Consider the following 55,181-nt stretch of genomic DNA (forward strand, 5'->3'; position numbering starts at 1 on the left):
TGTATGCGAAGATTGTGTTTTTTATTTAAAGATGAGGTTAAATATGGTTAAACTTGACCGCATGTCAACGTCTTGTTAAGGCATATCATAGCAGGTTGGAGTCTTTTCCAAGGTCCTTTCATTTTATTTGTAAGTGGGTGTTGCTCGCTTCATCCGCCTAGATGTCGTTTTAGCTGCAAAAAATTAACCCTTCTTTAACGAAGTATGATAAAAGTAAGTCCATATTATAAATAGAAATCGAACATGCGAGTGTGTTCGAATGTATGTTTGTAACTTAGGCATTTAAGTTTAAAAAACATACATTCAAACACACTCGCAGTTCGATTTATTTTCAAGCAATTTATCGCTTCAAATTCTGGCACTTCCTACCAAATATTACAACTCCTTACATCAATCAAAATTACTTCTTAAGTACTTTCATGTAAATGGTTGAGTGTCACATCCAGTGTCCCCTACATCTATATTGCACCCGAACAAGGCGAATACGGCTTTCTTTTCCTCCGTTTGACTATTTACTAGCTTTGAATTTGAGCCGTTGTTAATATCATTCGGGACCAACATTCTCATTTGAAAGCTTTCTTTATTTCTTTGTAATACTTTCGAAATGAAAACCTCTTTTTATTAAATGTTTTAGTTGAAGTTTAATGTTAAAGATTTGGAAAGGACTGCATTGGCTAAGGCAGTGGAGAAAAAATTTTGTGCATAATTATTTACAATTATTTTTAGGGTCAATCAGAGACGGGAGAGGTTCGATGATCGAGGGGTATTTTTTAAAAGCCAATCTGATACGACTGTCAGAAAAAGTAACCGAGCTGAATTGAACTGGATATGGAAGTCGGAGGAGCGAGTGTCGTAGTGAAATTTGAGTTTCTTGAGGATTCTTCTCCATCACCATTCATTCCACAGTGCAGTTTTCAAGTGCCTGGAAAACTTTTGGTTTTGGTTTTGAAACCAGTGAAGGCGAGAGCGATACTAACTGAGCATTGATCACCTAGATGATGGATTCTGGGTTGTTATTTCGCCAGTTTGTAAATATTTTCGCTTTACCTTAAACCAAAAATTCATGACTGGCATGAGAAATCGAAGAGCATAAAGTTCAGGGATAAAACAACCAAATTTTGTACCTAACAGAGCAAAATTTACAAAAAGTATAAAATCTACATGTAAATGTCTCATAACCCTCATTACAGAAGGTAGGGCCAATTTTTAAGGTCACAGATTTAAAGATAACCCAATTGTACTGATAAGCCTGATAAGAAATTAAATTTGGCCTTATCTGAACCAAAATTATAACGAAGTTGTTTCAGAAGGTTGGCAGAAATATAAGAAAGAGTTGGTACATTGTAAACTTTTTCAAAGCTTCACGTGTCTGCTAATTCAGATTTCAGTAAAAAATGAGAACCACTGAATTCATTGCTTTCCATTTCTTTGAAAACGCATCTTGTGGATGAGGGTCCTAATCACCAAATCTTCTAATCACTAATGATATGGATGGTAGTCAATGAGTGCTTAAACTACAATGACCTTAAAACATGATCTTCTAAGGGTTGTCAGATGAGAAGTTTTTCAAGCGATCGGCAAAAAGGCATTTTTTTCAATTATTCAAGTTTATATTTTTTATTCCAAATTATGAATCTTAGCCTTTCGCAGTCCACTCCTGGACTATTAGGCCTCTTTCAAGTTCGAAGAGAATGTGAAGAGAAATATTCGTTAGGAGAGTATTGGTGCGAAGCAGTGGCACAATTACAGGTAACTATATAACTTATGATATTATAACTTACACAATTTGAAAAACTTGTGAAATGAAATGATGCCTGAATGAATCTGATGAATGAAATGCCACATAAAACGCGACTACAAAACAATGAGATGACTCGTTATTTTATTTTGCTGTGAAGTCTATTATATAAAATTCAACAGCTGGATAGTTTACCTTTATTTCAGAAAAGTCTAGAAGAAAAAGCAGTAGGATCTCATACAAGCTCTTCACAAAAAAAAGTGGACCTTCTGAATCACATTTGTATTTAATAGCACTTTCACTAATTAGAACGAACTTGGAATATAGATTATCGAATATTGGGTGCTTGTAGTGAACTAATTATATTAGTAGCTTGAAGGTTTAATTGCGTTTTAGGCTAACTTTTTATCAACTCATATTTAAATAGTGATGGAAATTGTACAAAAATATTTTTAAATTTGTCATTTCTCATTGGAAAAGCTGTTTTAACTTATTCATCATCAGGCTAGCCTTTTCTCAACTATGTTGGGATCCTCTTCCAGTCTAACCGGATTCAGCTAAGTACCAGTGTTTTACAAGAAGCGAATGTCTATCTGATCTCCTCAACCCAGTTACTTGAGCAACACGATACCCCTTAGTTAGACTGGTTGTCAGACTTTCAAGTTTCTAAATACCCGTGACGACGTGCCTATCAAAACACGGAGGTACATGCTATGACATAGATTGTCTCGCATCCATAGACCGACCGTATCAAACGTAGCTTAGCCAGTAATCCATCAACTAGTAAAGTCGTAGCTTAGCCACGAGCTCCTTCTTTAATTAAACAATATAGATATTAATTATAAAGAGACAATGTTCGAAAACAGACGAAAACACCTCAGTAATAAAGTTAAATTTTGACGTATAACACAAAAACGCGGATGACGTAGCATGGCGGTCCAGGTTTAGTCAGTAAGAGTCTGACACTACCCATTTCACTCCCCGAAGGAGTGGGTGTCTATGAGGATTCCCCCGCCTTACCAAAAAAAACAAAAAAAAGATTCCGTTTTGACCCTCCGAGTACGGTACCCTAAAAAGATTTTCCTTATAACAACACATGTAACTATATTCTAGAACATAAATCCATAGAACATACGAGACTAAATAAATATTACATAGCAAAAAACTTATCGCGGAGGGTCCCAAGTTCGTATCTAATAGCAAAAACGTGACTACAGTTACATGCAATATTTAGACCAATACCCTTAATGTGCCTTCCTAAATATAGAATGACAGATATCTCGGGACAGGTAGGTAAGGCTGCGGTACACCAAGGATTTTTTTGGTTAGTCAGGGTAGTTTTGACTGCACGGATAGACGAGTGGTTGAGGTCATCACGGCAACACCACACTGAGTAGGATAAGCATTTGTGTGATCCGAGAATGCTTATCCTGAGTCTGGGTGTCTTTGTGTATGGATAAATTCAATGTTTGTGAAACCCCCCGCGATAGAAAGATCAAATTTTTTATAGCAGAAGTCGTTTTCAGTGGGGCTAGTTACATAACTGGCAAAAACTGTTACAAGATAATATTTGTTGTGATCCTACGTAGGTTATCAAAAAGCATTTCTAGAAAAATCCATTTCTTTCATAAAAAGTGATGGACTTTAGATAGATCGATGATAGTAAAGGTCTCGTGTCGAGGCTGGCAGAGGACCGTAGAAATTGGCAAGAGAAAGGGGAGGCCTATGCCCAGCAGTGGGAGGACAAAGGCTGTGGATGATGATGATGGACTTAAATATTGATATTTTTATAACCAATCAACCTCTCTATTGCTATCGCTTCTCGGCCTTTTGGCTAAAATCAAAGGGTAGTATATATCTCTATTGCTAAAGCATTTACTGTATTCAGGTGTGAGGCCAACCTAACCTGAAATAAAAACAAGTGAAAGTTTGGTGCACAAGTTTTCACTAGTTGTTAGAAAATTGTGTTAGATAGAGAACATTGTATATACTATACTTTGTAGTTACCGAGTTTTAGAGAAACATTGTACTTCTTTTAGGTAAATGTATTTGGAATTAGGTCATTACATATCTAAAATGTTTGAGAGAAATCGGCTTATAGGTAAATAAGAGAAGTGCAATTTGGGACGTCAAAAATTTTCATGATTTTTTTGACACTGCGATATAAATTATTTGTAATATTAATCAAATGAGGACCAGTGTTATTAACTCCCTACGAAAAAACATTTTGTAACTGTTTGTGAACCCTGTCAATCTGACTCAGGCATCATATCTCCGGAACTGATTGAGCGATTTCAATTTAGTTTAATTCATTAAAGGAGAAATCATATGTGAGTGTTCTTAGATATGCTTAATAAAAATCGGTAATCGGTAAAGCTTTTCTTTTCAGAGACATAACGAACGACGTTTTATCCGTCAGTATTCCAGTATTTTCTACCACCACACTTTCTCTACCAAAGCCATTCGCTCTTTGCAAAATCCCACCGTATTTCCAGCAGACCCAACTTCCATGCAACGCGATAGCCCCGTTATTGTCAATTACTTAGTACAAACTAGACAATGGCGGGCAGCTAATGAGTCGAAACTGCGAACTCGTACTCAGTGGGTGATTTATAACGTTACAGAACAATACCGAATGTGGACTCTTTGTGATGTTACTGCCTGCGATTAATGTCTTGTAATACGACATCAGAGAGTATCGGATCGTAGTCAGGAGCTCGTGGGCGTAAGCTATAACTGCAAAAGTGAATCGATCACAGGTTAAGCCACGCTTGACGCGGTTGGTCCGTAGATGGGTCATGTTTCTCATAACGAGTTCGTCCGTGTTACGTAATTCATCTTTGACAGTTATTACAGGTAGAAGATAGAAAGTCTGAAAACCAGTCTAACTAAGGGGTATCCTGTTGCCCAGGTAACTGGGTTGATTAGGGCAGACAAGCAGCTACCTGTAAAACACTGGTACCTACTTAAATCCATTTAGACTGGAAGCCGACGATGATGAGAGTATCGGATTGGAATGGCTAATTTGTTAGTAGGATGTATCTCTCTTCATCATCATAAGCCATATGCTGGATATAGGCTTCCCCAATTGCACGCCTTCGAGATCTATCGGCTCCTCGCCTCCAGCTCCTGCCAGCCATCTTGCGCAGATCATTATAGTCACTCTACTGAGCCTGAGGACGTCCTACTATTTATCTTGCGATGTATCTTTTGCTTAGAATTTTTGAACTTTAAAGACCTTGGTTAAATGATAACTTGCTCACGAGCAGAACTCAGTGATCCAAGACCGGTACGATCCAAAAGTAATCGGGTGACACCAATGTATAAGCGTGAATAAACCGTTGCTTTTTTTATGAAATACAGTCATAATTATGATTTACATTTAAGTGATCTTTCTGAACAAAAAAAGGTCAACAACGTTTCATTTAAGACAAAAAAAACATCTACTTTCGTAGCATAGCAATAAATGAAGGCTGGATTTTAACTATAGAAATCTAGCCAAAAAAAAACGCGTTAGTCAAAAAGAAACAAACAAAAGCTACAAAACCACCAGACCACACTTTCCACAGTGTCCGCTACCTAATAAATCTAGCCAAACCCCGCACAGTCATATTTCACATGAATACTGCAACACTTAATAGGTGGAAACTGCGTGCCGCGCATATTCGCGATCACTTTGTATGCAACATAGTTAGTTTGCGTTTCGCCCGTATTTACATCTTACTGCCACTTAAATTAGTTTTCAAATGCTGATCCAGTTGTTCTTTGTTTTTCTCGATTTATTTTGAATAGGTGAGCTGATTTAAAGGGAGAGTGTTATCAAAAATGTTATCTTCTTTTCGTATGGTTTATGTGCAACCTGGTGTCCGAGTTTTAAACCGCATTTAAACCTCTGAAAAAGTTAAAGACACTCTTAACAAAGTCTCAACTGTTATGGTTTTCTCACGATGATTTTCTTCGCCTTCATCATCATCATCATCTTCATTGCTTGCTAAGAACAGCCTTTTGGTCTAGTGGTGAGTAGCCCTGACTGCTACACCTGACTGCTCTATAACGCCATCTAGCCTTAAACTAAGCAAAGCTTGTATTATGAGTACTAGACAACTGATAAACATACTTATATTTTTCTAAACACAAACATAATATAGATAAGTTACACCCAAACACAGAACAATTGATCGTGCTCATCACACATACATTCGTCCTGGGTGGGAATCGAAACCACGACTTCCAGTATAGCAGTCAGGGTCACAAACCATGAAAGCCCAGTCTAATATGATAATATGTTAACTACTAATAGACGACACTAATTACTTTATACTAAAACAATTAAAATTTATTTATCATATGTTGATAAATAAGTTTTAACAAAGTAACAAACTTAAATAATTAAATTACATGCATATTAATTTGATTAAGATTATTTTATTTTCAATACTGAAAGGGCTAATGATAAGGCTCCACTGTTTGCTCGTCTGTCACCAGGGTGAGTCTAATGAACCATAATACTTGACAGTTGTAATTTTCACAGTTGAAGTATTTCTGTTGCCGCTGTTACAACAAATGAAATTGAGGTTAAGCTATGGTTGGTACGATCATAAATGTGATGGATGCCCAATGCCTGTTGTAAATTTGTTTTTCTTTAGCCTACTTAAACAAAACCCTCAAGTGTCGCGAGTCTGATTCACTTTTGTCCAGTATTTTAATTATAATGATTACCATGGTCAAAATCAGAAATTCTAAATTCCCAGATTCTATGACATCACGATTTATAAGCTGTAGCTACGATTTCGATTTCACAATCATATCACCTCAAAACCAATTAGTTTCGAATCAAAAACAATAGATTATCCGCGATAGTTATATACGATTATGGGGCGAGCTACTGGCGCGAGCCACTGGCGCCAGTTTTATCACCACTTACCGGCACAGTTGAGTAATGGTTCTCATCGTGATATTCGATGGCTAGATAACTCATAATATATCGTTTGATTGAAGGTAAAATATCGGATTTTTTATTGGTTTGGTGCAATTTTTTTTATTCAGAAATCCTGCCACCACCTTCTGTAGTACCACTGATGCGATTGTGCAAGCGAGACAAAGCACTATACAGCCTATATCAGCTTCTCCCTTCCACAACAGCTAGTTGAGGAACACCTCAACAAATAAACTGATAGGGATATGTCTCGATAGGTAGCGGTATTACGTCATAAGTCTATAACTTTTTAATTCTAATTTGCATATAATACTTGCATCCTGAAATATCTTGTAATATCTTTTTGAAAACCCATCATCGGCCTAACTTTTTCCCAAGCATGTTGGGGTCAGCTTCCAGTCTAACCGGATTCAGCTAAGTACCAGTGTTTTACAAGGAGCGACTGCCTGTTTGACCTCCTCAACCCAGTTACCTGGGCAACACGACACTCCTTGGTTAGACTGGCTGTCAGACTTTTCAAGCTTCTATCTACCTGTAACGACTGTGAAAGATGTGGGTAACTGCTGGGACCCACAATTTAATGTGCCTTCCGAAACACGTGATATGCGTCCATAAAAATGCTAAGCACATGCTTGATTTTAAAATTAATAACTTTTACGTTGATCTTGGTTTCTACCCAGCAGTAATGGCTTTATTAGATTTTATATATACAGCCGAATATTAAAACGTTATCAAAATATTCAAGCAAATTTAGATATGACGATTTGTATTACGTACCATTTCCTGGAAGCATAGACAATGAAATTTCGTCCATAGACAATAGATATTGTTTCGGTTAATCTATTGTTTTTGGTTAAACGACGGAATACTGATTAACAGTTTGATGTTCTGATGATAATGAAGTGATATTTTGACACTTCGACCTAATTTGCCGATATTTTAATAAGCATATTTCCTTATAAGGTATTTTTACAAGCCGATTTTTTAATCCGAGGGTTATTTGACCAAAAAGTTTTTATGGACATAGTTTTTATAACGTGTTGAATATTTTTGGGAACCTATGTCATAGACTCAGTACATGTTTTTTTAGACAACCTTCATATTGTGTTGTTTTTTATTTTTGAAACAAAAAAGAGTCCCCACCTTTTTTCTATATGGTAAATAATCAAATTTCTCCTCCTGCTTTGCCTTTGTAAGGCTCTCTACCTCACAAAAACACAGCTATGCTAACACAACAGACCTCCACCAGATCCTTCACACGATCCTCACTATGATGACACCCGGATCCTTCCCCCAACTGATCCTGGCAGGTATCTCCTGAAAATGCCGTGCCCGGTCAGGACCTGCGTCGTAAGGAAACCGTGCTAAGGAGACCTACCACGAATATTCTGCCCTACAACTCACACCAACCATATAATTTGCTAGTCAACGTTTAAAACATAACTACATTCATTTAAAAGTCCTGCTTTACTGTTGTAACTTTAAGCCATTACTTGGGCCCCACAAACAATTCATCTCAGCCTATCGCCGTCCACTGCTGAACGTAGGTACAAACAATTGCTAGCTATTAAATACTAAAAACAAATACCATTTATAGTGCTGTAATATTTTATCTATCGGTAATAAAACAATGTGGAAGATGTTTTATAACAGTGATTAGAGGCGAGCTACTGGCGCGAGCTACTGGCGCGAGTTACTGGCGCGAGTTTTATCACCTCGATCCGAGAAGCGTTGAGTTATAGTTTGCAGGCAACTGTTCGCGTGCTACCATTTATTTTGCTTCGTCGTCCTTACTATTAGTTCTAGATTTTTAGATTTTCGTTTATAACAGCTACATTATATTCCATTTGTGTTCGTACATAAAAACGTTAAAAGTACAGAAACTGCAACTAATATTATTGCTTTGTATTCTTCAATACTGTTATGAATACTCTTTAGACAATATTTTGAAGGTGAATGGCTTAAAAACGGTTTTTTATCCGATCACTTTTGTATTTCCTTACAAAAAATGTTTTTAACCATTTCAACTAGATGAGTTAATTTTAGAGTTAATAAAAAAATCCCAACTGGGTACTCGCATTTTTGACTAGAAATAATAATACCAAAAAAATAACTTCCCTATCAAATTTAAACCTCAAATTAAAATTCCAAATTAAATCAAAACCAAATCTAAAACAAAAGACAATCAATATTAATTTGAAATAAGAACTTTGATCATGATAGATGGTGAAATCAAAATGGCGCGATGGCGATGGCGCGATGGCGATGGCGCGAACAGATAGTAGGGTTGCGTTCAAATTGTAAAATTTTCCCGACTTTTAACTCTTTGGCCGTCGAATCGATTTATACAAGCGTAATCGCTGGATATCGGCAACAGATACTATAGTTCTGATATAAAACGGAAACTTTTCTATACAACAGCAATCTATCAATACTTTTTGATGTTTTCGAATTTGTATAATAAAATGAAAATCCGTTTGCCGTTTTGGCATTGAGTTATAGGATTCCCAAAAGAGCTAAGGAGGTATTACACTGTAGTGATTTAAGGTCTCTTAGGAGTATTCTGAATACGTTAATACATATTTTGGACGTGATACCAAGATATATGTAGAGTCTTAGGTAGAAAAATGTTGGTGATAAAATAATATGTGAAGTATTTCGGTATATTTGGAAATTTCTATTCGTTTTCTATTTTAATAGGGTGTATCATAATCGGTCTCTCTCTCGTATTCAAGATAATCAGTAATAATTTCACATCATTAAGAAAAGCAATGCGAATTGGACGCACAATAAAAATCATTTTGATAGAAAATGGTCACCTATAAAATTTTTCACCATACTCTAGTTGACAACTGTTGATTATGTTCAATTTTATTATGCTCAGCTACAGAAAATACATCATCTGTGAATATTTAAATATAGCATAGCTATCACAGTTCATTGAATCAGAAGAGCGTGGTGACAGACAGGCAGATAGCGAAACCTATTACTAAAAATCTGTTGTCTGTCTGGTTAGGTGGTTATCTTTTTATTATTATTATTTATTAACTCAGGTTACATTTTGTCTTTTCGTAAGCGTCAGTTTTGACAACAAAACTAATTTCAGTCCGCAACCGGAGTCCTCAGTTTGAGGCGCGACCTCGCCGCGTCAGCTCATGATTAAGGACTCCGGTTGGGTCCGAAACTAGTCGGGCAATCCCGATAAATACGTGTGAGTAAACCATTGCATCATTTAATTACGAATCATTCTCACGATAGCTACTCTAAAAATAATCCGTTTTCATAGCGAAAAGCATAAACAATAAAATCAAGCCATTTCTATACCGAATTAGGCATTAAAATGAATGAATCTAAACCTAATTAGCAATTTATGCAACGAATAATAATTGAATGAATCAGTGAAATATCAATGGGAACCACAAATAGATTCAAACGAATTTTGCGATTAGTTCGTCGAATATTTAATACTATATTATATTTAACTTATACATGATTAATTTAATTTATTTTATAAATTGAACGCAAATATATACAATATAACAATTATATTGAAAGGAAGTACGAAAGGGGAGCTAACCAAAATTAATTTCAACTACAAAATAATGATTTTCGCGACGAAGGTGGTGTGATGATCTATCTAGAAATTGCAAAAGATAGAGAGGTCTGGAAGAGAAAGGGGGAGGCCTTTGCCCAGCAGTGGGATCTAAAACAAGCTATATAAGGTGCAAAAAGGTACAAAAGGCAGTATACTAATGAACAAAGTTGGTTATTTAACTAAATAATTTCGTGTGACGTCACTATTAGTCTAGTATACTTTTACCGACAAGTGGCGTTATTAGCTAGTATTAAACGTGTGAAAGTTGTTCACTGGGCTCAGCGTGGTGACCTCAACACCTCGGCTACCCGTGCAGTCAAATTAAAAAAGATTATAAAATGATATGAAACTTACCTGTTAAATAAAATCTCAATTTCGTCAAGGAAGCGTCGTGAAAACCTTCAGAAAAAAATATTCTGTCGGCCGTCCATCACACCGTAACGATGTGAAACACATCTGTTTTTGATGATGATAAATGTGAATGAATTTGTTTGACAGCATATGTTTTGGGACGCGTGCCGCGTGGACTCTGGTACATCTTCGCATTTCGAAGTTATATAGACGTTGTGGGGTCCTATTACAGAGTAGGAAAGGTATGCTTTTTTAGGCCAAAATTTATATCACTAAAAAAAGTTAAATAGTAGTCTTTATAAAATACGATACTTTAATAGTAACTCCGTTACATTGATTTAGAAAAAAGTCAGAAATTAAAAGTGAATCAAATTTCGAATCTGCAACCACTCGTATAATGTGCCAAATAAGCAATTCGTACATTCGCAAAACGGACATTCGAGACAAGAAAAGTCAAGAAGGGATTGTCAGTCATCAAAAGGTATTTTACGCTGTTTTTGCATACAATAATGAAAATTTAAATAATACTGTATATAATTTATTTTATAGGAGGAGCTTGTGGCTAAGCTATAACCGCATAAGTGATTCGATCACAGGTTAAGCTATGCTTGACGCGGTTGGTCCGTAGATGGGTGACCATCTTTGTCATTACGAGTTCCTCCGTGTTTCGACGGCACGTTAAATTGTGTGTCCCGGCTGTTATTCCTACATCTTTGACAGTCGTAACAAGTAGTCAGAAGCTTGAAAAGTCTGACAGCCAGTCTAACCAAGGGGTATCGTGTTGCCCAGGTAACTGGGTTGAGGAGGTCAGATAGGCAGTCGCTCCTTGTAAAACACTGGTACTTAGCTGAAACCGGTTGGACTGGTAGCCGACCCCAACATAGTTGGGAAAAGACTAGGCCGATGATAATTTATTTTTAAAAGAGTAACTTATGGAGTTTCTTCCCAGTTCTTCTCCATAAGAAAGACATTTTGGAACCGCACACTTAGAATCATAACTATAACGCTTAAAAAATGCCTGGAAAACGGCCTATGTGCAACAAAAAACTTCATTTTCATTATGAAAAAATATACATTACACCTTTCAATCTACCAGTCCTAAAACAATTTTCCCTAAACAACAAAACCTTTTCTGACAAAAACTCAATACATCAGGGCACTTATGACGACGCATGCAAATGTGACGTCGATCATACGTCACGAGGCAAGCCGCGCTCTCCAATATGTATGCGGGTAGCAAAAACACGGCGTTGTATATTAAATCAAGTAAATCGCGTTACAGGTACGGATTTATATCGCACGAACATCGCTTGCTAAATTGCCGTTATACGCTTGTTCGCGTTGTGGGACGGTTGGGTGCGGTTGAGGACAAAAAAATAGCAAATATTTAACAAAATTAGAATGGTTTTGTTTTCAGTAGGCAGAATGCTTTTGAAAACTTAATATTAAGTACCGTAAAAATTGGTAAAAAGAATTTTAAAAGGTGACCAGAAAATAGTGTCTTTAGGCGTTCGCATGCGTTGGCTAACATAAAAATGCTTAAACACAAATGCTTGAGAATTTTCATATAATTACATTTTCTCATGTTAAATGTCCAAATCTTAATAAAAACTCTGTTCCTATCCACTAGAAAAAACCTTTATACATGTTTGACCTTCGAAAAGTGCTACTTAGTAGAATAATTTGAATAAATGACTTTTGATTTTAATTACTTTAAGAAGTGATGTAAGCTCTGATGTCTTGCATGAACATTTTCAGATCACCAAAAGTAAAAGATTTTTTTTCCACCATTCTGTTTTTTCGCCCACAGTGCACCCGTAATACTACACATTTGTCAGAGGGTGAAATTCTCTGAAAAAATGCGACCCACTGAATGAAAGCGATGTAAAAAGTGTGCCTATTACGAAAATATAAATAAACACGCCATAGAGTTATGATATTATTTTTAATAAAGTACTAATTCTGTGTTACGTATTCTTGTAATGAAATGTTAAGATTTTCTCGTGGAGTTATCTTCGAGAATTATTTTGAAATTGCTTGTCTACTTTTTGAGATATTTCCTTGAGAATGTACATGGAATGTCGTTTTTAGGATTTCGTACCCAAGGTTTGAAAACAGAACGATATAACTGAGGCGCCGCTGTCCGTCCGTCGGCCACTAGGTTGTATCTCATGAACCGTGATAGGTAGACAATAGATTTTTTACAAATGCTATATCAATTGGGGAAGTTCTTGTCCGGCATTGGACGAATATAGGCTGATGATGATGATTGTTGATGTTACGTTGTTTTTTGACGGATGACAGACATTTATCTTCAGCCTATTTGTACGGAACCCTTAGCGTCCAATTTATACTTGACCGACTTTATTTATAAATCATTTTAGGTCGGTGAAAGCTTAGTGGTATAGCTATTAGACTGCCTAGTCTAAAATCGTAGGTTCAAATCCCGGTATGCACGAGTCTTTCTGATTTCATGTGCGTATCATAAAGTAATTACCACTTAGTAAATACGGGTAAGTAAAACATGAGGGAATCAGCATTCAGGCATCTGAATACTTTGCAAGGGTGTGTGTTGGAAAATTCACGTCAGAGCTATATAGGCGGTTTGAAAAACTGTGACACCAGGTTGTAGTTACATCATACGAAAAGAAAAAAATCGATTTCAAAGTCATCAGGTACTAGCATATTCAAAAAAAAAAGCTAATTACAATTTCAAAAAGGATAATCACGTTTTTAATTCGTACAATTCACTTTTATCAATTTTACATCTCATGAAAATCTCAATAAGTTAAACCTGCAACCACATTCTCACTTATCCGGCCGTATTACCACACAGCCACCACAACGGACAGAGAATAGATTGAGCTCAATTAAAAGCAATAGGATCCCCACTCATTACAACGACGTGATCTTTGCCCAAATGTGGGAATGAAGCGCGATTCAGGATTAATTACATCACCTTTTTTGTACAAAGAAATGTTAAGTACATGTTGTTAATTATGAAAACCATGTTAAACTAAGAAGCCACTTAAAATAAAGGTGCTAAAACATCAACCCCCAAGCTTAACAAACTCCTGCTAACGATCCTTTAAAATATCTATTATAAACTTGCATGCTTACACGAAGTTTTAATCATAAACAAATGCTTCCTCGAGGTTTTCTTCCAAGCCATAATAAAGCAACATTTTCACGCTAACTCACATTAAAAGCGAATCCTTTCTCAAAGCGAACTAACTCACCAAGACTCCAGACAAACTATTATCACAAAAGGAACTAACAAAAAGGTCTAATTACAATCCTTAGTAGCGCGACAAAAAATACACCAGAGACACAACCAGGTAATACTTTACCTTTTGATAAAGTCCACAAACAAAAGAGAAAAAGAAACTTTCAAAGACTTAACAATCAACGGACGAGGCTGCCTAGTTGATTGCCTGAGCCTTCACTTTAACGAACTTAAAAAAAGAGGGAAAAAACAAAACAGTGAGGCAAAGGCATCGCAACTTCTGCCTCTTGATTGTTGAACAACAAGTGCGAGGAAAATGGCGGCATGTCCGAAATGAGTCTCGAATTATACATGCGTAACGTCTGCTGAATTGAAACTGTGTACAAAAGTTGGGGAAAAAACGAAAAGCCCGCGAAAGTCTTTTCCTAACGCTTTGTTTACGCTGCGATCATTATTTAAGTATGATAAACAGTTTTATTATACTTCAAGGATCCGAGAGAGGAATTAAGAAATAAATTGAAGATCAAAACTTTATGGTAGCGCAGTTTCAACTTTTGTCTGTGAAATGTTCTTTTAAAATGAAATATTTAGCAAGCAGTGTTAGCACGGTGATCAATTAACATTACTTTTTTACATATTTATGTCCATTTCGTAATACACGCATTCTAGAGGAAATAAAATATAATTCGTACTGTTAAATAAAATAGTACATAATACTTGAAAAAAACTTTTAAATAATCGTTGCATAACTCATAAAGCCACATAGAACAATTTAAAAGTAAAAAATTGCTCAACTTTCACCAAAGCGGTTTCGATGCGAAAAATATTCAAACAAAGTTGCCCGAGTTACAAAGAATGTTCCAAGTTTGAAAATCGGACACCTGCATTCGAGATTTAAGTAAAGCGGAGATATAGACGCCTTTTTAAAAAAAATAGATACACAATTACAAAACCAATGAACATCTCACAATTTGACAAATTAGGAATAATTTCCTGAGCCAATAAAACCAAAACAACTGTCAATATTTTACGGCTTTTCTATAAACACGACTGAATGACAAGATACCTTGAACATCACAAAATAAAATAAAAACGTAATTCCCATTTTTGTCACAATTCTACCAACTCAATAAAAAAAAAAGTCGAAACTGGCAATGGCTTCGTATTGTCAAAGTATTGTCACGCCGAAAAAAGTAATTAATACAATAACTTGATGAGGATTCCAGAGAAGTAGATTCGGAAATAGGGAGGACAGTTATAAACAAAAAAATAATGAAAGCAGAGAGAAGCACGATAAATAAATAGGTAGGGGGAATAAAGTAATTTGTCTTTGCCTACCCCACTGCGTTCGAGTACTGTGGCTGTGGACTTAAAAGTATGGAAAAAATATGAGAGATGCTTTCCCATTGATACAACTAATTATTGTTATTTGATTTCTTCGTGTTTGTTGGCAACTTCGTGGAGCGTGCGTCATCAGTTGGTGAACGAAAAACGCGAACGCCTCGCTTGTGACAGGACTACCACGGCGGCACGTGGTGGGGAGGCGACCGGCTGACGGCGGGTTTGGCGCGCCGGGCTCTCTTGGGTGGAAACCGCGCAACGGAGTAGTTGTCCTTAACTTTATTATTTGCAATTTGTATCTATACTTACAATTATACGATTTAGCTTGTTAACGTTAAGTTATAATTAAACAGATTGTTCCCTTAGTTGCTTGTTTAAAAGTTTCACTTAAATATAAGTTTATAAAACGCTAATCTGAGTCTTTGTTTCCTTTAGCTCAATAATATCTAAAGTGAATAAGTTGTTGGATTACCCTCATCTACGCTTTTAAATAAAGTAATAACCGGGTACTAATATAGTGATCTTCATTATCAGAAGTGGAAATCACGTGCCATGGGCAAACGCAGGCGGTATCGCAAGCGAGTACAATCGTCAAGTAGCAGTAGTACGACGAGTTCAAGTTCCAGCACGTCATCACCTCGGCCCAGAAAGAAGTCAAAGGTATCACGTCACCACGAGACCAAAGCTGTGAGTACCTTGAACAATATAATACCCGAGTTTGACCCCTTAAATGACGATATCAATGCATGGCTTAATATTATTCAATCCTACTCAGCAACGTTCGGCTGGTCCGACGAAACAATGCGTTATCAAGCTCTTAATAAGTTGAAAGGCTCTGGCAAAGTCTGGTATGATTCGTTATTGCGTACTGATAGTCAGTGGCCTACATGGAAATGGAGTGATTGGAATCGGCGTTTGGCTAGTAGTTTTCAAACACGTCGTAATATGTTTGAATTATTAAAAGAAATTATAAATAAAAAACCGATAGAAAATCAATCGCTGTATGAATTTTATTTTGATATTAAATGTAAAATTGATCGATTATCTTTAAACTTTAGTGAGCAAGATATTATATCTCTTATTGTCGGAAGTATAGGCGATAGCAATATAGGAGCATCTATTGAGGCGAGTAATTTTAAATCATGCCACGATCTAGCTAGTTATCTTCACGGTCGTACCTACAAAGGCAAACTCTCAAAACAAACCAGTTCGGGTAGTTCACGTGAAAATCAACCTAAAACGGTGGATCAAACGAATAATAATTATAGCCAGCTGTCTACGAACGTTATATCTTCAAATAATAATGCTAATTCTCGTAATGCGAATGAAAGTATTAAAACCAATTCAACACAAATTCGGAAACCTATTAAATGTTATACATGCGGTGGAAATCATACAAGGAATCAGTGTGACCTAATTAAATGCAATTTTTGTAATAAAAAGGCCATGTTTAGTTATTAGATTAGCATTAATCATTTTGCTCACGAGGCATTTATTGATACGGGAAGCAGTTGTTCCTTGGTTTCCGAATCGGTGGTGGAAAAATATTCACTTCAAATTAGTATACTACCCTCACCGGTTCTGTTACAAGGGTTTTCTAAGCATAATTCTAAACCGGTCACTCATAAAGTCACTGTAAATTTAAAAATTGACAGCGTGTCATTAACTAGTGTGGACTTTTACGTTATTGATGACTTGGTAGGTTGTGATATACTTATCGGCCGTAACATAACCGAGAGAAATGATTTGATATACTCGCGTGTAGGTAATTCATTCAAGTTCGATTATGCACAATCACTTACTGAATTTTGTGACGCTATACATGAGAGTAAGATCGACGCTGAAACTCACTTAAATGAACTGCTTTATTTATTTAGACAATACAAAGAGTGTGTCGCGTCAAACATAAAAGATTTAGGGACAGTGATTAACCACGAAATGGTTATCACACTAACAGACTCACGGCCGGTGCAGTGTAGACCTTTTCGAGCCTCTCATTCTGATAGAAAAATTATTCGAGATATGGTGCAGGAATTATTAGATACTAAAATAATTCGAGAAAGTAAATCACCCTATGCTAGTCCCGCTCTACTTGTAAGCAAAAAGAATGGTGAGAAAAGACTCTGCATTGATTACCGCGCATTAAACAAAATTACTGTAAAGGACAAGTATCCAATGCCCCGAATAGAGGACCTTATTGATAGACTACAGGGTTATAAATACTTTACAAGTCTTGATTTAAAAAGTGGGTACTATCAAATTATTATGAGTCCACAATCCATTGAAAAAACCGCATTTATTACCGAAGATGGCCATTATGAATTTCTACGGCTCCCGTTTGGGTTGGCTAATGCACCATCTTGCTTTCAACAGATGATGAATAAAGTATTAGGTAACTTAAGGTTCGAAAACGTAATTGTATATTTAGATGATGTTTACCTAATGACACAAAGTGTTGAGGAGAATTTAAAACTCTTGGAAAACATTTTACAAATATTTAAAAATAACTGTTTGACTTTAAATTTGAAAAAGTGTCATTTCCTTAAAACTGAAATTGAGTTTCTTGGATACAGAATAAAACAAAATTGTGTTATGCCAAATGAAACCAAAGTGGAAGCCGTCAAGAAATTCCCCGTACCAAAAACTGTTCATCAGTTGCGACAGTTTTTAGGGCTAATTAACTATTTTCGCAAATTTATTAAAAATTGCGCTATAATTTCAACACCTCTCACAAAATTACTAAAAAAAGATGCTTCTTGGTGTTGGGGTCCCATGCATGATCAAGCCTTTCAAGTTCTAAAAGCGAAACTTACGTCAAATAGTGTGTTATCTATTTTCGATCCAAATAAAGAAACCATTTTGTATACAGATGCTAGTCGAGATGGTGTTGCGGGTATTCTTGTTCAAGTTGCTGATGAGGGTGAAAAACCTGTGCATTACTATAGCCGTCAGACAACTGAGGACGAAAAGAAGTACCATTCATTTGAGTTAGAACTCCTAGCAATCGTAAGCTCACTCCAAAAATTTCGTCTTTACTTAATTGGCTCACCTTTCACTATTGTCACAGATTGTAACGCAGTCAGGTATGCTTTGACTAAAAAGAATATTATTCCCCGGATCGCACGATGGGTTCTTTCGACTCAAGAGTTCAGGTATGAAATAAAGCATAGAGAAGGTGCCCGTATGCAACACGTGGACGCTTTGAGTCGAAATCCCGTTCCCTCGGGTGAGAGGTCGGAAAGGGAAATAATATTGTCAATAACCGAAGGAGACTGGCTACTTTCTGTGCAAATGCAAGACCCTGACATAGTAAAAATAAAACTGTTTTAGAAACCGGCGAAGTAGATAAAAATAAAACGATTTTTGACACGTATGAACTGTTAGGTGGAAAAGTGTATAGACGAACAACCCAAGGGCGACGATGGGTTGTACCAAAGAGTTGTATATGGCAAATAATAAGATACAATCACGATGACGTTGGCCATTTTTCTGTTGACAAAACGTTTGAGAGAATAGGGCAAAAATATTGGTTCTCTCGTATGCGTCATATAATAAAAAAGTACATTAAAAACTGTTTAAATTGTATTTATTATAAAAATAAAAGTGGTGCTAAGGAAGGAGAATTATACCCGCTGCCAAAATATGCGCAGCCTTTCCACACTCTGCACGCCGACCACTTGGGTCCATTCGTTCAGACACAATGCGGCAATAAATACTTATTAGTTCTAGTAGATGCTTTCACTAAGTTTGTGTTTATTTGTGCAGTAAAATCTACAAAAACATCCGATCTTATTGACGAATTAGACAATATAACTAAAATTTTTGGTAATCCGAAACGAATTATTTCCGATTCAGGATCATGTTTTACTTCAAACTTGTACAAAGAATATTGTAAGAACAAAAATATACGCGCGCATATTGTGGCAACGGGTATGCCTCGCTCCAATGGACAGGTAGAGAGATTTAATAAGACAATACTAGAATCACTAAAAACTATTGGGGCAGATACTACTGAAGATAGGTGGGATAGATATATTAAAATAATACAACAAGGTTTGAACAGCACAATCCATAGAACCATTAATGCCGTTCCTTGTGAGGTTTTACTAGGATATCGTTTGCGCGTCGATAATGACAATATAGAGCCAGAGCTTGATGATGAATCGCTAGTGGACGTGACGAAGTTGCGAGCAAAGGTAGACAAAAATATTAAAGCCAGCGCAATATCACAAAAACAAAGATTTGATAAAACTCGGTCAAAAGCCAAAATTTACGAAAAAGGAGATTTAGTATTGATAAAAATACAAAGCCAGAGCAACGATGGTCGAAGCAGGAAACTCCTGCCCATCTTCAAAGGACCGTTTCGAGTAAAAAAAGTTTTGGGAAATGATAGATATGAAGTAACAGATCTCAGGGGTTCTGAAAGGAGTAGTAAACCGTACAACGGCGTGGCAGCTGCAGAAAATATGAAGTATTGGATACAAATAGATGACTGGAAATTGGATGAGATAATCGGGAATCAAGAAAATAAGGTCCGTGTTGGCAAGTAATACTCCTAAGGGTATGTATTGCACTTTCTTGACTATAAATTGTTAATTTTATTGTAAATAAATATTATAATTTCACATTTACATTATTGCTGATATTTTACTCGCGAGACTAGATAAAAGCACTGGTAAACCTCGCCAGGGCAGAAAGAAACACCAGCAAATGTAGATAAGCTTGGAAAACAACTTGGTACGTTTAAGTGTAGCGCAAAGCTCTTTAAATGCAAGTGATTCCAAGCTCTAGGAAAAACCAGGACTCTTAAGTGTGGCATAGACCCTTTAGGAACGGTTGACCTAGTAATAATAGAGAACACAGTTGCTGATGTTTCAAATGAAAATTAAAACTTAATAGCTCAAACTTGTACATTTTACAATAAGGTCTAATGTCAGTTTTGTTTCAGTGTTTTACCTAGCCTCGTGGTGCGCCTGGGACATGCGCCTTGCAGAATGGCCGTGTTGGCAACTTCGTGGAGCGTGCGTCATCAGTTGGTGAACGAAAAACGCGAACGCCTCGCTTGTGACAGGACTACCACGGCGGCACGTGATGGGGAGGCGACCGGCTGACGGCGGGTTTGGCGCGCCGGGCTCTCTTGGGTGGAAACCGCGCAACGGAGTAGTTGTCCTTAACTTTATTATTTGCAATTTGTATCTATACTTACAATTATACGATTTAGCTTGTTAACGTTAAGTTATAATTAAACAGATTGTTCCCTTAGTTGCTTGTTTAAAAGTTTCACTTAAATATAAGTTTATAAAACGCTAATCTGAGTCTTTGTTTCCTTTAGCTCAATAATATCTAAAGTGAATAAGTTGTTGGATTACCCTCATCTACGCTTTTAAATAAAGTAATAACCGGGTACTAATATAGTGATCTTCATTATGTTTAACCCTAATTTGTCGACGGAAACCACAAAGTTTTAAATTATTTTTCATTGATCTACCGAAACTAAAGAGAAAGGCTCTTTAGTTTCGGTAGATCACTAAATTCTTTTTAAAATACAGAATTGTAGCAAAATGATACGCTTAAGAAGTAAAACTAAATATATTTATTTAGTTTTTTTTTTATTTTAACAAAATGTTGTTTTCATCTTAAGTTATAAACACATTGTATTTGCTTGTAATATTTTTGCACTTTTTTAATCATCCTTACTTTTAGGGTATAAAGACAGATAATCACCAACTAACAAAGGCGTCAATAAAATTGTTCCAAGTCCAAACTCTCAGTAGTGAGCACCGGTAACAAATGATTCCATCCATTGTGAAAATATTAATTAATTCCTTTAGACAAAAATACAAAATTCAGTGAGAGAAGGAAACGGCACAAAATGATCATATCCTCTTATTTGTCAGATATTAACTCTCAATTATACAACAAGATTGATTAATGTCAAATGTTTTTTTGTTGCTAAGATACAGTTAGAATTAAGTTACTAAATAGCTCTTATTTTAAGTAGAATTATTTAGTTTTTCCTTAATAGCTTAAGACATTTCATGGGGCGATATTTGAAAAACTTAAATGGTCGGGTTGGTGTTGAGTGCGCAAACAGATAGACGAAGAAATTTTTTGAAATTTTTCGGTGAATTCTTTTTCGTATACCGCAACCTTGACTTGACTTCACGCACCCTTTCAAAATGACTTTCACGGATTTTTTTCAACTGATAATTAGGTACTTGATTAGATACTTGCTAGTAAAAAGCGTACTGGTAAGTGATGTCACACGAGATTTAGAATCAGACAATCCAATTATTGTTTTGTTTACGACATAAAAGAAAAAATACTTATTCTTTATTTTTTATAAATCTGTCTGGAAGACTTATCAGAGTTTTTTTCTTACCAATCCAATAGGGATTTGGACGTGGAACAACCCCACTGCAGCGGTATTCCCAGATTCTTACGACTTAGGCTATTTCAAGAAAATCATACACTCTCCTTAAAGGCCGGCAATGCTTCAGAGATTCTTCTGGTGTTGGCCATGGGCAGCAATCGCTTATCAATCTTATCATCAAGTGACCTGTCGGAGGCCGTCTCCAATATAATAAAATATGAACTTAAACCAGTACCAACAGTGAGGTATTAATGTTAAAGTCATCATCATCCACAGCCTTTTTCCTCCCACTGAGCATAGCCCTGCCCTTTCCCATGCCAACGTCTACGCTCCTCTACCAGCCTCATCCAGACTCGACCCGACTTTAACAAGTACATAAAACCAACAACTAGTGTATCAACCAATTTGTCAGCAACAATTTAGTACCAAGTGGCTTCCACATTCAATTGCCTGAACGCATCGAGTAACAACTAATAGCCAATCAAAGTAATTGCAGCAAGACATAGGATTGCCCAGAAACTGTTACAAAGTTCAGAGGACTTAGTAACGAGTAGTCTGAGAGTTAATTACCGCCTTAGGGCTGGTTTGTCGCAGTCACTTGATGTGGTTGTCGAGAAATTCGATGTTCTATTGTTATTCTACTGATGTTATAAACGCGAAAGTTTGTATGTATGGATGTTTGTTCCTGTTTCGAAAACTACTGCACGGATTGTGAAGAAACTTGATACAGAGATTGTTTAAACTAGGATTAACATACCTTTAGGATTGATCATCTAGTTTTTTGTTACCGTGCGTGGGATCATTCGGGCGGGGACGGACAGCGGAGCTTCAATAACGCAGAAGCAAAAGAAATAAAAAAGCAATTGTTTTTATGTAAGTATGTGTCAAATGGGTTACAAAATTTTGTTAAACAATCGAATGGAGGCATAACATTTTTGTTTCACAAACATTTAAGTCACATGCATGAAGATACACTCCGTTCTAGACAGCCAAGAAATACTTTAAAACTATACCCAATAGTTTCAAGAATAGCTCTACACTCAATAAATCATTTCTTAGTAATCCTCTTAATAACTTACCTGAACAAACCACTTCTATCTCACAAACGTTTTTTCCTCCAAAAACTCTATTGCAAATGTAATTATTGACTCTGAGTGGCTAGGGTTCGGCCACTAGTCATCAAAACCAGAAGTACCATTACTGTTAGGTCAGTGGGGAATCATCAAATGTCTCCTTTGAGTGAGCGAAATTGAGAGGAATGGAGCGGAGCGGTATTGAAAAATTGAGCGGAAGGGAGTGGCATTTTTTCAAATACAAAATCATCAATTACCTCCTTCCGCTTTGAGTTGAGCGTGAGTTTCAGACTTCTGACTAAAAGCCACCCATATTCTTCCTTTGCTCGTTGTGTACCGGGGCCACGGTAACTCTTTCGGACATTCCCGCTGCCCCGGCAGGAATCAGCCCTAAGGGGCTGCATAGAGCTTGCTGCCTTCTTTTATTAAGCTTACATTCATAACTTTGTCAGATGGCTAGCTATATTGCTCACACGCGTTTCAGAGCATACCAATTATAGGTATGTATTTCAAAAACCTGTTCTGATTCTGGACCAAAAAATAACCAAATTTGTTTAAGAAAGCAATGGTATTAGTCAGTATACTGGTAAAAACCTCATTTCGTATTTAAATTTAATTATCTTTGAACTGCAGCGCAGCGGCAGAACGCGGGAGACGATACACGGCGGTACAAAGATAAGAAAGAGTATGACGCTGCCTGCTCTCCGAGGTTGTGGGTTACAATGTACTTAAACGTTCGAATCATTACAAATATCGTTCAAACTAATCCTTCTGCACCTCAACTTCACAGTGACTAGTTAGGGTTCCGTGCTCTTACCGTACCTGAGTGCCCCAATAAAATATTTATTGGAATTAAATATGGCCGCGGACCCCAGCAAATTAAAGGTCCCTTATTATATATAAAGGAGCCTAGTTTGTACAGATTGATTTCCGAAAGGTAATGATTTACTCGAACCCATTTTGTGAGACGTAAACTTTTGCAGGTTATATTAATTATTGATAGGTTTTATCGTGGTCCTAGTAACTTTGTAAAGGATGTGTTTTGTAGTGTAGGTTTGAACCTAGGATAAATTGGTAAAGGCCTGAAAGTGGGTATTTTATTACACTATAGGTTAACCACACGGCTTTTAATTAAATATCCCACGAGTGCAACTTTCTCATTTTGATCAATGACATTTGATATGTATTTAGTTTACATAAGAGGCTTCTGCTGAAGTCAAGGTTTCTGCAGCTATGATTAACATCCTAGCGAGCGAATTCACGAGAATTAGCTTGTATATACCTACACAAGTACTGAACGAATTACTTTTCTCTTTGGTGCAGTTGATTAATAAACTTATTTTATATTTTAATATTAAGTAGTAATTGTAGTAATTAATAGTAAGACTGTAACGTGATATAATATGACTAATCGAGGAAATTCAAGGTACTCAATAAAACAGCAGATAGTGTAAAACTAAGTATTTATTTATAAATATGATTTCACTTAACACTAAGTCCTTATAAATACTTAAAACTAATGGCATACATTGTGTTTTTCAGGTATCTTGTGGTTATGTATATAAGTACAGGTTCAAAAACTGAAAAATAGGCAAATTTATATAAGCCGTCACTTGCCTATCTAAATTAGGCAGAAGTTTATGACTCACAAATTAAATGACATGCATTATAATGTTTATAATATCTTATCTGTCTACGATTTGAGATAACTATATCAATACTTATTGCTTTTATCGTTTGAGCCCACAATAGTAACTTTCTAATAAGTTTAATTGTTCTTATTTACTACAGATGTAGGTAACTTGTTATAAGAGTAGTTGCACTAAAACGGAGTTTTCAGGAGTCTTGCGGAGCAGACGGGAGCGAACCAGCGAATTTTCAAACCGACGAAGTTTTTTGATTGGTTAAACACTGTTTTCTTAAGTTACGGGGATAAAAAGCCAAGTAGAAATATACTGTATTTTGTAAATGGGATTGTTTTAACCAGCTGAAGTTACTGTGATTGAGACACCGCCCACTCGACCCTCTGTGTATAAATAGCACTCTAAATTTTTAACTATAATTCAGATCTTTTCTGAACTCCAATTCAAAGTATAGGAAACATTCCAAAAAAGATCTGAATTGAAAATTTCAGTACCAATAACGCAAGACCTAGTACACGAGGCCGCGTAACTCTTTTAATCGACAACATTTAATCTACAAGCGACCACCACCATACAATTCATAGAGAACCAGAGAGTCTACCAACATTTTTTAAAGCAAAATAATAGTGGTTGAGGAAGCGGGACAGCGCAATACAGCGTAGAACGGCATCTCTCTTCCAGGCCACAATAATTCTACTTAAAGACGCGTTGGTAAGCCTCTAGACTAAAAAAACACGCTTTTTAGTCGCTAACAACGATATTCTCTACGAGCAATGACATTACTGTATAAACCAAATTTTAATAACTTTCACATCACTAGGTTAATGTTCGTGTAAATCTTACCGGTATGAAACACTTTCATTATATCACATAAACCTAACCTTTCCTTAAACACAGCCTTAACCTAAGTTTCGAGTATACTAAGGCAGTAATTCTAGTTCTGGCGGCAAAGGAATGTTCTTCATGATGGCAAAGCGTTTCAACGCATCGTATTTCCCTCTTAGAGCTTCAACTTCTTCGCGAATCCTGTTGTTTTCGTCCTGCATTAGTTCCATGTCATGCCATTCCTGAAAGTTGAAGTAAAGCGATAAGAGATGGCGCTGTTAACAGTTTTGTTCGATTGTAGATGGCGTTTGCGGTTTCCGTGAAGTGACAATAGATGGCGCGGAATGTTGTTTTTTGCTATCAGGCTTAAAATGTTGAGTGCGAGCAAATCAGGTAGAAAATAGTTTCTACAGATTTAAACTAAATCTATTACTGTGACATGCTGTAAAGTTTTTTGCACCGGTTCTACACGACAACTAGGGCACTTTGGAAGCGGTGAAGGGGAAATACGGGTGATGACTAGATGTGTTTTTTTTTGTGGAAGCAAGTGAAAGCAGAGGCTAATTATAAGCTACATGACTATTTGAATACTAACCTGACTCTTTTCAGTCTCGAGTTCATCTTTCTGCTCAATGCGTTTGATTCGGCACGAGGCGGCGTAGCCACGATTCTTTAGGGTTCGACGACGCTGTTTCATTCTGGAATAAGTATGTAAAAGACTTGTATTAGTCAACTGTACAGATCTAGTGATATTAAGAGTCAAGACAACGAATCTTAACTTTGGTATTTATTGCTCGAGAAACAACTTCTCATACTTTATAAATGCTGATGAAATTGTTTATATTTTCAATAGTCGCTTTTTAATCCGGCCATTCGTGAAAAAAGTTGCATTTGTTTAAACAATATGAATCCTCCTAACCTTTTTCACAAGCCAATTAGGAAATATTACTAAATACTTTAACGAATTCATAACAATATATTTAAATTTTTGGCTATTAAACTCAAATAGTACAGTGAAAATATTCAAACCTCAGACAGGACTCGAACCTGGCGCTCCTGGCTATACGCGCCAGTGGCTTAAAAAAACCAACCTACTGAGATCACTGATCAAAGATTTCAATTTGTTCATTGACTTGTAAAGGTGATGACAACACTCATTGCAGCAGAATAAACCTATTTCATATCAACCAGTTTGCATTTTAATAAATAGTGCTCACCTGACAATCTGATCTCTGGTGAGACCTCTCATCTTCAGCTGCCTGTTCAGGTCTCTGACGGAGATGGAGACCAGCTCATCATCACTGATCTCCGCGCAGGGGGTCGGGGATAAAGGGGCCTGGAACAACACAGGTTACTGAGTGAATACGTTATTTATTTATACTTCTTATACATGTGGTATCCGCAACGAGTTATCGACTATCATCATTATCCTAGCCTTGTCCCAACTATGTTGGAGTCGGCTTTAAGGCTAACCGGATTCAGCTAAGTACCTTCTGACTACCTGTAACGACTGTCAAAGATGTATGAATAACAGTCGGACCCCAAAATTGAACGTGCCTTCCGAAAAACGTAGGAACTCATTATAAAAAAGATGGTCAAGCCGTTTCCACCTTGTTATAATACTGTACGGATAGCCGATGCCAAAAAACGAAACCTACGCAAAAATGATTGTGAGAGTCCCTGCAAGAAAAGGACTAATCCCTTAGTGCTTATCAACGCGTAACAGAGAAGTAGCTTTCTAAACGAAACCGTTTTAGAAAAGATCAGGTAATTAGTTAAAGAGAAAGTTTCAATAATTGACGCTGAAATTATTAAAAATATCTCACTCTTACTATAGGACTATATAGGAACATAAACATCCTTAAGACGAAGGACAATTGAAGACCAAACAGAATTTATGAAGCCTGTCAATCAACTTTTCTATAACTATGACGTAATTGATCCATTAACACTAGTCTTAATATAACTATACCTATATAATGTACGTTTAAGTTGTTCGTCCGGAATTGACTCCTAAACTCCTTTTCCGATTTCAATCAGATTTGAATACAACGTGTGCAACTTGATCCAGCTTGGAGATAGGATAGCTTACATCTCAATTTAGATGGTACGAAGTACAACGTGTAAGCTAGTAAATATAGAATAGTATATAGTATAATATATACTCCTACGGATATGCTACAGGAATCCCTGCTAATATTATAAATGTGAATGTAAGTCTGTTTGTGACGCTTTCACTTATCCGATCATCATGACACTTCACATACATTCTTGAAAGTTTTAGAAGTATCATAGGATAATTCGATAATAAAAAATAAGGTAATTTTGTCAAAAGCAACAAAACCTACCTACTTTAACGCTATCTAGCGCTCCTGTGGGCTAATACCAGTAAACATATAATACAATAAATGAAAAGTAAATTTAATATAACTACGACCAGTCACGATCTATCTAAGACCAACGTGTCACGCATCATCTCAATCTGACACGTAATCTATTAACAAACAAACAAACAACTTGGAAAGAATAAATTATTAATAAAACACTCACTATAGCAACCATGTTGCAATGATTCAAAACAAAAATAACACACACGACAAAAAAAAAACAAAGTAGACAACGAAAGCAGTTTCAACCCAAAGAGGTTTTATTTGCTCACCTCATCATCCCAGTCTAAATCCATTGCACTTGAATAAAAACTAAAATATTATAATATTAAACAGAGAAATTCAAATAGAACTGCCTTTCACTGCAGCTCTGTAACAAGTTTGAAACACAACTGTGCTCCGCGAGAAAAACATTTGCCATGAGGAAAAGTTTTGCCGAGTCATCATGATTTGGCGATCACGTCGCTGTCCTAAATTTTTGCATAATCATTGTAGTTACCAAGGAGGGATAAATCTATTTTTTCCGTTAGATACCTAATTTGATAATAGGTATAAAGACCAGACAAGGATCTATTTCGGTGAAACACATACTTGATAGTTGTTAATCATGCTGATTGAATAAAAAATAGGCAGGTTCTACTGAATACTTAATACTATATTTTGAGCTGTTATAGAAGAATAAACGAATGTATTCTGATGATAATTGAAGACTCTTTTTTCTAGTTCCAAAGCATATTACGTTCTTCCGGTAAATAAGGACGTTTGACATCAAATGGTAATGAACATACAACTAACAAAACAAAATGACGTTTTATACAAAACTCAGTGAAGATAGAAGAAGTACCAGTGTTTTACAAGGAGCGACTGCCTATCTGACCTCCTCAACCAAGTTACTTGGACAACAGGATACCCCTTAGTCAGACTGATAGTCCAACTTTCTAGCTCCTGACCACCCGTAACTAACCAGAGCCACAATTTGACGTTCCTTCTGAAGTTCTGAATCACGGAGAAACTCGTTATGACGAAGATCCACGGGCCGACCGTGTGAGTAGCTTAAACTGTGATCGATCGACTTGTGCAGTTATAGTTTAACCACGATCCCCTAAAAAAATAGAGTCACAATTTGTGAAAAAAGCTAGCAAGAAAAGTCTACCAGACGTTAGACATTAAGGGAAGACTGTTGGACAACAGACTGTTTGACAGCGACAAAGACCAACATAGCTTACATCGGTGAATAGCTACGAGAATATTTCCTTCTTGCAAGGTGTTAAAAAAGCCCCCCTATAAACCCCATGACAGTCCTTTACCACGGCTGGGGGTAACTAACGATATCTACAGAGAGCCTCAGAGGAAGTCCAAGTTTCGGAAAAAAACAGGGCTCAATTGAATAACCATAATGTCATTACTCATCAAATGATATAATATGATAAAACAATAATCATGACGTAAATAGTGTATCGATAAAAATGTTTTTAACTGCGTAGAAATGGAAAGCGTGTGATAAGACAGATACCAGATTTAAGAAATCAAATCCGCTTTTCTGCATGCTACTCATATGATATAGGTAGACTTGCACTCTTTCGATTTAGGATACAAATGAATACTTTGTATTACATGAAGCGCCTGCCTATCTTTAGTATTTCAGACACAATGGGGATAAAACCAGATCCAGAAGAGAAATACAAGGTTAGGAGAAATTTTGAAACATTTAAACAAATATGTTTTGGAAAAGTGGATAGTGATACAAGATGAAAATCACACTTTGATCTAGCAACACAACCTATATTTTTTGTTCAGTCCTTCCCAGGCCTTCACGGGGTTAAACGTGGAAGTGGGTTGTGTCTGACTCTTATTGCCTGAACCACAGTGACGTCTAATGCATTTGGTTGATGCGCGGCAATGCATCTGGCGACAGTCTCTCATTCAGACTTTTACCAAAAGGTCGCCCTTCTCTGTGAGCTATGGACACCAAAATTTTAAATCTCTTAGTACTTTTATATTGTCTCTCCCTCTTTAAGAATTTAATACTTGTGACGCGGGGGTATTAACAAACAAGACAAGCTTTCGTGGATCTCACAGATACTTTTTTGTACGCGGGAATCGAAACCACGACACGTCGCGCTGTGGTTTGACATGTTAAAATCATCTACTGGAATAACCGTGCATGGTGAGCTTACGTGATGATAAACCCTCAGAATCCCTGATGTAAGTTGACAACTACTTTCCTTCAAGAATACAAATAATAGTCAATCACATGCTATTTAGGCAAGCAACTGTAAAACCTTATCTCGCCGACGTCTTAGCTTCGTAACGATGACAAGGCTCTTGTTTATTACTATTTAATATCTTGTCAGCATTAGTTGACATTTAAATTTTCACTTTGAGTGCACGGATTGTGGATCGCACGTGAATTTTAACGCGTTTTCGTAAAAGATCGATTCCAGAGAGAAAATAGGCATTACTTTCTACTTGAACCTTCAAAAACAAATATCTGTGTGATTCAGATAATGATGATTGCAAGTCTGGATATACTCTGGATATTTTTGGTAAACGCCTTTCCAAGAGATGTTTTTTTAAGAAAATCGAGGAGTGAAAGGTTGACTCGTTAAGAAGAAAGGCAGACAAGACCCAGGTATTTACTCCATCATCTTATACTAGTGTTTTAATAAGTAGATAGGCAGTAGAAACTTCACTATTCCTGAGACACCTTCCTATATCTTTTATCTCCTATACCTTCATATATCTTTTGTAAATTGTTTAAATTTAAAAATTGCATTTTTAAAAAACCTAGTACTTATTCTTTAGAAACTTACTTTGGGTTCTGAACAATGTATGTGATGTTGTCCGCATTTATTTATTTATTCATCAAATTTCAGGTTAAACCAAAAATAAAAATAATTTTCAAAAAACAACAAATCGATTTTAGATTGTGTCATAAATATTTCAGCGCCGTCATGAGATTACAAATTGGCACATAACAATATACGCAGAAAATACTGATGGTGATAAAGGAAAGCGACAATTTGGTATCACCACCATTGTAAAGCTGATCACTCATTATTCAGCATTGCATTCGTCGCCCAGTGTTTGATAACGAAATGTTTACACTGGTTCTTGTAGGTACCTATATGATAACTAGCACTTAGATCAGCAAACCTTCTTTTTCGGACATCAAATTACTCTTTCTGCTTTTGATTGAGCGGGAGTGTCAAAATATATTGACCCACCCATGTTCCTTCCGCCACCTTTCGTGTACCGGGTCCACGGTAATCTTGTCGGACCATCCCGCTGCCCCGGTATCAGCCCTAATGAGATCCACAGAGATCGGAAAAGTCTACCACAAATGTTTTAAGTAATATTGTTACAGCTACAAAAGACATCAATCTACGGAATGTTATACGAAATCTAGCCTTCACGCCTAGAAGTCTATAATACTGGCAGATCCCACTGCAACTGATCATCAATCAATTAATTAACTCAGCCTATCCACAACACCCGGTCCCTAACTTTCCGCATCTATTCGAGCCAGCTGCCTTGCAGTTGAGCTTGATTTTTTTTTTCTGGCACTTCACGGCTATTTTTGTCCAACAACCATGGTTAGGTTAAAATCCTTAACATTACTCAATGATAGTGAGAGTTATACTCAAAGTTTCTCAGCAATCTAAAGAAAACAAATGCATCTCAAATAGTTCAAGAATTGTAAGTAATGGCAAGGCACACAGACACTTGTGGAAGGAACATTCTAGAGAAGGGGAAGGTAAATTTCAGGCATAATGCAGCACCAAACATATTAGGCCTACATACAATCGAGCTGTGCCTTAATATGAATTGATGCCATTAGCTCTTTTTCCAAAAACATAAATAACTTTGCAGGCTGTGGAAGTAGTTCCATGAGGATTTCATACTTGTACTGATGTCAAATGGACAGACCATTCATTCCATTCTTCCATTCAAAAATCTCTGAAATGACTATTTGAAAACTTGTGAGGAATGCAACTCTTGAACTTTCAAATAATTATGAATTTGCCTCACAAAAGTTAATACATAATATGTAATTTTCTTTTTAATTATAAACCTTGGTTGCAACATTAGTCACAAAAAGTAAATAATACATTAATACAACTTGTAATTCATACAAGATTTCAAGATTCTGGTTGAGACTGTGTTGGAGTGAGCATTTTTGGAGGAAGACATTTATCTTCAAACCAATTGATGCGGAGAGAAAGCAGGCAAAACTATTGATCTCAACTTTTAATGTAGTAGAAATATCCTGACTTTAATCATAAATACATACTATGGATTATGCCAGAATGAACATATTGTAAATAAGGATTTCTGTTAAAGATATTCATACTTTATAACTGACTGTAGACAACAGTTTAACAGAAAAGAAAATACCTGGCAATGTGTAATGATAAAATGGTAAACAAAACATTGTTTGGATAACAATAAATTATTTATTATTTATTTATTTATGTTTAAATATATTTTAATATAATCAGGTAATAATAATTTTTATTTATTACCACATAACAATTTACATTGTGACTCATTGTGTAGTACAGAATTAGCAGGTTACAATAACAATATCATCCAGATGAAACCTTACAAGTAAATTGTAGTTTACAAAGTTTTTGATCTCTGGTTCCCAAGCTAAGATTTAAACTTGTGTTATGGGTACCAGGTCTCTCTCTCATTATGAAACGGGATATTAATTATAACAATGCAGAGTTACATAGTGTTATGTGTTCTGCATTTATATTATATATATATATATATATTCCTCAATATGAATTAAAGGAAAAGAAAGAAAGAACGAAAGGTATGTATTATGCTGCATATCCTACGGCAACTTAAAGCCATAAACAAACATTTTTTTTTACTGAAATTTAAATTATTCCGTAAGGCCAAGGACACCAACATGCAACCTGTCTATGACGTACCTAGTTGTTATCTTACAACCTATTTACGTACTAAGATAAGTTTACAGATGTTAGAATTATTTCACTTACCATGACTACAGGCTTCCTTCCACCCAACTCTTTTAGATCATGAGGCATTCTAAGTTTTTGACGATATTGTTAGATTAACGGGAGTCCCCGTTATAGCCTAGTTTCTCGTCTTTTTGACACTTTTACACTTCTATCAGCACCAGTTACTCCAAATTTAGGAAACAACAATGTAAAATTAAATGTTGCTGTTATTGTTTTCTGAAATAGTTACAAATCAAAATAAACAATGGCACGAATCCACGCAACTCGTATTTTTGCAGAAAAATACTAGAATAGTGATGTCATAAAACCATAGACCACACTAAACTTCACTCTTTTCATTGATATTAACCATTGACTAAAAGTTGTGATAAGAACCTTGTTTGTATTTTAAATTTAACCATACATTAACAAAAATTTCTATGAACTTCTGTACGTTGTAATCTGTTTATTACAAATCAGTGAATGAATTATTTTCAACTATTATTTTTGTATTTCTCTTTTTGTCTAGCGTATCGATCTGTCGCCAAACTTGAGGAAAAACTTTTTTTCCTTTTTAGTCTGTGGTTGATTGACGACTTCGAGAAGAAGGAAAAAGCAAGCAGACGCATTTAATTATCGTTTTACAGTTTTATACTAGTGCAAAATGGCTAAACGGAAGAATAAACCACTGATAGACTCCGACTCCAGTAGCGAGTGTTCAGATTTAGACTCTGTAAGTAAATTTTCTTTAAAAACCTTAGGTTATAAGTTCACGTCCGTACGTAACGATTTGACGGCATTCCTCATTAATTTGACTGCGTAAATAGGCCAAAATCAATGTTCCTTCGTTCTAAATTAGTCTTCTGCGCAATATAATAAAAACTTAAGTGTTTTCCATGTTCTACTGCCGAAAAACTTTCCAAAATAAAGACTTATCATTTTCGTAAAAATTGTCGTTGTTTACGTTACAACATTATGAAATGGCTTCTGTGTAGCGTGAGTCATGTAAAATGATAAAAATCAACGTTCCCGCCTTAATTTTTGGCATGTTTTGTTGTTTATTTTCGATGAAATTAAAATGGCTCGTGGCTCTAAAGTTGCGACTGTTTGAAAGGGCATGGCTTGGAAGAAAAAGTAATAAACACGTTTACCCTATTACTGTTGCTATGTAAATCAAACTAAGAATAAGAAATGACCATTTGTTATGTAATTTCAAGTCTAGACTTTCACTTTTGTATAAATTCACACCAGAGTTGTTTTACTGAATGTATGGGTTATATTTTATTTATTTACCAAATTACATTTTCTTATTATCTATGTGCATTTTTTGTGGCACACATAGACAATGTTGTTGAAAAAAAGTAAAGAAACAAATTATGCATATCATTGGCAAAAATAATCTCCGTTGCACACATGTTATTGATTATTATTAATTAGGTAGTTAAATTATTTTAGAAATAAAAACAACTTAGGCTTTATTTTAGTTTTGTAATTGAAGGAGATTTCTTACAAAATCTTTTATTAAGATTCTTCATCTCATTCTTTTTAATACTATTATTAAACAAACCAACAATCAAATAAATACTATCAGACATTTTTGTTATTGATTTTTTTACCTAAGATATTGGCCAGTTGCCAGTCTTTAGTTTCAAGTAAATTCATTTTTAATTTTGAAACGTAATACTGGATCTGGATTCATCTTTTCTTATGGTGACTGCTTTGATTTGCCTTTATTACAATTGTTCTGATACAAACCTTTTTAAACATGGTCAGTATAAGACAAAGTAACATTTTCTATAACTTTATACTTTGAAAAGATGGTAAAAGAGAAACAATACAAGGTTTGTTGCCATAATACCGATAGTTTTATATATATTATACTTATGGAAGGTAAAATTAGGTTTTGAATATCCAACAATAATGATCTGCTCAGAATGTCTAAATTTTAGTGGGAAGTCATTTATTACAGTTGGACAAAGTAATTTTAAATCTTACTACAACAATTTTTGCTGAAAGACATAGATAGATTTATTTATTTATTCAACCAAAACTTACACTATTTTTACAGGTATAACCCAATACAATAGTGGAGCCATCCTAATATTAATCTTAAATCTTATATAGTTAGAATATTCTTTATTGCGGACCACATAAGTTCCCCAATATAAGGATAGGATTAAACCCACAACATTCTCACAACACTACACCACTACATTGATGTAAACTTCTCTGCCATCATTCAAGTGTACAACTAATTATTGTCTTACAGCAATTCCTAAACTTAGCAAAGAAGAAAAAGAAAACCGGTGAATCCCCACCCCCTTCTAAATCGAAGAAGTCAGGATCGGGCTCCGACAGTGAATCTGACTGGGATGATGATGATAATAAGAAAAATAATTGTAAGTAACGATAAATATATTATTATTATTATTCTATGGACCAATTCAACAAAAATACAGTTACACAGGTTTAAATGATATGACCAGATAAACTGGATACACATAGTAAAAGAGAGAAAAGGCATTGACAAATGACTGCATAAAGAAGTTCCTTTTTTCAATTTCAAGTCTTTTTTTGCATACCATAATGTTACATAGGTGATTAATTATGTTTATAGCTCAATTATGGACCTTATCAGGCACAGCAAAAAGTATTAGAGAGGAGGATTTTGTTTTTCATATAATTTAATATAAAATGATATAGGTATTTTCTATAAATGTTCTTTAAATTATGGTTTACTTTATTGTAAAATGCAGTGAGACATTAAAATAACGTTTTATGTTCGAAGAAATTCTTGAACCTTTCATTGACTGCATGAAGTGTTTCATATAATTCACCCTTCATTTCCTTTACAGCAAAATCATCATCATCAGGCTCGGATTCAGGCAGTGACTCCAGAAGTGATACATCTAAAAAGAAAGAACCGGCTCGAAATAGTAGGAAGACATCATCAGACCATTCAGATGATAACCGGCAGAAGAAACCGGAGCCAAAAAAGCCAGAGCCCAGGAAAAGCACAGACAGTGCCGGCTCGGGAAAGAAGAATACATATAGTGAACCAGAAGAAGGTATGTAGCTACTTATCAATTCTTTATGTAATAAATATCCACGTTTTTAATTTTTATCGAATTCGGTCCAGCCGTTTTTATAGTTGTAAATTGGCCCAACGTGACGTGCCTATCTGTTTGTATCATAGCTCCCGAACAGACTGAGCAATTTTAATTTTGTTTGTTTTGTATTAAGCGTGAACTAATTGAATAAGAGAGTAACAGCAAAAATTCGTTTTTATTAAAGCTCTATTAATCGAATTATTATCATTCACCGGACATAGACTTTATCTATCGACAGTCAAAATGTTTCCCAAATTTGTATGATAAATGTTTTATTTTTAGGTGAAGTATCGTCACATTCTTCAGACAATGACTCCATTGATTCTGAGGAAGAATTTGATGATGGGTGAGTACATATAACTAGTAACTGTTTATAATTTCCACATTCAGAATTCAGTATATCGAAATACTTGACTTCCAAGTCCGATTTACTGTATAGCCATAGAGCAAAAAGCTCTATGGCTTTGTACTTAAAGACCAATTTGCAGTTTAACATTTAAGTTCTATCATCAATTTTAACTTTTTCTCGCAGATTCACAGTCTTTCATTTCTCTAACTTACCTGAGAAGAATCATATATGAGCATATCTAATACAAAAACTTTCTTAACAAAATAGTTTATTTGATATATATGTATATATGCTTTCCTACACACAGTTATGATGAAAACCTCATGGGTGATGAAGAGGACAGAGCGCGGTTGGCCGCCATGTCTGAGAAGGAGAGAGAACAAGAGATCTTCAAGAGAATTGAGAGGAGAGATCTCATGAAGACTAGGTAAGGTTCTATATTTATTTAGATTTTCGCAATAAGGGATTTTATTCTTGTGGTACGGAGTTGTCACCAACATTCGGTTCACAATAAGGGTTCGCGCCTGGAGCACGACATTTTTTAAGACTGCCAATATGTTAATATATGTAACTAGCTGTTGCCCCCGACTTCGTCCGCGTGGTTAGAAGATAAAAGTTAGGAATTTTTGAACGGAAGCCCACGAAGAAGAATATTTTTCCCCGTTTTCGCCACATTTTCCATTGTATCTTCACCTATTAGTTGCATCGTGATGTTATATAGCCTAATAAAGGGTAGGCGAACCTTTATGCATCAACGTGCCAATTTTTCTAAAAAAAAGTTTATTGGGGTTATTCGCGTCAAATAGTTTTGGCTTTCTGATTATTTGTAAAATAATAATTATAAATACTATCAAATTGATCGTCTTAAAATACCTAATTCTGCGGCGTGCCCAAAATATTGTGTCGCGTGTCATCAATGGCACGCGTGCCATTGGTTCGCCTATCCTGGCCTAAAACCTTCCTCGATGAATGGTCTATTGAACACAAAAATATTTTCTTGATCCTTGGATTGATCCCCCTGTGCATTGGATTTTTTCATCGGTCTTTTCTACGTATTTCACTAATAACGAAAATCATTATTTAGCCCTTTTTAAGTACGAAAAAAGGAAATGTAAATAAAACACTAAAAACTGCTCCTGATTGCGGATTCGTAAAGGAACTCGTTGGTCTTCGCTCTTTCGCAAATCTAACCGAAAGTGACGTCAAAATGTTCAATTCATCATTCAGACATGAGCTTAAGTAGCGGCGCGGTCGCTAGCAAGCCACAAGAATAAATCGACTCATCAAGGTACCTATGAAAAATTCCAACGCAGAGGGGTCTGGAATCACATCCAGAACCTCTGGACCATGGGATCGGTATGACGTCCCTTCCACCCTGTATAATATATCTTGCGCTACTGGTGGTGTGTTATGACGCCAGCCGCCGGGGACGCTTGAGCACTATACAGATGTGTTGCGACACAAGCCGTCATGGTCGACAATTGGTCAGGACATGATTGTCTCCCCCAGATGGGAGATCGAGCGCAAGCTCCGGCTAGCGCGTCGCTCTGCGGCCGAGCGCTCCGTGTCGCCGACCTCACTGGCGCGGCGCCGCGAGGCCCGCCGCCGCCGCCGCGCGCTGCGACACCAGCGGGAGCGGGAGCGCAAGCCCGACCACACCGGTGAGCATGACTACTGTACACTATACCTACTGTCTGAGGGCTGGCGGGACAGAACACTATACGAGGCCCGCCGCCGCCGCCGCGCGCTGCGACACCAGCGGGAGCGGGAGCGCAAGCCCGACCACACCGGTGAGCATGACTACTGTACACTATACCTACTGTCTGAGGGCTGGCGGGACAGAACACTATACGAGGCCCGCCGCCGCCGCCGCGCGCTGCGACACCAGCGGGAGCGGGAGCGCAAGCCCGACCACACCGGTGAGCATGACTACTGTACACTATACCTACTGTCTGAGGGCTGGCGGGACAGAACACTATACGAGGCCCGCCGCCGCCGCCGCGCGCTGCGACACCAGCGGGAGCGGGAGCGCAAGCCCGACCACACCGGTGAGCATGACTACTGTACACTATACCTACTGTCTGAGGGCTGGCGGGACAGAACACTATACGAGGCCCGCCGCCGCCGCCGCGCGCTGCGACACCAGCGGGAGCGGGAGCGCAAGCCCGACCACACCGGTGAGCATGACTACTGTACACTATACCTACTGTCTGAGGGCTGGCGGGACAGAACACTATACGAGGCCCGCCGCCGCCGCCGCGCGCTGCGACACCAGCGGGAGCGGGAGCGCAAGCCCGACCACACCGGTGAGCATGACTACTGTACACTATACCTACTGTCTGAGGGCTGGCGGGACAGAACACTATACGAGGCCCGCCGCCGCCGCCGCGCGCTGCGACACCAGCGGGAGCGGGAGCGCAAGCCCGACCACACCGGTGAGCATGACTACTGTACACTATACCTACTGTCTGAGGGCTGGCGGGACAGAACACTATACGAGGCCCGCCGCCGCCGCCGCGCGCTGCGACACCAGCGGGAGCGGGAGCGCAAGCCCGACCACACCGGTGAGCATGACTACTGTACACTATACCTACTGTCTGAGGGCTGGCGGGACAGAACACTATACGAGGCCCGCCGCCGCCGCCGCGCGCTGCGACACCAGCGGGAGCGGGAGCGCAAGCCCGACCACACCGGTGAGCATGACTACTGTACACTATACCTACTGTCTGAGGGCTGGCGGGACAGAACACTATACGAGGCCCGCCGCCGCCGCCGCGCGCTGCGACACCAGCGGGAGCGGGAGCGCAAGCCCGACCACACCGGTGAGCATGACTACTGTACACTATACCTACTGTCTGAGGGCTGGCGGGACAGAACACTATACGAGGCCCGCCGCCGCCGCCGCGCGCTGCGACACCAGCGGGAGCGGGAGCGCAAGCCCGACCACACCGGTGAGCATGACTACTGTACACTATACCTACTGTCTGAGGGCTGGCGGGACAGAACACTATACGAGGCCCGCCGCCGCCGCCGCGCGCTGCGACACCAGCGGGAGCGGGAGCGCAAGCCCGACCACACCGGTGAGCATGACTACTGTACACTATACCTACTGTCTGAGGGCTGGCGGGACAGAACACTATACGAGGCCCGCCGCCGCCGCCGCGCGCTGCGACACCAGCGGGAGCGGGAGCGCAAGCCCGACCACACCGGTGAGCATGACTACTGTACACTATACCTACTGTCTGAGGGCTGGCGGGACAGAACACTATACGAGGCCCGCCGCCGCCGCCGCGCGCTGCGACACCAGCGGGAGCGGGAGCGCAAGCCCGACCACACCGGTGAGCATGACTACTGTACACTATACCTACTGTCTGAGGGCTGGCGGGACAGAACACTATACGAGGCCCGCCGCCGCCGCCGCGCGCTGCGACACCAGCGGGAGCGGGAGCGCAAGCCCGACCACACCGGTGAGCATGACTACTGTACACTATACCTACTGTCTGAGGGCTGGCGGGACAGAACACTATACGAGGCCCGCCGCCGCCGCCGCGCGCTGCGACACCAGCGGGAGCGGGAGCGCAAGCCCGACCACACCGGTGAGCATGACTACTGTACACTATACCTACTGTCTGAGGGCTGGCGGGACAGAACACTATACGAGGCCCGCCGCCGCCGCCGCGCGCTGCGACACCAGCGGGAGCGGGAGCGCAAGCCCGACCACACCGGTGAGCATGACTACTGTACACTATACCTACTGTCTGAGGGCTGGCGGGACAGAACACTATACGAGGCCCGCCGCCGCCGCCGCGCGCTGCGACACCAGCGGGAGCGGGAGCGCAAGCCCGACCACACCGGTGAGCATGACTACTGTACACTATACCTACTGTCTGAGGGCTGGCGGGACAGAACACTATACGAGGCCCGCCGCCGCCGCCGCGCGCTGCGACACCAGCGGGAGCGGGAGCGCAAGCCCGACCACACCGGTGAGCATGACTACTGTACACTATACCTACTGTCTGAGGGCTGGCGGGACAGAACACTATACGAGGCCCGCCGCCGCCGCCGCGCGCTGCGACACCAGCGGGAGCGGGAGCGCAAGCCCGACCACACCGGTGAGCATGACTACTGTACACTATACCTACTGTCTGAGGGCTGGCGGGACAGAACACTATACGAGGCCCGCCGCCGCCGCCGCGCGCTATACGGGGAAGAGGGACTCCATACGAGACCAACCGATACCTCTATCTCTATCGTCATCTAGGAGTTTTTGGTAGGGCGGGGGAATCCTCATGGACACCCGCTCTTGGGGGAGAGGACGGGTAGTGTCAAACTCTTACTGACTAAACCCAACTGCCGGGTGACGGCAACCGCATTTCATACCGGCACATGGAGTTGCTTTGCATTACTACACACCCATCACTATCTACGACTACCTCTCTTATCATTTTACTATTTTACGCTGTTCTTCCATTTAACAGAATATTGTATAAAATGTACTGCTACTACTGCTATTACGGAATATTTAATAAAACTTATAATTGCATTTCTCAGCCCAATCTAAACGCTTACCTACTAAACAACCGGGGTCGTTGACCGATAGTTCAAATTCTTCCTTTGCACTGGTTTCATGTTTTATAGCGACGTAATCAATATTTGATTGTCATCACCTGATGACGCATTAGTAGAAGACTCCGAAACATGTTGGATCCTAAACAATATGGAACCTAAAGGATAAATTTGAACATTCAGTCAGTGACCTCTTTAACTCATTAGCAAAGGTATCAGTGCAATGAGCTTAGTGATCTACAAACCTGTTCTCTTTAAAGATTTTGTTTTGTATAACATTGACCGTTACTCTCGTTTATAGAGCCCGAAGTAGAACGGCCGGAGCCCAAAGAACCAGAGAAACAGAAAGAAGACCCGCCGAGTCCTGGAGAGATATTAGATGATCCTAAAGATGAAAGAGGTAACCTTCTATACTGTAATACTACTGCTCGTTAAAGACCTTAGCCTTACTCGTCTCTTTTTCATAGTGTCCCAGACCGCGGTATCTGGATTTTTTTCTTTCGTTTTCTTTTCCTAGGAATTATATTTCTTCATTTATGATATACGACATTATTACCTGAAACAACAAAGAAATCGTTATTCCATACGTGGTCCCCCATCCACAGACCGAATGTATCAAGCGTAGCTTAACGTATTTTCGATTAGCCACGAGAAGTGATAACTTCCCATATTAATCAAATTTACCATTTCCATGTAAACCACATAATGTCCTACTATTATATGCCGCTTATTACACCATGTTATACCAACAGACCCATCAGAACGTTCAGCATCGCCTCTGTTCGGCGCTAAGACGGAACGCAAACGCAACGTGGACGACAAGCGACAGAACGCGATGGCCGCGCTCAAGGCGCAGCGCGACGCCAAGGCCAGCCGCGTCGAGCTCACGCGGCAGAAGCGGCGGCTCGAGGAGGAGACCAACAAGGACAAGGACGAGGACGATGTGAGTATACTGTGGCATGCACACCCCTACATACACTTACAATATGCGAGAGAACTGGGATATACACACGCTTACTGAAAAACACTGCGTATATACACTCACGTATACACGGTAGGAGAGAAACTGGGAGATACACACGTGCACACACGCATACGCTGTTAGAAACGCAGGGAGACGCACGCATACATACCGACACACACATGACGACCTCCGTGGTCGAGTGGCGCACGCACCGGTTTCAAGGTGTCGCTAGCTCTGAGGTCCCGGGTTCGATCCCCGGTCGAGTCAATGTAAAAATGCACATTTCTACATTTTCTCGGGTCTGGGTGTTTGTGGTACCTTCGTTGTATCTGAATTCCAAAACACAAGTGCTTTAGCAACTTACTTTGGGTTCAGAACAATGTATGTGATGTTGTCCGCATTATTTATTTATTATATTTACATACACACTCATTTAGAGAGACACAGGTTTACACAAACACATACTCACACACGCAGACACATTACTGAAGCGGCGTCTGTCGCGATAAGTGACCATTAAAACTAAAGTCGCTGGTTTCTAATTAAAACTGCGGTGCTGGAAATCTATTGAATTGTATATGGTGTGATTTTAAGAAGCCATCACAGCATTCAAAAACACTATTTATTTGTTTTATTTTTCAACTCTAATTTGAAATGTAGTAAAAACTGATGTACCAAAAAATCTGCAGAAACACCAAAAAAAAATAATATACCAGCAGACCCCTGTCTAGCCAACATTTTTACCATTTCATATTTCCTTACACTGTGTTCACAACCATCACTCCCATCAACAAAAACCAGTACATCTAAAAACGTAGCGCTTGATAAACCCCAAGGTCTCGATGAAGGTCAGGGCTTGTCCACAGGACGCGGACGCTGAGATCATAGGCGGTACCAGCAAGCAAAGCGTCAAGTTAAAGGCATCAGACATATATTCTGACGATTCCGGTTCAGATTCGGACGATAATAAGTCGCAAGGTAAGTTGGTAATAGTTTTTTCATATTCCGAGATTATTTCATATTCCATTTAATAATGAATCTGTCATTATTAAATGATGCAACGGTTTACTCACGCGTATTTACTATTATTCGATTCGCGATCCCGCCGCGTCAGCTCATGATTAAGGACTCCGGTTGGGTCCGAAAGTAGTCGGGGGATACCAATAAATACGCGTGAGTAAACCGTTGCATCATTGAATACTAGCTGTTGCCCGCGAGTCTGTCCGCGTAGACTGCAATTTACAGCGCATGTTACGAAAACATCGTGAGGAAACCTGGATTACCAAATATTGGAACCTGAAATCGCCAACCCAAAAGCTGGCGATAATAACTCAAACCTTCTCTATACAATAAGAGGCCTGTGCTTAGCAGTGGGACATACGTAGCCTGGTATTATCTCTTTATTTTCACGGGATAACTTTACCACCAATACCCATCACTAAGAACCCCCCTAAAGTTCCGCTTGCCTCAGGTCGCCGCAGCTCGTCCAGTTCCTCATCATCCGGCGCCGAGGAGGAGCAGAAGAAACGAGAGGAGGTCGAGGTCAAGTACGCCGACTCCAAGGATCAGATCAACAAACTTAGACTTAGCAGGTATGGATGTAACACTCTGTATTCTACTAGCTGTTGCTAGCAGGCGGTTCAGGTTTAGTCAGTAAGAGTCTGACACTACCCATTTTGTCCCCCGAGGGAGTGGGAGTCCATGAGGATTCCCCCGCCCCCCCCTTAAAAAACGGCCCGCCCTCTAAAAATCGAAAACGATCCCACGGGAACAAAAAAAACAAGATAAAACTGTGTGTTTCCCAAGTATTAATCCTGGTTATAAACTATATGTTTACCAAGTTTCGTCTAAATCCCCTTATTGGTTTTTACGTCAAAGAGAGCTAACATCATACGCCCTTACATACAAACTTTCGCGTTTATAATATAGTAGGATATAGATCGCCAACAGTGGGTACAAAAGTACTTGCAAGTTAACTATGTGTATGGCGTTTACCCATCAGAAACTCATTATACTGTTGTTTCCCGAAAAAATATGTTCAAGAAGCCATTATTAATAATAAATAATTTACTGTGTAATTCTCTTATTCAGGTTTAAACTAGAGCGTTTAGTTCATTTACCTTTCTTCGCGCGAGTCGTCAACGGGTGCTTCGTTAGAATCGGCATTGGAAACAATAATGGAAATCCAGTTTATAGGGTAAGTAACATAGTATAAAAACTATTTATCTTCATTTGATACTACTTGTGTAATTTAACAGATAAGGTAAAGGATAAGGATTATGGTAAAACTGTGCTGTTATTAAGGGCGAATATGCTCTGCCTGTTTATGCAGTCTGCCTTGGGACTTGGGAGTCAATGACACTCTAAAATGAACTTAAAGCTTGTTTGTTTAAAGTACATAATCGTTTGATCGTTGTTGTTTTCAAGAAGCTTTTTTCTTTATAAATCAGCTCTTGAAATTGATTTGTAGACCCAACGCAACATCCATATATCTCTCGAAAATTGAAGTTTTAGCAAAATAACTTTCCTTTTGCAAATTATTCTTTCACTTACCAGTTTATGCTATCATTTTTTGTAGGTCTAGTATACAAAATTCTAAACCTCTTTTCGTATTACAGGTCGCAGAAATAATAGACGTATATGAAACAGCGAAGGTATATAACTTAGGTAACACGCGGACGAACAAAGGACTCAAACTAAGGCACGGGACACAGGACAGAGTGTTCAGACTGGAGTTTGTTAGCAATCAGGTATGGAATCCTAAATACTTTATTTATTTAACTCTATTAAAAAAATGTACAAGACAAGACGTAATGCCTGAAAAAATGTCTTAGGGGTATAAAGAATAGATTTCCGATTCTCAGACAGATCAATATGCAAATTAAATTTCGTAAGAATCGGTCGAGCCGTTTCGGAGGTTTAAATTTCGTACACCGTGACACGAGAATGTTATATATTTTATATTAATTCAAAGTTGTTTTTCAGGAATTTACAGAGAGTGAATTTCAGAAATGGAACAAAGCGATCAAAGACGCGAATAAAAAGCCCCCCACCATGGACTTCGTTAGGAATAAGATACAGGAAGTTAAAGAAGCGCTTATGTATGAGTTTAAGGTGAGACTGAGTTTTGATTCGAGGGTTTTTTTTGTGCTAGGCTTAAAGCTTAGCTACTTTTCTTCCATTCCCTATATGTGTTGTTTCGGCAGTTTCCTGGATTTAATGTCTAAGGAAGTATTTTTTCAGCTGTTTCTTGGATTAAAATCGACTTAAACTTAAAAATAGGATTGTTCCTGTTGCACTAGTAAATGTTCTCACCGTTTTGTTTTACAATGGCTAGAATTTATGTATTTTTTCAAATCATTTATTTGCCTTTTATAAAACTTGCTTTTCATAAACCAGAAGTTTGGGGTGAACGTTTTTGGATGGTAATAAATCTCTAGTAATAGTCTTCAAATATATACTATTTAAGAAAAAAGTATATTTAAAATTAAAGTTTATTGTTCTCAGGAGGAGGATATAGAGAAGATAGTGGCGGAGAAGGATCGCTTCAGGTCGCACCCCACCAACTACGCCATGAAGAAGACGCAGCTCATGAAGGAGAGGGATGTGGCGCAACTCAGGTATACAGCTTTAGTAACTTAAATATTTACTAGACATGTTTGTACTGATCCTTAAAAAAAAACAAACTCGAAAAAAGTGTTGTGCCTCCCATAGAATATAAATGAAATATTCATCATCTAAATATTATTGTATTAGTTAATATACTTTTATTATTTTCCCCATATTAATTCTTAAAATGATTAACTACTCTATTACATTCAGTTCATAGCTGTAATTGAGATTATTTGATTAAATAAAATGAAAACAAATTTTGATCAGGTGATGATCATTTTCAATGGCACAGACAAGCCTTTTTTTTCAATGCAATAATCGGTGTAAATATTGTCAAGGCTGTTTGTTTTTAAGTTTATCTCTATGTATCTAAACGTGTAATGAAACAAAGGTGCAATTTAAAGAATAAGTAACCATGCAACTGTTGCCCTACAGAGGCGACGACGAAGTGGTAATGGAACTAAACGCCAAGATACAAGAGTTGGAGGAGAGAGCGAGCCAGCTCGACAAGACGCGGACGTCGTCCATACAGAGCATATCGTACATCAACAACAGGAACAGGAAACTTAACGTCGAGACCGCCGAGAAAGCTATTATGGAAGAGGTTAGTTATTATATAGTGGCTTTGTATAACAGACTATTTGTTGACATATTTTTATAGAATCGGGATAAAAACTATCTCAGATAGTCGTATGTGTTTATCCAGATTATAAGCTACCTGTCTGTGTACTAAACCCGATTGCATATTCTACATTTCGCATGTATAATATGGAACCTATATAAAGCATGGGCTTTCGTGAGTTCTAGGTTTTAGGGCAGCGACATCACAAAAATGTTCGTTCCATTATGGAACAAACGTTGTTGTAATACCGCTGATATCGCTCTGACTTTCAGGTATCTCTATAATTTTAAAGTGTAAGTTAGCGACGCACATGACAAAAATGATATTTAACGGGCCAATTGGTCTAGTGGTTAGTCGCCCTGACTGTTATACTACAGTCTAATACTAAATACAAGCTTTGCAAAGCTTTGAAATTTGGGGTATACACATATATATATTGTTATTTAAATAAACTTTTTATATTAAAGGTAAAAGCGAACAAAGGAAAGAAAACAGACGATCCCTTCACGAGGCGGAGCACTAAACCTGTCATGAATTTCAAATCTGGAGGAAGCAAGACTCAGGTAAAATATTTCTGCTGTTCCTGAAGGAACAACGCAAGGCGTGAAATATATGCTAAATTACTCGCAATTAGCAATAAAAATGTCCAAACAATAGCTTTGAGTCCTGTCTGAGGTTTGCATTTATTCAGTGTTTACGGCACTTACTGCATATTAAAATGATAAAGATGGCTATATTACTCGTTCTAAAATATGGCAATATTAAAAAAAAAAGATTGAAATCAGAGAGTTAATGAAGTTTACCAAAAAAGTGTATGAAGAAAAATAACCGCGTAGCACCGTGGAGGGTTCCATTCTCGCGAGGGCGTCGGTCCATGAGGATTGGTTACAGAAAAAAATATCTATTTATTTTATGAGTTAACTCTATTTTATTGAAAAACACCAAAGGAACAGTATGTTATGATGACATTACAGTAACTAATCAAAACAATCTCATTTCAGGAGATAGTAAGATCTGAAGAAGAAGTAGCAGAAATAATTAAATTAAGAGAAGAAGAAGAGAAGGCAGCACAGGAGAAGGTTGAGAAAGAAAGACTTGTGAGTATTTTACATGACATATCATTACATCATCAGCTCATCTCAGTCCAGAGCTGGGCATAGGCCTCTCATTATGCAGAACTCAAATATGTTATACTAAACTAAATAAGTAATAACCAGTCCCGTCCCGTGTGTTCTAAATGTTTCAATACTGGTTATCTTCTGCTATAAATTAGTATAAGAATTTTGATTTTGGTTACTCACCACATTAGCTCATTTTTTGTATTTAATAATTTGAAACTCAGATGTTCAGAAAACGCATAAATATGACATATTAGGTTCAAACTTGCAACCTAGTGAGTACAAATCTGTTTTCTATACTCGCAACAAACAAAGATTAGGGTATTTGAAATTTTGACATCGTTACACTCTACTAGCGCCTTTAATTAGCGTAAAATTCAGACGCATTAGCTCCATTTTAATAAGCGCAGCTGAAATACAGTATAATATTTAAATTGTGCTCAGAAATTGTTAAAATTATCAGCAGATTGTCCATTGTACAGCAGTGTATTATGGGCTACATTTATATAGAAGATTGACACTTATCTATTCAACAGCAACAGCAGCAAGAAGTAGAGAAGGCGAAGCGGGACAAGCCGACGTCGAACGACAACACCAGTCTGTACTCGTTACACGACTTCGAAATTAACATCGAACTGGACCTACCTATAGCTAGTGAGTATAACTCATGTATAACGTACTTATATATTATGTATATTCAGTTATGAAAAGACAAATAATCTGGGTGCGTCTTGTATACACACATACATACTATATTGCACACATGTCTCGTTTTGAATATACGTTTTTTTTTCTAACTTCTTTCGTCCTTTTGTCGCGGGGGTGTCACAAATATTTAAGATAAGCAGCTAAAGATATCCAGACTCTTGTGATCATTATATAAATCCAAGCTAGGTTTGCAACAAAACAATTATATACTTTATATTATTGAGTGTTTTAACATTTTTATCCCCTTTTAACTATCCCAACATTACATTTTTTCTCAATTACTTAACATTTTGTGTTCAATACTAATAATTAATATAATAAAACTAATTATTTCCAGAATCAGTATCAAGCCAACCAAAACAAGTGTCGACGAAAGTAAAAGAAACGGGTCCGAAGCGATCGTTGAATTTAGAAGAATACAAGAAACGCCACGGACTCATATGAGTGTTGTGAACAGACTGTGTGTATGTGTGTGTGTGTGTGTGTGAGGAGTATTTGTGTTAGTAAGTGCTGTAGTGTGGGTGACGGCCATCCTGACAGGTCTATGGTAAGTTATCTTTGTATCTGTAGATGTTGGACGCTGATTCTTTCGTGGGCAAACTAAATTATCTACACTTCTACATAATATTATAAAGAGGAAATATTTGTATGTATGTTTGTAATAAATAAACTCAAAAGTACTGGACTGATTTCGAAAATTCTTTCACAATAAAATTAGAATGCTTAATTATCCGAGATTAACATAGTTCATATAATAATTATTTTGGGAAAAAAAATAGGGCTGATTTGAAAAGTTATGTCTGTGTTAGATAGTACCTTCATTGAGGTAGGCTATAGAATATATATCTACCATCACGCTATAATTAATACTATTAAAAGCAACTCCTACAGCAACTTTTAAAATTTTCTGCTAAACATTCTTTAGAGTGCGCCTTATTTACCACAAATGTACATAAAATATTAAAAAAAATAGTAATTTAGTTTGTTAACAAAAGAATCAGCACAAAAAACTTATTGGTAATGTCTTGTGGTTCTGCCGATGTATAATATAGACACCGCACAATGTCAAGTGTTGCTTTAGGCCTTTCGTAAAAGAAGGCGACTTAAATCTCCAAGCGCCAATCTAAGCATTCATAATTCTTACTCAGATATGCTTTGGTAACAATTCATTACCTATCGGAGACTTACGTTGCCTCTTATACAATAGGCATTTAAATAAATATAAATAATAATTAATATTGCTAAATAAAAGATATTCTAAAGAATTCATTAATGTCAGCAAAAAAGTTTTAATATCGGTCTCCAACCTCCGTAGTCCTGTTCTCAATATGAACCTTCCTTATAGAAATCTAGACAGTTATAAGTAGAAATAATTTGCCCTATAAACGCATTGTGATATAACTTGAAGTTATAACAAATATATATTATTGAATTTGTTAATAGAACTATTTTAGCCACCCTCTTTGTTGAAAATGATTAATTATCGTGTTGTTATCATATGCACTGATTATCGCTTACTGAAGCATAGACTCTTTATTCTGATGTCGATATTGCTTGGAAAATACTAGGCGGAATTCAGAAATATAATGTTATAATCTATTTAGTTATAAACTGTTCACATATAGAAACTTTAAAACCGTTACACTTGCACAAATCTAGTAAGCAATTAAGGAGCAATTAAGGGATGTTCCTTTTATTTATTTTTCTTATAAAAATGCATGAGACATGACAAAAATAGGTATATTGAAAACTAAATGAATAAATGTTATTCTTTTTAAGCAACTTCAAAAAAAGAGGTTGCTCAATTTTCTTTTAAATAGCAAATCTATGTGATACACAACTTAGCCTCTAGCATTGTACTAAACAAATACTCCCAAACGTGAAACAATGTAAAATAATACTTTTTTTTTAATACGACAAATAAATATAACGCTTTTCTTAATTTATACCCAGTTGACAAAGTTAACGATTTCACTTAAATAAATATATTATTGCCTCTGCTCTCACGTAATTTATATTAATAACAGCCTGTAAATGTCCACTTGTTTGCAAAGGCATTCGCCATTTAGAGAAAGAACAAGCACGATTATATTACAAAAGCTTGTCAAATCTCATGTAAAGTTTTAAATATCACATTTGAATGATTTTATTATCATTTCATTACATAATAAAGTCAACACTGAGGATCGCGTTGCTGTAGCATCAACAAAAATACATTAGCTGTGAAAATAACTTTATTGTTATAATGAGATGTAACTGACGGAGGGACAGACAGCGTCGCCTCAGTAATAGGGTTCCATTTCTACCCTTTGGGTACCATAACCTAAAAATGATGAATCTATTTGAAAAGCATAGCATTTACTTTACTGAGTCCATACAGTTTTACTAACGTGTGAGCAGAGGCATGACTACATAATGCCACTTGCATGTTATATCGGATAGCTGTTTAAATAAAATTGAAATCAAAATACATTTTGACATCATAATCGGGTAAAAGATAAGATTTGCGTTTAGGAAGTACCTTAATTTTATAGAATGTGAAATTATCGAATTATTCAAGTGTATTTTCTTTTGTATAAAAACTGTTGTGAGGCAAATTTAAACAAAGATAAAAATAAACATAAAAATGAACAAAAATGTTGCAATTCTCTGTAAAAATGTTCACGATCATTTAATTAGTAATGTGTTATTATGTATAGTCTTATCTATGTATTAATATCTGAAAAAAATACTGATATAATGTTGCCAATTTCACATTCTATATTGCAACACTGAATAATTAGCAAATGGAATAACTATAAGGAAATAACTAACGCTGGAACCATTTTTTATTGATTATTAAATATTTAAAATTAGTATATCTAATATACTAGAGCATTTATTAGTTAAAAAACGACTAGTTTTATTCTTAATTATTACATTGTTATTATTTATATCAATTCATTCAGCTGGGCACAGATTAAATTTACAAATATTGTTTCTTACTAAACACTCCATTTGCTTATTAATCCGTATCTAGGAATAGGTTAAAATAATTACCTCCAATATGGCGGACGCCTGTTAGCCTTAACTAATATTATAAGTAGTTGTTATTACTTATTTATTTATAACTGTTGCTGATTAGGCCGCTCGAACTTTAAAATAATTGACAAAATACTACTTGATGTGCACATAATTTAAATATGTTATATGTATTTATATGTTAAATATCTGGTTTGTGAACAGATATGTAACTTGATTGTTCAATGCTTGCTATTACTCCATCTGATAATATTTGACTGTTATAATTGTAGAGGGGAGATATTGCTCTCTCCCTTGTAGAGTGCTTTCTCTTTTCCACAATTGCAACTGTCTTTTACTTATGGCTAACTCACACAGTTGAGCTAGTTTTTTTTTACTATGTTACCCTAACTAGTATAGTCCAGACTTTAGATGAATGTAAAATTTCATTCCCATGAAAGTAAATGGACAAGTAACTCATAGCCTATACCTTGTTGTAGATTTGTAGATTTATTACCTTATAGCTTTATACATTGTACCCCTTCACACCGACGTATCTCTAGCTTTCAAAGAGGTTTTATTCTTTTCTGTAATGTCAAGCCTTCGTTAGACTGCGGTATGAAGTGAGGCGCGGGTGCAATGAAAGTGCAATGATTGTCCCGCAGCGAGTCGCGTCATAGCCGTCATGAGGGATTGGTTGAAATCCGTTCTTTGCTGCAGTTGCACGCACCTCAAGACGACGAGTACGCACAATTGATTGGCGTTTTATTTTACGATGCGCAAAGCGATCCCCACTGTTCCCCCGAGCGGTCAAGATCCGTGCCGGTAACTATACAAGGATGTGGAGGAGCCCTTATGTATGCTTTCATACTTATTAGTTATTGTTTAATCATTCTTCTATTCGTTACTTAGCGCGTGATGAATTCAAAATAATATTAATAGACGAAAATATGTATATCTAGCTAATATTTATAGTTACTTAATTGTATTCTGTTAAGCTGTGTTGTTGTCAGCAAATATTATAGTTTGCGAAATACAATTTAATGCAATATGTCTATGGGATTCTAGTATTAATAATTAGCTTATTTTTTTACACGTTAATGTTAATAATCTGTTGAAAATTGCAATATTTTTTTTTGTATTGTATGTCTTTAACTTTTTAATCGTAAAAAAAAACTTAGTTATTTATATCCTGTTATGTCAATTTTATGATATTTCAAGCGGTCTAATTTCGAACGGGACATAGTATTAATTATAATATTCGAATTGCAAAAGCAATAATGTAAGAAAATGTATTTAGTAAATAAAAATCCTTCAATTCGTTAAGGAGTAGATTTTTACTGATTTAAACAAAGCCCCTTAATAAGTGACATTTCTCCAAGCGCCGCCATGATGGATACCGCTCAAATGTATGGGAACATTATTGTCACGTTACATTTGAGTGATTTTAACATCGTAACCGCTTCTCAAAATGTCACTTGTATAAAAGGGCTATAGGTCATTAATAGCAAGTGGTATAATAGCCATCATTGTTCCATTCAAATTTTATATGAATGTAACAGTTGTTGACTAAACTGTTGGCTAAACTAAGTCTAGTAAGCAAAAACATGTTCTTAAAAACTTACTCAAGCATGTGTTAGTAACAATAACAGGGTGTTTGGTTAAAATAATGTAATTACTCCGTCAGATAGTAACGTAACTTACGAGTTAAATAAAATATTGGTAAGTGACGTCACACGAGATTTGAAATTTCTGTATCGTATAATTTTTTGTTTACGCGATGATAAAAATAATAATCCAATATTTTATTGGAATTAATCTAACGGACTAATTAGATTGTTTTAATCAAATACTTTATTGTAAGAAATGAAAAATTAAATCTAAATTTGGCTGCGCAACTCGAAATAAACAGTTTCTTGTTTTAAACACTTTTTTATTTGTTAACGATTTGTTGTAGAAGTAATTGTTTATTTCGTTGTTGAGTGGCGGGCAGTTCCTGATGATATAAGATCATTTTATCGTTGTAATCTTAGTTTTATAACTATATTTATTTGACTATGAACAAATTGATAATGGTCATACTTAATTCATTGTAAAACGAAGAGCTATGGAGCTTCAATAAAATTTGATAATGCATTTGTTTTGTTTAATTTTTGTAGCAAGATGCGTCACCAAGTTGGCTTGTACTGAGTGTAAGTAAGGTTATCGTCTTTAAAGTGTGGCAACCAGGTCATGAAGTGTGGAAACCCTGACTTTGAGACCCAAAAACCTAGGTCTTTAACAGGTTTTCAAATATGTCACGAAACTAAAAAAAATTACAAGAGTGATTTGAATGTTTCTACGATTTTATCCTCAAAGGGACGAGATTCGTAAATCTTTAAAACGTGACTCAAGCAAATCCCATCTCTTTGCAGCAACTACAAAAATATTGTTTTAAAAAGTATAGGACTAGTGGACTGGTACATGAGGTGTGAAAAATGAGATATGGAATAAAGAGGAATAACAAAATAATTTTGTGAATTACATTACATCAATATTTATTAACGCCTTATATAAACTAAACAATTATTATAATACAAGAAAATACAAACTGCTTACGTCACAATAACAATATTACCGAATCAGTAAAAATAATATCGACGCTAAGTAGTTACCTATTAACTTAAAAGTCAGTAATTTTGTTTCACTGCATATTTTAAACCCCCGACGCATAAAGAGGGGTGTTATAGGTTTAACATGTCTGTCTATCCGTCTGCCTGAGACATCATAACTCCCGAAAGAGTTGAGCGATTTCAATTAGTATTGTTTTGTATTTCAGGTAAATTATGTGGTGTGTTCATGGAAATGTATGATAAATATCGCTTGAGTGGTTTGAAAACTTGTGTGGCGTGAACGTAGGGAAGAATAACTGAATGTGTACAAACAATCACACTGAAATACAATATTGATGATCTAATCACGACAGTTCTGTTTCGTTTGCTGAGAAAATTGGTAGTGGGCTTATTGTCAGATAATTTTATATAGTCTTGTTGAAGCTACTTGTGTACGCACTGGATGCCAACGTAATAAAGAATCGTCACTGAAAACAATTTCTTATTTGCATTCCGAATGAAAATCATGGCTGTTGAGAAGTTAGTGTTTAATTTTATTATAATATTAACTTTGGTAAGGCGAATCATAAATATTTATTCATATCTATTCAGTTCGACTAACGATCTTCCCATTCGCTTCGTGTCGCGAGAAAATTGGTGGTTGGAAAATAGGATATAGAAATTTTAAAATAGTACAATTGAAGTTGTCGAAAAAAGCCACGCCGTGGCAATTCATGGTATCGAATTTCCAATTCTTTTGTAGGGAAAATGCTTAAAAAATAAGAAAAGTGTAAATAAGCCAATTTTCACTCATTCATCGGCCCTTGTAAATAGCGGAACTGGGGTCCTGGGCCCAAATTCTGCTATTTAAAACATCCGATGAATCGATGAAATTGGAAATTCGATACAACGAATTGCCATTTATGGTGTTGGCAAAATGCTTAAGAGAATAGGAATAATTTCAAATTTAATCCATTTGTCATTTATTCAGCGGCTATTGTAAATTGCGGAATTGGGGCCTTGGATGCGAGCAGCCAAGGCTAGATCTCGATGGCGTGCAATTACGAAGCCTATGTCCAGCAGTGGAAGAATATGAGCTGATGATGATAATGATTTTGAATTTAAAATATCTTCATATATACTTACAATACTAATACGTATACAATGTGTTTAAAAAGAACCCTTTTACAATTAAATCATTCGTTTCATAACTTCAAATTCTTAACATCGACAAAAAAGACAACAAGGCAAGTCTTTGCTTATTAAATAAACGACTGCCACACTGAGGAATTTAATCCTTGTGTCGTGTATAGATTCCCTATCAATAGAATTAAACATACAAAGACATCCAGACTCAAGACAAGGATTCGTGGATCACACATATGCTTCGGGGGATCGAACCCGCGGATTTGGCATAGTTACCGTTACTACCTGGCTACACGTGCAGTCAAATAGATGACAATTGGTACACCCACCATTACTTGAGAATTAAGTTCTAATAAAGACGCAGGCTGTGCATGCATGTACGGATAGCCGAGTGGTAATGGTCACCAAGCCAAATCCATTGTAGACAACTTGTCGCGCGTTCAATCCCCTCAAATGACAAGAATTTTTGTAATCCACGAACGCTTGTTCTGAGCCTGCAACCCAAGACCCTATTTAATCGATTAGCCTAGTATATTTTTTAATAAATAGAATCTTGCGTGTATGACCATACTTTTTTTCAGTATAGTATTGTGAATTTGAAAATATGAAGCCAAATAATTAATTTAAATATAAAACGGTAGGTATTTTAAACACTTTTTATAGTGGCATTGTAAGTATTTATGTGGTGTTCAGATAGGAAGCCTCCTCGCACAGAATACAGTATCTGTATTAGCCTGAATCTAGGGGCACGCGCAAGGATTATTTATCATTATAACTAAATCAAATTGACATCTGTATAAATATCAAAAATGTCTGATTTTCTTTATAAATATGCAACTTTTGACAATGATAATTGCTATGATTTTCGAAATTAAATTATATCCCTGTAGATGTCACCTCCAATACCTTTTGCCCAGTATCCAAGATACGGTAA

At 37.2% G+C, this 55,181-nt stretch overlaps 2 protein-coding genes across 6 annotated transcripts; one reads left to right on the plus strand and one right to left on the minus strand.

The window, feature by feature from the left end:
- Window positions 1-24,079: 24,079 nt before the first annotated feature.
- On the minus strand, window positions 24,080-32,785 carry LOC113505201 (transcription factor MafK). Of its 2 annotated transcripts, none has more exons than XM_026887795.1 (4): window positions 32,501-32,785; window positions 26,319-26,437; window positions 25,697-25,799; window positions 24,080-25,343 (listed from the first exon to the last, which is right to left on the minus strand). In XM_026887795.1, exons 1-4 carry the CDS (start codon window positions 32,546-32,548, stop codon window positions 25,197-25,199), a joined length of 417 nt encoding a protein of 138 aa, XP_026743596.1. In that variant the 5' UTR covers window positions 32,549-32,785; the 3' UTR covers window positions 24,080-25,196. The 2 variants fall into 2 exon arrangements, with proteins under 2 accessions (XP_026743596.1, XP_026743597.1); XM_026887796.1 differs by lacking the exon at window positions 32,501-32,785 and adding an exon at window positions 27,761-27,860.
- Window positions 32,786-33,039: 254 nt separating this feature from the next.
- LOC113505199 (RNA polymerase-associated protein Rtf1-like) lies at window positions 33,040-52,646 on the plus strand. Of its 4 annotated transcripts, XM_026887793.1 has the most exons (20): window positions 33,040-33,194; window positions 34,731-34,860; window positions 35,317-35,529; window positions 35,854-35,917; window positions 36,228-36,347; window positions 37,430-37,517; window positions 37,647-40,032; window positions 40,788-40,886; window positions 41,239-41,429; window positions 42,287-42,428; window positions 42,922-43,042; window positions 43,542-43,647; window positions 44,069-44,200; window positions 44,436-44,564; window positions 44,958-45,070; window positions 45,498-45,666; window positions 46,152-46,247; window positions 46,686-46,781; window positions 47,339-47,456; window positions 47,848-52,646. In XM_026887793.1, the coding sequence occupies exons 1-20, from the start codon at window positions 33,126-33,128 to the stop codon at window positions 47,952-47,954; spliced, it is 4,689 nt and encodes a 1,562-aa protein (XP_026743594.1). In that variant the 5' UTR covers window positions 33,040-33,125; the 3' UTR covers window positions 47,955-52,646. The 4 variants fall into 4 exon arrangements, with proteins under 4 accessions (XP_026743594.1, XP_026743592.1, XP_026743593.1 ...); XM_026887791.1 differs by having other exon boundaries at window positions 37,430-40,032; XM_026887792.1 differs by having other exon boundaries at window positions 37,430-40,032; window positions 42,317-42,428.
- Window positions 52,647-55,181: the final 2,535 nt, after the last annotated feature.

This window comes from Trichoplusia ni, chromosome 24, assembly GCF_003590095.1.
Source record: "Trichoplusia ni isolate ovarian cell line Hi5 chromosome 24, tn1, whole genome shotgun sequence".
NCBI classification, from domain to species: domain Eukaryota; kingdom Metazoa; phylum Arthropoda; class Insecta; order Lepidoptera; family Noctuidae; genus Trichoplusia; species Trichoplusia ni.

What these genes read in the sequence shown, in the direction of transcription:
- LOC113505201 (XM_026887795.1), bottom strand. Translation starts at nt 32,548, where the DNA reads ATGCCTCATGATCTAAAAGAGTTGGGTGGAAGGAAGCCTGTAGTCATG. An exon ending in GAAGGAAGCCTGTAGTCATG is followed by an intron (nt 26,438 to 32,500) that starts GTAAGTGAAATA and finishes GTGTTGTTCCAG; the next exon opens with GCCCCTTTATCCCCGACCCC. An exon ending in ACCAGAGATCAGATTGTCAG is followed by an intron (nt 25,800 to 26,318) that starts GTGAGCACTATT and finishes TACTTATTCCAG; the next exon opens with AATGAAACAGCGTCGTCGAA.
- LOC113505199 (XM_026887791.1), top strand. Translation starts at nt 33,126, where the DNA reads ATGGCTAAACGGAAGAATAAACCACTGATAGACTCCGACTCCAGTAGC. An exon ending in TGATCCTAAAGATGAAAGAG is followed by an intron (nt 40,887 to 41,238) that starts GTAACCTTCTAT and finishes TTATACCAACAG; the next exon opens with ACCCATCAGAACGTTCAGCA. An exon ending in CTGGAGGAAGCAAGACTCAG is followed by an intron (nt 46,248 to 46,685) that starts GTAAAATATTTC and finishes ATCTCATTTCAG; the next exon opens with GAGATAGTAAGATCTGAAGA.